This window comes from Strongylocentrotus purpuratus, unplaced genomic scaffold (genome assembly GCF_000002235.5).
Source record: "Strongylocentrotus purpuratus isolate Spur 01 unplaced genomic scaffold, Spur_5.0 spur5_scaffold_4, whole genome shotgun sequence".
Classification (NCBI taxonomy): Eukaryota; Metazoa; Echinodermata; class Echinoidea; order Camarodonta; family Strongylocentrotidae; genus Strongylocentrotus; species Strongylocentrotus purpuratus.
In genome coordinates, this window is record NW_022145610.1 from 13,488,350 (window position 1) to 13,560,438 (window position 72,089).

At 36.7% G+C, this 72,089-nt stretch overlaps 1 protein-coding gene and 1 long non-coding RNA gene across 3 annotated transcripts; both read right to left on the bottom strand.

The window, feature by feature from the left end:
• Positions 1–410: 410 nt before the first annotated feature.
• On the bottom strand, positions 411–16,361 carry LOC105443667. 2 transcript variants are annotated; one of them, XR_004066303.1, is made up of 4 exons: positions 16,339–16,361; positions 9,730–9,858; positions 3,121–3,249; positions 411–533 (listed from the first exon to the last, which is right to left on the bottom strand). It is a non-coding gene; the product is annotated as an uncharacterized LOC105443667 (long non-coding RNA). The 2 variants fall into 2 exon arrangements; XR_004066304.1 differs by lacking the exons at positions 411–533; positions 3,121–3,249 and adding an exon at positions 8,535–8,598.
• Positions 16,362–18,315: 1,954 nt separating this feature from the next.
• LOC115929044 (latent-transforming growth factor beta-binding protein 2-like) lies at positions 18,316–24,052 on the bottom strand (the record flags this gene model as incomplete). Its single annotated transcript, XM_030997154.1, has 6 exons — positions 23,978–24,052; positions 23,336–23,464; positions 22,062–22,190; positions 20,792–20,920; positions 19,522–19,650; positions 18,316–18,380 (listed from the first exon to the last, which is right to left on the bottom strand). Coding segments are annotated over exons 2-6 (537 nt in total), but the record flags the coding sequence as incomplete, so codon positions are not given.
• Between the last annotated feature and the right edge of the window lie 48,037 nt (positions 24,053–72,089).

Below are 72,089 nucleotides of genomic sequence, written 5' to 3' on the forward strand. Positions count from 1 at the left end.
TGTATCTCCATGCACTTTAGAATCTAGACTAGGTCTAGATCTAGAGAGTAAAAAAGTAAAAATTAATGTCAAATTAAATAGTGAACAAATGCTACGAAAAATCAACAAGAAATTGCCAAATTTGTAAACAAAAATAGTGATTAGTCTATACATTTTACTCTCCATTGCTAATTTAAGAAGTTAAATGTCCATTTCAGATTTAAAAGTTTTCATTAATGGCAGAGTGTTCTTTAACAAAAGTAGATTTAAAATTCCTACTTATTTTTGGACTAAGATCATGTAGACCTACAACTTGTAATTCAGAGCATTCTGGATCAAAAGCCTGTTAAAGATGCCTCTAAAAAGTAAGATGTGACACTATTACTGAGTAGATTACTAGATCTAATTTGACTTTATATCCTTACCATTGCAAGCAGTGCCATCATCGTTTAATTCATATCCAGAGTTACACGCGCTACAGGTGTAATAGCCAACTGTGTTCGAACACATTCCATTTGCACAGAGCGTTGTATCCACCACGCATTCATCAATATCTAGGAAAAGTTTTTAAAAAATCACCCATAGCATGCAGTCAAGATTTTTCTAAAGTTCGAATTGAATCAACTTTTCATCTTAAATTTGCACCAATTATTTGTATCTCCATGCACTCTGAATCTAGACTAGATCTAGATCTAGAGAGTAAAAAAGTAAAAATGAATTTCCAATGAAATCGTGAACAAATGCTACGAAAAATCAACAAGAAATTGCCAAATTTGTAAACAAAAAAAAGTGATTAGTCTATACAGTTTACTCTCCATTGCTAATTTAGAAAGTTAAATGTCCATTTCAGATTTAATAGTTTTCATTAATGTGTACTTTAACAGAGGTGAATTTAAATTTCCTACTGACTTTTGGACTAAGATCATGTAGACCTACAACTTGTAATTCAGAGCATTCTGGATCAAAAGACTGTTAAAGTTGATACTCTAAGACAATCCCAAATACTGAGATAATTACATAAATAGAAAGCTTTTAACCCCCATAATAACACCAAAAGGTGTCCACCCAACAAAACAAGTTTAGAATAATGAATTTATTCGAGTAAACTCTACCAAAATATCTAAGTCTGAAACCCGGAAGTGCACGTAGAGTCGGGCCTCTATCCGTGACGTCACGAACGGGACTCATGGGCTCAGTGAGAGTGAATGGCAGTGATATCCCTACGTAAATGCTATCCTGTCAGAGCTTAGATTTGTTGTTGTTAAGGAGTATATTTGATGGATTTTCTGTTTTCATTTGAATGAAGAATAACGAAGCAACATTTTCCAGTCGCTGATTTCTTTTTCTATTCTTATATTCATCTATTTGGTAGAGATTTAAGACGAGTTTACTACTTAGGAATTAAAGTTAAATCGTGCACGTATGAATAGGCGGATGCATTATATTGTCATCAGATAAGGTACAGGAGCAGTTTTGTAAAACGAATAGGTCTAGAACTATGATAGTACTTATCATAGATGTGTGTGACTGCCTCAAAAAAGGATACAGTACCAGTTAAACATTTTATGTTGTAAAATATCAAACTTGAACGAGATCATGCAAGCGCGCTTCCTCTATAATATTTGGCGAGTGATGCGGCTCTTGCATGAACGTTCGTGAAGCGAGCAGAATCGGGAGGTAAGACCAAGCCGCTGCTCTAGGCGCTGCTTGCTTGTGATGGAACGTACGTGCGCTAGTTATATGTTTATCGGCAATTGCAAGAGAATAGCGACGTTGCCAGCTAAGAAAAACAACTAACAAAGACTTGCTCCTGACTACCGGTGTCAGAATTGGTAGATGAAGGATCTTCAAGGCCAAGGAAGGTGAAAGACATGGGAAAAAGGAAGAAGAAACCATCGGGAGATCACTGTAGTGTATGGTAATGAACTGTGCATGGGTAGACAGCTACTGTTCACTCCGTGCCTGGACCGATTTCAATTACATCAAAACAAAAATTACATTGTGAAAATATCGACTAATAGCGCATCGTTGGCATGTATATGTCATATTTTTTTTAAAGGGGAATTGATATTAATACTATGAAGTACTAGGGGAAGGTAAAGAATTGTACATAGAATTATGATTTATTAGGCTTTTCAGCCTTTGAAACAAAAATATGCAGAAAATCGTATCACTCTGCACATGTTTGCTATGGAACATCCGGGTACGTGAATATACTCTTTCCCAGACGTGAAGTCATAAATAGTAGACCAGCGCCGTGACTGATTTTCTATGCAAAGAGAGGCGGATATTTTCGACAATTCAATTGAGGATTTCGGGTAGACAGAATTTTTTTGTGATATACTAAGTAATTGAAAAACTTAAAAATAACATATAGTTGCCGTAGGTAACAAATTAAGGGACATTTCTTTGCTTAGAGTATCAACTTTAAAGATGCCTCTAAAAAGTAAAATGTGACACTATTACTGAGTAGACTACTAGATCTAATTTGACTTCACATCCTTACCATTGCAAATAGTGCCATCATCGTTTAATTCATATCCAAAGTTACACGCGCTACAGATGTAATAGCCATCTCTGTTCGAACACATTCCATTTGCACAGAGCGTTGTATCCACTACGCATTCGTCAATATCTAGGAAAAGTTTAAAAAAAAATCACCCATAGCATGCAGTCTTGATTTTTCTAAAGTTCTAATTGAATCAACTTTTCATCTTAAATTGGCACCAATTATTTGTATCTCCTTGCACTCTGAATCTAGACTAGATCTAGATCTAGAGAGTAAAAAAAGAAAAAAAATGAATGTCAAATGGAATCGCGAACAAATGCTACGAAAAATCAACAAGAAATTGCCAAATTTGTAAACAAAAATAGTGATTAGTCTATACAGTTTACTCTCCATTGCTAATTTAGAAAGTTAAATGTCCATTTCAGATTTAATAATTTTCATTGATGGCAGAGTGTACTTTAACAGAGGTGGATTTAAATTTCCTACTGACTTTTGGACTAAGATCATGTAGACCTACAACTTGTAATTCAGAGCATTCTGGATCAAAAGCCTGTTAAAGATGCCTCTAAAAAGTAAGATGTGACACTATTACTGAGTAGATTACTAGATCTAATTTGACTTTATATCCTTACCATTGCAAGCAGTGCCATCATCGTTTAATTCATATCCAGAGTTACACGCGCTACAGGTGTAATAGCCAACTGTGTTCGAACACATTCCATTTGCACAGAGCGTTGTATCCACCACGCATTCATCAATATCTAGGAAAAGTTTTTAAAAAATCACCCATAGCATGCAGTCAAGATTTTTCTAAAGTTCGAATTGAATCAACTTTTCATCTTAAATTTGCACCAATTATTTGTATCTCCATGCACTCTGAATCTAGACTAGATCTAGATCTAGAGAGTAAAAAAGTAAAAATGAATTTCCAATGAAATCGTGAACAAATGCTACGAAAAATCAACAAGAAATTGCCAAATTTGTAAACAAAAAAAAGTGATTAGTCTATACAGTTTACTCTCCATTGCTAATTTAGAAAGTTAAATGTCCATTTCAGATTTAATAGTTTTCATTAATGTGTACTTTAACAGAGGTGAATTTAAATTTCCTACTGACTTTTGGACTAAGATCATGTAGACCTACAACTTGTAATTCAGAGCATTCTGGATCAAAAGACTGTTAAAGTTGATACTCTAAGACAATCCCAAATACTGAGATAATTACATAAATAGAAAGCTTTTAACCCCCATAATAACACCAAAAGGTGTCCACCCAACAAAACAAGTTTAGAATAATGAATTTATTCGAGTAAACTCTACCAAAATATCTAAGTCTGAAACCCGGAAGTGCACGTAGAGTCGGGCCTCTATCCGTGACGTCACGAACGGGACTCATGGGCTCAGTGAGAGTGAATGGCAGTGATATCCCTACGTAAATGCTATCCTGTCAGAGCTTAGATTTGTTGTTGTTAAGGAGTATATTTGATGGATTTTCTGTTTTCATTTGAATGAAGAATAACGAAGCAACATTTTCCAGTCGCTGATTTCTTTTTCTATTCTTATATTCATCTATTTGGTAGAGATTTAAGACGAGTTTACTACTTAGGAATTAAAGTTAAATCGTGCACGTATGAATAGGCGGATGCATTATATTGTCATCAGATAAGGTACAGGAGCAGTTTTGTAAAACGAATAGGTCTAGAACTATGATAGTACTTATCATAGATGTGTGTGACTGCCTCAAAAAAGGATACAGTACCAGTTAAACATTTTATGTTGTAAAATATCAAACTTGAACGAGATCATGCAAGCGCGCTTCCTCTATAATATTTGGCGAGTGATGCGGCTCTTGCATGAACGTTCGTGAAGCGAGCAGAATCGGGAGGTAAGACCAAGCCGCTGCTCTAGGCGCTGCTTGCTTGTGATGGAACGTACGTGCGCTAGTTATATGTTTATCGGCAATTGCAAGAGAATAGCGACGTTGCCAGCTAAGAAAAACAACTAACAAAGACTTGCTCCTGACTACCGGTGTCAGAATTGGTAGATGAAGGATCTTCAAGGCCAAGGAAGGTGAAAGACATGGGAAAAAGGAAGAAGAAACCATCGGGAGATCACTGTAGTGTATGGTAATGAACTGTGCATGGGTAGACAGCTACTGTTCACTCCGTGCCTGGACCGATTTCAATTACATCAAAACAAAAATTACATTGTGAAAATATCGACTAATAGCGCATCGTTGGCATGTATATGTCATATTTTTTTTAAAGGGGAATTGATATTAATACTATGAAGTACTAGGGGAAGGTAAAGAATTGTACATAGAATTATGATTTATTAGGCTTTTCAGCCTTTGAAACAAAAATATGCAGAAAATCGTATCACTCTGCACATGTTTGCTATGGAACATCCGGGTACGTGAATATACTCTTTCCCAGACGTGAAGTCATAAATAGTAGACCAGCGCCGTGACTGATTTTCTATGCAAAGAGAGGCGGATATTTTCGACAATTCAATTGAGGATTTCGGGTAGACAGAATTTTTTTGTGATATACTAAGTAATTGAAAAACTTAAAAATAACATATAGTTGCCGTAGGTAACAAATTAAGGGACATTTCTTTGCTTAGAGTATCAACTTTACAGATGCCTCTAAAAAGTAAAATGTGACACTATTACTGAGTAGACTACTAGATCTAATTTGACTTCACATCCTTACCATTGCAAATAGTGCCATCATCGTTTAATTCATATCCAAAGTTACACGCGCTACAGATGTAATAGCCATCTCTGTTCGAACACATTCCATTTGCACAGAGCGTTGTATCCACCACGCATTCGTCAATATCTAGGAAAAGTTTAAAAAAAAATCACCCATAGCATGCAGTCTTGATTTTTCTAAAGTTCTAATTGAATCAACTTTTCATCTTAAATTGGCACCAATTATTTGTATCTCCTTGCACTCTGAATCTAGACTAGATCTAGATCTAGAGAGTAAAAAAAGAAAAAAATGAATGTCAAATGGAATCGTGAACAAATGCTACGAAAAATCAACAAGAAATTGCCAAATTTGTAAACAAAAATAGTGATTAGTCTATACAGTTTACTCTCCATTGCTAATTTAGAAAGTTAAATGTCCATTTCAGATTTAATAATTTTCATTGATGGCAGAGTGTACTTTAACAGAGGTGGATTTAAATTTCCTACTGACTTTTGGACTAAGATCATGTAGACCTACAACTTGTAATTCAGAGCATTCTGGATCAAAAGACTGTTAAAGATACCACTAAAAAGTAAAATGTGAAACTAGTACTGAGTAGACTACTAGATCTAATTTGACTTCACATCCTTACCATTGCAAGCAGTGCCATCATCGTTAAATTCAAATCCAGAGTTACACGCGCTACAGGTGTAATAGCCATCTGTGTTCGAACACACTCCATTTGCACAGAGCGTTGTATCCACCACACATTCGTCAATATCTAGGAAAAGTAAAAAAAATGTTACCCATATCTTGCAGTCAAGAGTTTTCTAAAGTTCTAATTGAATCAATTTTTCATCTTAAATTGGCACCAATTATTTGTATATCCATGCACTCTAGAATCTCGACTAGATCTAGAACTAGAGAGTAAAAAAAGAAAAAATGAATGTCCAATGAAATCGTGAACAAATGCTACGAAAAATCAACAAGAAATTGCCAAATTTGTAAACAAAAATAGTGATTAGTCTAGATCTATACAGTTTACTCTCCATTGCTAATTTAGAAAGTTAAATAATCAAATTTAAGATTTAATAATTTTCATTGGTGGAATAATTATTTTTACCCCAGTTTAGGGAAGGATTTTAAAAAATTATTTATTTCTAATAGATCTAGATAATGGCATACATTCTCAGATTTTATTGAATACTAATTTGCGAGTATTTGTTTTGCGTGACTGCTTCATCATATGTGTGTTACTATGCTAATCAGCTAAGGGACCTACGTCCTTAAGTCATGATTGACAGTAATGAGGATTAATGCCTCACAAAAGGGCATTGATATATAGCTGATCTACACGATTTTTATCCTGGGGCCTCACAGTAACGAGGCCATTGCTTAGCCCCTGAATCATGACTGTACGCAGTGTTTGCTAGGGTACGCGGCCCCTTCCACAATTCCCCCAAAACGAAGAAAATGCAATAAATTGTCAAAAATTCATTGCATTTTCCCCCGGCCCCCAACAGGAAAAATTCCTCTGTAGGGCCATGCATTATGGTTCAAGGCATGGCCACACAGAGAAATTTTTCCTGTTGGGGGCGGGGGGATATTGCAATGAATTTTTGACAATTCATTGCATTTTCTTCGTTTTGGGGGATTTGTGGGGGCGGCCGCGTACCCTAGCAAACACTGCGTATAGTCATGATTCAGGGGCTAAGCAATGGCCTCGTTACTGTGAGGCCCCAGGATAAAAATCGTGTCGATCAGCTATATAAGTGCCCTTTTGTGAGGCATTAATCCTCATTACTGTCAATTATGATTTAAGGACGTAGGTTCCCTAGCTGATTAGCATAGTAGCACACATATGATTCAGCAGTCACGCAAAAGAAACTCTCGCAAATCAATATTCAATAAAATCTGAGAATGTATGCCATTATCTAGATCTATTAGAAATAAATAATTTTTTTAAATCCTTCCCTAAACTGGGGTAAAAATAATTATTCCACCATTATGACCAACAGTGTATAATGTGACACTAGTACTGAGTAGACTACTAGATCTAATTTGACTTCACATCCTTACCATAACAAGCAGTGCTATCACCGTTTAATTCATATCCAAAGTCACACGGGCTACAGGTGTAATAGCCTACTGTGTTTGAACAAATTCCATTTGCACAGAGCGTTGTATCCACCACACATTCGTCAATATCTAGGAAAAGTAAAAAAAAATTCACCCATAGCATGCAGTCAAGAGTTTTCGAAAGTTCTAATTGAATCAACTTTTTATCTTAAATTGGCACCAATTATTTGTATCTCCATGCACTCTAGAATCTAGACTAGAACAAGATCTAGAGAGTAAAAAATTAAAAATGAATGTCAAATGAAATCGTGAACAAATGCTACGAAAAATCAACAAGAAATTGCCGAATTTGTAAACAAAAATAGTGATTAGTCCATACAGTTTACTCTCCATTGCTAATTTAAAAAGTTAAATGTCCATTTCAGATTTAATAGTTTTCATTGTTGGCAGAGTGTACTGTAACAGAGGTGGATTTAAATTTATTTCTAATATTTGAACTATGATCATGTAGACCTACAACTTGTAATTCAGACCATTCGGGATTAAAAAGCTGTTAAAGATGCCACTAAAAAGTAAAATGTGACACTAGTACTGACTAGACTACTAGATCTAATTTGACTTCACATCCTTACCATTGCAAGCAGTGCCATCATCGTTTAATTCATATCCAAAGTCACACGGGCTACAGGTGTAATAGCCTACTGTGTTTGAACACATTCCATTTGCACAGAGCGTTGTATCCACCAGGCATTCGTCAATATCTAGAAAAAGGTTTTAAAAAATTTCCCATAGCAAGCAGTCAAGAGTTTTCGAAAGTTCTAATTGAATCAATTTTTCATCTTAAATTGGGACCAATTATTTGTATCTCCATGCACTCTAGAATCTCGACTAGATCTAGATCTACAGAGTAAAAAAAGAAAAAATGAATGTCAAATGAAAATGTGAACAAATGCTACGAAATATTAACAAGAAATTGCCAAATTTGTAAACAAAAAAAGTGATTAGTCTAAATGTGTACTTATTAATGTGTACTTTAACAGAGGTGAATTTAAATTTCCTACTGACTTTTGAACTAAGATCATGTAGACCTACAACTCGTAATTCAGAGCATTCTGGATCAAAAGACTGTGAAAGATGCCTCTAAAAAGTAAAATGTGACACTTTTACTGAGAAGACTACTAGATCTAATTTGACTTCACATCCTTACCATTGCAAATAGTGCTATCATCGTTTAATTCATATCCAAAGTTACACGCGCTACAGATGTAATAGCCATCTCTGTTCGAACACATTCCATTTGCACAGAGCGTTGTATCCACCACGCATTCGTCAATATCTAGGAAAAGTTTTAAAAAAAATCACCCATAGCATACAGTCTTGATTTTTCTAAAGTTCTAATTGAATCAACTTTTCATCTTAAATTGGCACCAAATTTTTGTATTTCCATGCACTCTGAATCTAGACTAGATCTAGATCTACAGAGTAAAAAAGTAAAAATGAATGTCCAATGGAATCTTGAACAAATGTTACGAAAAATCAACAAGAAATTGCCAAATTTGTAAACAAAAATAGTGATTAGTCTATACAGTTTACTCTCCATTGCTAATTTAAAAAGTTAAATGTCCATTTCAGACTTAATAGTTTTCATTGATGTGTACTTTAACAAAGGTGGATTTAAATTTCCTACTGACTTTTGGACTAAGATCATGTAGACCTACAACTCGTAATTCAGAGCATTCTGGATCAAAAGACTGTTAAAGATACCACTAAAAAGTAAAATGTGAAACTAGTACTGAGTAGACTACTAGATCTAATTTGACTTCACATCCTTACCATTGCAAGCAGTGCCATCGTCGTTAAATTCAAATCCAGAGTAACACGCGCTACAGGTGTAATAGCCATATGTGTTTGAACACACTCCATTTGCACAGAGCGTTGTATCCACCACACATTCGTCAATATCTAGGAAAAGTTAAAAAAAAATTACCCATATCTTGCAGTCAAGAGTTTTCTAAAGTTCTAATTGAATCAATTTTTCATCTTAAATTGGCACTAATTATTTGTATATCCATGCACTCTAGAATCTCGACTAGATCTAGATCTAGAGAGTAAAAAAAGAAAAAAATGAATGTCAAATGAAATCGTGAACAAATGCTACGAAAAATCAACAAGAAATTGCCAAATTTGTAAACAAAAATAGTGATTAGTCTATACATTTTACTCTCCATTGCTAATTTAAGAAGTTAAATGTCCATTTCAGATTTAAAAGTTTTCATTAATGGCAGAGTGTTCTTTAACAAAAGTAGATTTAAAATTCCTACTTATTTTTGGACTAAGATCATGTAGACCTACAACTTGTAATTCAGAGCATTCTGGATCAAAAGCCTGTTAAAGATGCCTCTAAAAAGTAAGATGTGACACTATTACTGAGTAGATTACTAGATCTAATTTGACTTTATATCCTTACCATTGCAAGCAGTGCCATCATCGTTTAATTCATATCCAGAGTTACACGCGCTACAGGTGTAATAGCCAACTGTGTTCGAACACATTCCATTTGCACAGAGCGTTGTATCCACCACGCATTCATCAATATCTAGGAAAAGTTTTTAAAAAATCACCCATAGCATGCAGTCAAGATTTTTCTAAAGTTCGAATTGAATCAACTTTTCATCTTAAATTTGCACCAATTATTTGTATCTCCATGCACTCTGAATCTAGACTAGATCTAGATCTAGAGAGTAAAAAAGTAAAAATGAATTTCCAATGAAATCGTGAACAAATGCTACGAAAAATCAACAAGAAATTGCCAAATTTGTAAACAAAAAAAAGTGATTAGTCTATACAGTTTACTCTCCATTGCTAATTTAGAAAGTTAAATGTCCATTTCAGATTTAATAGTTTTCATTAATGTGTACTTTAACAGAGGTGAATTTAAATTTCCTACTGACTTTTGGACTAAGATCATGTAGACCTACAACTTGTAATTCAGAGCATTCTGGATCAAAAGACTGTTAAAGTTGATACTCTAAGACAATCCCAAATACTGAGATAATTACATAAATAGAAAGCTTTTAACCCCCATAATAACACCAAAAGGTGTCCACCCAACAAAACAAGTTTAGAATAATGAATTTATTCGAGTAAACTCTACCAAAATATCTAAGTCTGAAACCCGGAAGTGCACGTAGAGTCGGGCCTCTATCCGTGACGTCACGAACGGGACTCATGGGCTCAGTGAGAGTGAATGGCAGTGATATCCCTACGTAAATGCTATCCTGTCAGAGCTTAGATTTGTTGTTGTTAAGGAGTATATTTGATGGATTTTCTGTTTTCATTTGAATGAAGAATAACGAAGCAACATTTTCCAGTCGCTGATTTCTTTTTCTATTCTTATATTCATCTATTTGGTAGAGATTTAAGACGAGTTTACTACTTAGGAATTAAAGTTAAATCGTGCACGTATGAATAGGCGGATGCATTATATTGTCATCAGATAAGGTACAGGAGCAGTTTTGTAAAACGAATAGGTCTAGAACTATGATAGTACTTATCATAGATGTGTGTGACTGCCTCAAAAAAGGATACAGTACCAGTTAAACATTTTATGTTGTAAAATATCAAACTTGAACGAGATCATGCAAGCGCGCTTCCTCTATAATATTTGGCGAGTGATGCGGCTCTTGCATGAACGTTCGTGAAGCGAGCAGAATCGGGAGGTAAGACCAAGCCGCTGCTCTAGGCGCTGCTTGCTTGTGATGGAACGTACGTGCGCTAGTTATATGTTTATCGGCAATTGCAAGAGAATAGCGACGTTGCCAGCTAAGAAAAACAACTAACAAAGACTTGCTCCTGACTACCGGTGTCAGAATTGGTAGATGAAGGATCTTCAAGGCCAAGGAAGGTGAAAGACATGGGAAAAAGGAAGAAGAAACCATCGGGAGATCACTGTAGTGTATGGTAATGAACTGTGCATGGGTAGACAGCTACTGTTCACTCCGTGCCTGGACCGATTTCAATTACATCAAAACAAAAATTACATTGTGAAAATATCGACTAATAGCGCATCGTTGGCATGTATATGTCATATTTTTTTTAAAGGGGAATTGATATTAATACTATGAAGTACTAGGGGAAGGTAAAGAATTGTACATAGAATTATGATTTATTAGGCTTTTCAGCCTTTGAAACAAAAATATGCAGAAAATCGTATCACTCTGCACATGTTTGCTATGGAACATCCGGGTACGTGAATATACTCTTTCCCAGACGTGAAGTCATAAATAGTAGACCAGCGCCGTGACTGATTTTCTATGCAAAGAGAGGCGGATATTTTCGACAATTCAATTGAGGATTTCGGGTAGACAGAATTTTTTTGTGATATACTAAGTAATTGAAAAACTTAAAAATAACATATAGTTGCCGTAGGTAACAAATTAAGGGACATTTCTTTGCTTAGAGTATCAACTTTACAGATGCCTCTAAAAAGTAAAATGTGACACTATTACTGAGTAGACTACTAGATCTAATTTGACTTCACATCCTTACCATTGCAAATAGTGCCATCATCGTTTAATTCATATCCAAAGTTACACGCGCTACAGATGTAATAGCCATCTCTGTTCGAACACATTCCATTTGCACAGAGCGTTGTATCCACCACGCATTCGTCAATATCTAGGAAAAGTTTAAAAAAAAATCACCCATAGCATGCAGTCTTGATTTTTCTAAAGTTCTAATTGAATCAACTTTTCATCTTAAATTGGCACCAATTATTTGTATCTCCTTGCACTCTGAATCTAGACTAGATCTAGATCTAGAGAGTAAAAAAAGAAAAAAATGAATGTCAAATGGAATCGTGAACAAATGCTACGAAAAATCAACAAGAAATTGCCAAATTTGTAAACAAAAATAGTGATTAGTCTATACAGTTTACTCTCCATTGCTAATTTAGAAAGTTAAATGTCCATTTCAGATTTAATAATTTTCATTGATGGCAGAGTGTACTTTAACAGAGGTGGATTTAAATTTCCTACTGACTTTTGGACTAAGATCATGTAGACCTACAACTTGTAATTCAGAGCATTCTGGATCAAAAGACTGTTAAAGATACCACTAAAAAGTAAAATGTGAAACTAGTACTGAGTAGACTACTAGATCTAATTTGACTTCACATCCTTACCATTGCAAGCAGTGCCATCATCGTTAAATTCAAATCCAGAGTTACACGCGCTACAGGTGTAATAGCCATCTGTGTTCGAACACACTCCATTTGCACAGAGCGTTGTATCCACCACACATTCGTCAATATCTAGGAAAAGTAAAAAAAATGTTACCCATATCTTGCAGTCAAGAGTTTTCTAAAGTTCTAATTGAATCAATTTTTCATCTTAAATTGGCACCAATTATTTGTATATCCATGCACTCTAGAATCTCGACTAGATCTAGAACTAGAGAGTAAAAAAAGAAAAAATGAATGTCCAATGAAATCGTGAACAAATGCTACGAAAAATCAACAAGAAATTGCCAAATTTGTAAACAAAAATAGTGATTAGTCTAGATCTATACAGTTTACTCTCCATTGCTAATTTAGAAAGTTAAATAATCAAATTTAAGATTTAATAATTTTCATTGGTGGAATAATTATTTTTACCCCAGTTTAGGGAAGGATTTTAAAAAATTATTTATTTCTAATAGATCTAGATAATGGCATACATTCTCAGATTTTATTGAATACTAATTTGCGAGTATTTGTTTTGCGTGACTGCTTCATCATATGTGTGTTACTATGCTAATCAGCTAAGGGACCTACGTCCTTAAGTCATGATTGACAGTAATGAGGATTAATGCCTCACAAAAGGGCATTGATATATAGCTGATCTACACGATTTTTATCCTGGGGCCTCACAGTAACGAGGCCATTGCTTAGCCCCTGAATCATGACTGTACGCAGTGTTTGCTAGGGTACGCGGCCCCTTCCACAATTCCCCCAAAACGAAGAAAATGCAATAAATTGTCAAAAATTCATTGCATTTTCCCCCGGCCCCCAACAGGAAAAATTCCTCTGTAGGGCCATGCATTATGGTTCAAGGCATGGCCACACAGAGAAATTTTTCCTGTTGGGGGCGGGGGGGATATTGCAATGAATTTTTGACAATTCATTGCATTTTCTTCGTTTTGGGGGATTTGTGGGGGCGGCCGCGTACCCTAGCAAACACTGCGTATAGTCATGATTCAGGGGCTAAGCAATGGCCTCGTTACTGTGAGGCCCCAGGATAAAAATCGTGTCGATCAGCTATATAAGTGCCCTTTTGTGAGGCATTAATCCTCATTACTGTCAATTATGATTTAAGGACGTAGGTTCCCTAGCTGATTAGCATAGTAGCACACATATGATTCAGCAGTCACGCAAAAGAAACTCTCGCAAATCAATATTCAATAAAATCTGAGAATGTATGCCATTATCTAGATCTATTAGAAATAAATAATTTTTTTAAATCCTTCCCTAAACTGGGGTAAAAATAATTATTCCACCATTATGACCAACAGTGTATAATGTGACACTAGTACTGAGTAGACTACTAGATCTAATTTGACTTCACATCCTTACCATAACAAGCAGTGCTATCACCGTTTAATTCATATCCAAAGTCACACGGGCTACAGGTGTAATAGCCTACTGTGTTTGAACAAATTCCATTTGCACAGAGCGTTGTATCCACCACACATTCGTCAATATCTAGGAAAAGTAAAAAAAAATTCACCCATAGCATGCAGTCAAGAGTTTTCGAAAGTTCTAATTGAATCAACTTTTTATCTTAAATTGGCACCAATTATTTGTATCTCCATGCACTCTAGAATCTAGACTAGAACAAGATCTAGAGAGTAAAAAATTAAAAATGAATGTCAAATGAAATCGTGAACAAATGCTACGAAAAATCAACAAGAAATTACCGAATTTGTAAACAAAAATAGTGATTAGTCCATACAGTTTACTCTCCATTGCTAATTTAAAAAGTTAAATGTCCATTTCAGATTTAATAGTTTTCATTGTTGGCAGAGTGTACTGTAACAGAGGTGGATTTAAATTTATTTCTAATATTTGAACTATGATCATGTAGACCTACAACTTGTAATTCAGACCATTCGGGATTAAAAAGCTGTTAAAGATGCCACTAAAAAGTAAAATGTGACACTAGTACTGACTAGACTACTAGATCTAATTTGACTTCACATCCTTACCATTGCAAGCAGTGCCATCATCGTTTAATTCATATCCAAAGTCACACGGGCTACAGGTGTAATAGCCTACTGTGTTTGAACACATTCCATTTGCACAGAGCGTTGTATCCACCAGGCATTCGTCAATATCTAGAAAAAGGTTTTAAAAAATTTCCCATAGCAAGCAGTCAAGAGTTTTCGAAAGTTCTAATTGAATCAATTTTTCATCTTAAATTGGGACCAATTATTTGTATCTCCATGCACTCTAGAATCTCGACTAGATCTAGATCTACAGAGTAAAAAAAGAAAAAATGAATGTCAAATGAAAATGTGAACAAATGCTACGAAATATTAACAAGAAATTGCCAAATTTGTAAACAAAAAAAGTGATTAGTCTAAATGTGTACTTATTAATGTGTACTTTAACAGAGGTGAATTTAAATTTCCTACTGACTTTTGAACTAAGATCATGTAGACCTACAACTCGTAATTCAGAGCATTCTGGATCAAAAGACTGTGAAAGATGCCTCTAAAAAGTAAAATGTGACACTTTTACTGAGAAGACTACTAGATCTAATTTGACTTCACATCCTTACCATTGCAAATAGTGCTATCATCGTTTAATTCATATCCAAAGTTACACGCGCTACAGATGTAATAGCCATCTCTGTTCGAACACATTCCATTTGCACAGAGCGTTGTATCCACCACGCATTCGTCAATATCTAGGAAAAGTTTTTAAAAAAATCACCCATAGCATACAGTCTTGATTTTTCTAAAGTTCTAATTGAATCAACTTTTCATCTTAAATTGGCACCAAATTTTTGTATCTCCATGCACTCTGAATCTAGACTAGATCTAGATCTACAGAGTAAAAAAGTAAAAATGAATGTCCAATGGAATCTTGAACAAATGTTACGAAAAATCAACAAGAAATTGCCAAATTTGTAAACAAAAATAGTGATTAGTCTATACAGTTTACTCTCCATTGCTAATTTAAAAAGTTAAATGTCCATTTCAGACTTAATAGTTTTCATTGATGTGTACTTTAACAAAGGTGGATTTAAATTTCCTACTGACTTTTGGACTAAGATCATGTAGACCTACAACTCGTAATTCAGAGCATTCTGGATCAAAAGACTGTTAAAGATACCACTAAAAAGTAAAATGTGAAACTAGTACTGAGTAGACTACTAGATCTAATTTGACTTCACATCCTTACCATTGCAAGCAGTGCCATCGTCGTTAAATTCAAATCCAGAGTAACACGCGCTACAGGTGTAATAGCCATATGTGTTTGAACACACTCCATTTGCACAGAGCGTTGTATCCACCACACATTCGTCAATATCTAGGAAAAGTTAAAAAAAAAATACCCATATCTTGCAGTCAAGAGTTTTCTAAAGTTCTAATTGAATCAATTTTTCATCTTAAATTGGCACTAATTATTTGTATATCCATGCACTCTAGAATCTCGACTAGATCTAGATCTAGAGAGTAAAAAAAGAAAAAATGAATGTCCAATGAAATCGTGAACAAATGCTACGAAAAATCAACAAGAAATTGCCAAATTTGTAAAAAAAAAAAGTGATTATTCTAAACAGTTTACTCTCCATTGCTAATTTTAAAAGTAAAATGTCCATTTCAGATTTAATAGTTTTCATTAATGGCAGAGTGTACTTTAACAGAGGTGGATTTAAATTTCCTACTAATATTTGGACTAAGATCATGTAGACCTACAACTTGTAATTCAGAGCATTCGGGATTAAAAAGCTGTTAAAGATGCCACTAAAAAGTAAAATGTGACACTAGTACTGAGTAGACTACTAGGTCTAATTTGACTTCACATCCTTACCATTGCAAGCAGTGCCATCATCGTTTAATTCATATCCAAAGTCACACGGGCTACAGGTGTAATAGCCTTCTGTGTTTGAACACATTCCATTTGCACAGAGCGTTGTATCCACCACGCATTCGTCAATATCTAGGAAAAGTTTTTAGAAAATTCACCCATAGCATGCAGTCAAGAGTTTTCGAAAGTTCTAATTGAATCAATTTTTCATCTTAAATTGGCACTAATTATTTGTATATCCATGCACTCTAGAATCTCGACTAGATCTACATCTAGAGAGTAAAAAAAGAAAAAATGAATGTCAAATGAAATCGTGAACAAATGCTACGAAAAATCAACAAGAAATTGCCAAATTTGTAAACAAAAATAGTGATTAGTCCATACAGTTTACTCTCCATTGCTAATTTAGAAAGTTAAATAATCAAATTTAAACTTTAATAATTTTCATTGATGGCAGAGTGTACTTTCACAGAGGTGGATTTAAATTTACTACAGACTTTTGGACTAAGATTATATAGGCTTAGACCTACAACTTGTAATTCAGAGCATTCGGGATCAAAAGGCTGTTAAAGAAGCCACTAAAAAGTATAATGTGACACTAGTACTGAGTAGACTACTAGATCTAATTTGACTTCACATCCTTACCATTGCAATCAGTGCCATCATCGCTTAATTCATATCCAGAGTAACACGCGCTACAGGTGTAATAGCCGTATGTGTTTGAACACACTCCATTTGCACAGAGCGTTGTATCCACCACACATTCGTCAATATCTAGGAAAAGTAATAAAAAAAATACCCATATCTTGCAGTCAAGAGTTTTCTAAAGTTCTAATTGAATCAATTCTTCATCTTAAATTGGGACCAATTATTTGTATCTCCATGCACTCTAGAATCTCGACTAGATCTAGATCTAGAGAGTAAAAAAAGAAAAAAATGAATGTCAAATGAAATCGTGAACAAATGCTACGAAAAATCAACAAGAAATTGCCAAATTTGTAAACAAAAAAAGTGATTATTCTAAACAGTTTACTCTTCATTGCTAATTTTAAAAGTAAAATGTCCATTTCAGATTTAATAGTTTTCATTAATGGCAGAGTGTACTTTAACAGAGGTGGATTTAAATTTCCTACTAATATTTGGACTAAGATCATGTAGACCTACAACTTGTAATTCAGAGCATTCGGGATTAAAAAGCTGTTAAAGATGCCACTAAAAAGTAAAATGTGACACTAGTACTGAGTAGACTACTAGATCTAATTTGACTTCACATCCTTACCATTGCAAGCAGTGCCATCATCGTTTAATTCATATCCAAAGTCACACGGGCTACAGGTGTAATAGCCTTCTGTGTTTGAACACATTCCATTTGCACAGAGCGTTGTATCCACCACGCATTCGTCAATATCTAGGAAAAGTTTTTAGAAAATTCACCCATAGCATGCAGTCAAGAGTTTTCTAAAGTTCTAATTGAATCAATTTTTCATCTTAAATTGGCACTAATTATTTGTATATCCATGCACTCTAGAATCTCGACTAGATCTAGATCTAGAGAGTAAAAAAAGAAAAAAATGAATGTCAAATGAAATCGTGAACAAATGCTACGAAAAATCAACAAGAAATTGCCAAATTTGTAAACAAAAATAGTGATTAGTCCATACAGTTTACTCTCCATTGCTAATTTAGAAAGTTAAATAATCAAATTTAAAATTTAATAATTTTCATTGATGGCAGAGTGTACTTTAACAAAGGTGGATTTAAATTTCCTACTAATATTTGGACTAAGATCATGTAGACCTACAACTTGTAATTCAGAGCATTCGGGATTAAAAAGCTGTTAAAGATGCCACTAAAAAGTAAAATGTGACACTAGTACTGAGTAGACTACTAGATCTAATTTGACTTCACATCCTTACCATTGCAAGCAGTGCCATCATCGTTTAATTCATATCCAAAGTCACACGGGCTACAGGTGTAATAGCCTTCTGTGTTTGAACACATTCCATTTGCACAGAGCGTTGTATCCACCACGCATTCGTCAATATCTAGGAAAAGTTTTTAGAAAATTCACCCATAGCATGCAGTCAAGAGTTTTCGAAAGTTCTAATTGAATCAATTTTTCATCTTAAATTGGCACTAATTATTTGTATATCCATGCACTCTAGAATCTCGACTAGATCTACATCTAGAGAGTAAAAAAAGAAAAAATGAATGTCAAATGAAATCGTAAACAAATGCTACGAAAAATCAACAAGAAATTGCCAAATTTGTAAACAAAAATAGTGATTAGTTCATACAGTTTACTCTCCATTGCTAATTTAGAAAGTTAAATAATCAAATTTAAAATTTAATAATTTTCATTGATGGCAGAGTGTACTTTAACAGAGGTGGATTTAAATTTCCTACTAATATTTGGACTAAGATCATGTACACCTACAACTTGTAATTCAGAGCATTCGGGATTAAAAAGCTGTTAAAGATGCCACTAAAAAGTAAAATGTGACACTTGTACTGAGTAGACTACTAGATCTAATTTGACTTCACATCCTTACCATAACAAGCAGTGCTATCACCGTTTAATTCATATCCAAAGTCACACGCACTACAGGTGTAATAGCCATATATGTTCGAACACATTCCATTTGCACAGAGCGTTGTATCCACCACACATTCGTCAATATCTAGGAGAAGTAAAAAAAAATTTACCCATATCTTGCAGTCAAGAGTTTTCTAAAGTTCTAATTGAATCAATTTTTCATCTTAAATTGGCACCAATTATTTGTATAACCATGCACTCTAGAATCTCGACTAGATCTAGATCTAGAGAGTAAAAAAAGAAAAAAATGAATGTCAAATGAAATCGTGAACAAATGCTACGAAAAATCAACAAGAAATTGCCAAATTTGTAAACAAAAATAGTGATAAGTCCATACAGTTTACTCTCCATTGCTAATTTTAAAAGTAAAATGTCCATTTCAGATTTAATAGTTTTCATTAATGGCAGAGTGTACTTTAACAGAGGTGGATTTAAATTTCCTACTAATATTTGGACTAAAATTATGTAGACCTACAACATGTAATTCAGAGCATTCGGGATTAAAAAGCTGTTAAAGATGCCACTAAAAAGTAAAATGTGACACTAGTACTGAGTAGACTACTAGATCTAATTTGACTTCACATCCTTACCATTGCAAGCAGTGCCATCATCGTTTAATTCATATCCAAAGTCACACGGGCTACAGGTGTAATAGCCTACTGTGTTTGAACACATTCCATTTGCACAGAGCGTTGTATCCACCACGCATTCGTCAATATCTAGGAAAAGTTTTTAGAAAATTCACCCATAGCATGCAGTCAAGAGTTTTCGAAAGTTCTAATTGAATCAATTTTTCATCTTAAATTGGCACTAATTATTTGTATATCCATGCACTCTAGAATCTCGACTAGATCTAGATCTACAGAGTAAAAAAAGAAAAAATGAATGTCAAATGAAATCGTGAACAAATGCTACGAAAAATCAACAAGAAATTGCCAAATTTGTAAACAAAAATAGTGATTAGTCCATACAGTTTACTCTCCATTGCTAATTTAGAAAGTTAAATAATCAAATTTAAAATTTAATGATTTTCATTGGTGGCAGAGTGTACTTTAACAGAGGTGGATTTAAATTTCCTACTAATATTTGGACTAAGATCATGTAGACCTACAACTTGTAATTCAGAGCATTCGGGATTAAAAAGCTGTTAAAGATGCCACTAAAAAGTAAAATGTGACACTTGTACTGAGTAGACTACTAGATCTAATTTGACTTCACATCCTTACCATAACAAGCAGTGCTATCACCGTTTAATTCATATCCAAAGTCACACGCACTACAGGTGTAATAGCCATATATGTTCGAACACATTCCATTTGCACAGAGCGTTGTATCCACCACACATTCGTCAATATCTAGGAGAAGTAAAAAAAAATTTACCCATATCTTGCAGTCAAGAGTTTTCTAAAGTTCTAATTGAATCAATTTTTCATCTTAAATTGGCACCAATTATTTGTATAACCATGCACTCTAGAATCTCGACTAGATCTAGATCTAGAGAGTAAAAAAAGAAAAAAATGAATGTCAAATGAAATCGTGAACAAATGCTACGAAAAATCAACAAGAAATTGCCAAATTTGTAAACAAAAATAGTGATAAGTCCATACAGTTTACTCTCCATTGCTAATTTTAAAAGTAAAATGTCCATTTCAGATTTAATAGTTTTCATTAATGGCAGAGTGTACTTTAACAGAGGTGGATTTAAATTTCCTACTAATATTTGGACTAAAATTATGTAGACCTACAACATGTAATTCAGAGCATTCGGGATTAAAAAGCTGTTAAAGATGCCACTAAAAAGTAAAATGTGACACTAGTACTGAGTAGACTACTAGATCTAATTTGACTTCACATCCTTACCATTGCAAGCAGTGCCATCATCGTTTAATTCATATCCAAAGTCACACGGGCTACAGGTGTAATAGCCTACTGTGTTTGAACACATTCCATTTGCACAGAGCGTTGTATCCACCACGCATTCGTCAATATCTAGGAAAAGTTTTTAGAAAATTCACCCATAGCATGCAGTCAAGAGTTTTCGAAAGTTCTAATTGAATCAATTTTTCATCTTAAATTGGCACTAATTATTTGTATATCCATGCACTCTAGAATCTCGACTAGATCTAGATCTACAGAGTAAAAAAAGAAAAAATGAATGTCAAATGAAATCGTGAACAAATGCTACGAAAAATCAACAAGAAATTGCCAAATTTGTAAACAAAAATAGTGATTAGTCCATACAGTTTACTCTCCATTGCTAATTTAGAAAGTTAAATAATCAAATTTAAAATTTAATAATTTTCATTGGTGGCAGAGTGTACTTTAACAGAGGTGGATTTAAATTTCCTACTAATATTTGGACTAAGATCATGTAGACCTACAACTTGTAATTCAGAGCATTCGGGATTAAAAAGCTGTTAAAGATGCCACTAAAAAGTAAAATGTGACACTTGTACTGAGTAGACTACTAGATCTAATTTGACTTCACATCCTTACCATAACAAGCAGTGCTATCACCGTTTAATTCATATCCAAAGTCACACGCACTACAGGTGTAATAGCCATATATGTTCGAACACATTCCATTTGCACAGAGCGTTGTATCCACCACACATTCGTCAATATCTAGGAGAAGTAAAAAAAAATTTACCCATATCTTGCAGTCAAGAGTTTTCTAAAGTTCTAATTGAATCAATTTTTCATCTTAAATTGGCACCAATTATTTGTATATCCATGCACTCTAGAATCTCGACTAGATCTAGATCTAGAGAGTAAAAAAAGAAAAAAATGAATGTCAAATGAAATCGTGAACAAATGCTACGAAAAATCAACAAGAAATTGCCAAATTTGTAAACAAAAATAGTGATAAGTCCATACAGTTTACTCTCCATTGCTAATTTTAAAAGTAAAATGTCCATTTCAGATTTAATAGTTTTCATTAATGGCAGAGTGTACTTTAACAGAGGTGGATTTAAATTTCCTACTAATATTTGGACTAAAATTATGTAGACCTACAACATGTAATTCAGAGCATTCGGGATTAAAAAGCTGTTAAAGATGCCACTAAAAAGTAAAATGTGACACTAATACTGAGTAGACTACTAGATCTAATTTGACTTCACATCCTTACCATTGCAAGCAGTGCCATCATCGTTTAATTCATATCCAAAGTCACACGGGCTACAGGTGTAATAGCCTACTGTGTTTGAACACATTCCATTTGCACAGAGCGTTGTATCCACCACGCATTCGTCAATATCTAGGAAAAGTTTTTAGAAAATTCACCCATAGCATGCAGTCAAGAGTTTTCGAAAGTTCTAATTGAATCAATTTTTCATCTTAAATTGGCACTAATTATTTGTATATCCATGCACTCTAGAATCTCGACTAGATCTAGATCTACAGAGTAAAAAAAGAAAAAATGAATGTCAAATGAAATCGTGAACAAATGCTACGAAAAATCAACAAGAAATTGCCAAATTTGTAAACAAAAATAGTGATTAGTCCATACAGTTTACTCTCCATTGCTAATTTAGAAAGTTAAATAATCAAATTTAAAATTTAATAATTTTCATTGATGGCAGAGTGTACTTTAACAGAGGTGGATTTAAATTTCCTACAGACTTTTGGACTAAGATTATATAGGCCTAGACCTACAACTTGTAATTCAGAGCATTCGGGATCAAAAGGCTGTTAAAGAAGCCACTAAAAAGTATAATGTGACACAAGTACTGAGTAGACTACTAGATCTAATTTGACTTCACATCCTTACCATTGCAAGCAGTGCCATCATCGCTTAATTCATATCCAGAGTCACACGGGCTACAGGTGAAATAGCCATCTGTGTTCGAACAAATTCCATTTGCACATAGCGTTGTATCCACAGAACATTCGTCAATATCTAGAAAAAGTAAAAATATTTACCCATATCTTGCAGTCAAGAGTTTTCTAAAGTTCTAATTGAATCAATTTTTCATCTTAAATTGGCACCAATTACTTGTATATCCATGCACTCTAGAATTTCGACTAGATCTAGATCTAGAGAGTAAAAAAAGAACAAAATGAATGTCAAATGAAATCGTACACAAATGCTACGAAAAATCAACAAGAAATTGCCAAATTTGTAAACAAAAATAGTGATTAGTCCATACAGTTCACTCTCCATTGCTAATTTTAAAAGTAAAATGTCCATTTCAGATTTAATAGTTTTCATTAATGGCAGAGTGTACTTTAACAGAGGTGGATTTAAATTTCCTACTAATATTTGGACTAAAATTATGTAGACCTACAACATGTAATTCAGAGCATTCGGGATTAAAAAGCTGTTAAAGATGCCACTAAAAAGTAAAATGTGACACTAGTACTGAGTAGACTACTAGATCTAATTTGACTTCACATCCTTACCATTGCAAGCAGTGCCATCATCGTTTAATTCATATCCAAAGTCACACGGGCTACAGGTGTAATAGCCTACTGTGTTTGAACACATTCCATTTGCACAGAGCGTTGTATCCACCACGCATTCGTCAATATCTAGGAAAAGTTTTTAGAAAATTCACCCATAGCATGCAGTCAAGAGTTTTCGAAAGTTCTAATTGAATCAATTTTTCATCTTAAATTGGCACTAATTATTTGTATATCCATGCACTCTAGAATCTCGACTAGATCTAGATCTAGAGAGTAAAAAAAGAAAAAATGAATGTCAAATGAAATCGTGAACAAATGCTACGAAAAATCAACAAGAAATTGCCAAATTTGTAAACAAAAATAGTGATTAGTCCATACAGTTTACTCTCCATTGCTAATTTAGAAAGTTAAATAATCAAATTTAAAATTTAATAATTTTCATTGATGGCAGAGTGTACTTTAACAGAGGTGGATTTAAATTTCCTACAGACTTTTGGACTAAGATTATATAGGCCTAGACCTACAACTTGTAATTCAGAGCATTCGGGATCAAAAGGCTGTTAAAGAAGCCACTAAAAAGTATAATGTGACACTAGTACTGAGTAGACTACTAGATCTAATTTGACTTCACATCCTTACCATTGCAAGCAGTGCCATCATCGCTTAATTCATATCCAGAGTCACACGGGCTACAGGTGAAATAGCCATCTGTGTTCGAACAAATTCCATTTGCACATAGCGTTGTATCCACAGAACATTCGTCAATATCTAGAAAAAGTAAAAATATTTACCCATATCTTGCAGTCAAGAGTTTTCTAAAGTTCTAATTGAATCAATTTTTCATCTTAAATTGGCACCAATTACTTGTATATCCATGCACTCTAGAATCTCGACAAGATCTAGATCTAGAGAGTAAAAAAAGAACAAAATGAATGTCAAATGAAATCGTACACAAATGCTACGAAAAATCAAGAAGAAATTGCCAAATTTGTAAACAAAAATAGTGATTAGTCCATACAGTTTACTCTCCATTGCTAATTTTAAAAGTAAAATGTCCATTTCAGATTTAATAGTTTTCATTAATGGCAGAGTGTACTTTAACAGAGGTGGATTTAAATTTCCTACAGACTTTTGGACTAAGATTATGTAGGCCTAGACCTACAACTTGTAATTCAGAGCATTCGGGATCAAAAGGCTGTTAAAGAAGCCACTAAAAAGTATAATGTGACACTAGTACTGAGTAGACTACTAGATCTAATTTGACTTCACATCCTTACCATAACAAGCAGTGCTATCACCGTTTAATTCATATCCAAAGTCACACGCACTACAGGTGTAATAGCCATATATGTTCGAACACATTCCATTTGCACAGAGCGTTGTATCCACCACACATTCGTCAATATCTAGGAGAGTAAAAAAAAAAAAAAAATTACCCATATCTTGCAGTCAAGAGTTTTCTAAAGTTCTAATTGAATCAATTTTTCATCTTAAATTGGCACCAATTATTTGTATATCCATGCACTCTAGAATCTAGACTAGATCTAGATCTAGAGAGTAAAAAAAGAAAAAAATGAATGTCAAATGAAATCGTAAACAAATGCTACGAAAAATCAACAAGAAATTGCCAAATTTGTAAACAAAAATAGTGATTAGTCCATACAGTTTACTCTCCATTGCTAATTTTAAAAGTAAAATGTCCATTTCAGATTTAATAGTTTTCATTAATGGCAGAGTGTACTTTAACAGAGGTGGATTTAAATTTCCTACTAATATTTGGACTAAGATTATGTAGACCTACAACATGTAATGCAGAGTATTCGGGATTAAAAAGCTGTTAAAGATGCCACTAAAAAGTAAAATGTGACACTAGTACTGAGTAGACTACTAGATCTAATTTGACTTCACATCCTTACCATTGCAAGCAGTGCCATCATCGTTTAATTCATATCCAGAGTCACACGGGCTACAGGTGAAATAGCCATCTGTGTTCGAACAAATACCATTTGCACATAGCGTTGTATCCACAGAACATTCGTCAATATCTAGAAAAAGAAAAAATATTTTCGGCCATAGCAGCCGAAAGTTTTTTAAAGGTTGAGATGAAACAGGTTTTTCTTTCAAATTGGCAACAATTATTTTATCTTCACTCTTTCTTAGGTCTAGAGTAAAAAAGTTAAAATGGATGTTAAATTAAAGTGTGATTGAAAACTTCGAAACATCAACAAGAAAATGCTTAATTGTACACGAAAATAATGATTATAAATGTAACTCTCTTCTTCTTCTTATTCTTTCGGTTAAGTCTACCTCCTTCACAGTCAAATATTCTTGCAGACTGATGGGTTTGTGTGTGCTTACGAGAACCAGGTGCATGGTGCAATTAACATGGTGCAAGTAGAAATTTCCCGGACTTAGTTGCGGCCTCCCGTCAGGCATTGACGGAAGGCATTCATGGATTTGGCACATACTGTTCCTGATGGCAGGTTGTTCCAACTCCTCACAGTCCTCGGACACAAGGACTGCTTATGTTCTTGAACGGGGGACTTGGTAGCTATGTGCATGAGAAGTCCTGGCGGGTCTTGTGACAGGGATGATGTAGGGTGCTGTGTCAAGTACTACCAGGTTGTTGTTGAGCTTGTGCAGCATCACCAGCCTGTAATTTTCTCTGCGTTGTTCAAGTGTGGTCCAGTCAAGTTGTTGGAGCATGGAGGTCACGCTAGGGGTGTTGTGGTACCGATTTAAAATGAATCTAGCGGCCCGTCTTTGTACCATTTCTATTTGATGGATGTGGTTTACAGAGGAGGGACCCCACACTGTGGCACTTTACTCAATGAGTGGTCTTACTAGAGCTTTGTAGGCAGTACTCTTCAGGTCTGGTGAGTTGATCCGGATATTTCGTCGGAGGAAGGCGAGGGAGTTGTTTGTCTTCTGGCAAATACTTGTGATGTATTTGTCCCATTTCAAGTCGGATGTGATTTTGATGCCAAGGTACTTGGTTCATGAGACTTCTTCCAGTGGTGTGTTGTTCAGGGTATACTAGTATCGTATCTGGCTCTTTTTCCTGGACACTGTAATGGCCTTGCGCTTGTCCGTATTGAGCTCCATCATCCATTCACAGGACCATTCAGGAAGTCTATTAAGGTCCTCCTGTAGTTCAAGAGAGTCTTGTCTGCCCTTGATTGCTAGGTAGATGATGGCGTCGTCTGCAAAGAGACGTACGGGAGAAAAGAGATTGTCTGGCAGGTCACTGATGTAGTACAGGAATAGAGAAGGCCCGAGGACAGAGCCTTCAGGTACTCCTGAGTCGACGTCAAAGGCAGGTGATGCATATGGCCTTCTAGAACGACTTGTTGGGTTCGATGGTGAAAAAAGTTGGTGAATCACCTGTTGATTTTGCCTCTTACTGCATAGTAGTCCAGCTTGTACATCAATCTCTGGTGACCGACCTTGTCGAAAAGGCTTTTCTGAAGTCCATGACAAGGACATCCCAGTAATTGTTACTCGCGGGATCTCTTTGGTCGGAGCCCATGTTGGAGGGGTGGAGAATGTCCTTTTCATCGCCACGCCTCATGATGCTACTTGCAAGGATATGCTCCATCATCTTGCAGCATATACATGTGAGGGAGACTGGGCGATCGTTGCTGCATGTGATCGGTTCTGTCGCCTTTCTTGTAAACATGTATCACGTTTGCTTTGTGCCAGTCATCTGGTATCTCGCCGGTGTCATATGATAGTCTGTAGATGCTGCATAAGATGGGAGCGATTGCTCTGGGTAGCTGCTTCAGGATGCGTGGGGTGATCCTATCAGGCCCTGGCGCTTTATATGGTTTGAGTTTCTCAAGCATATTCTCGATACCCTTTACGGTAATAATTATGTCAGCCATCGATTCGTGTTCAGAAGTATCTGGCAACAGATGAGGAGTGATTGGAATTTCCTGTGTAAAAAACCTTCTTGAACTGTCTATTCAGTGCATCAGCTTTCTCAGCAGGTTCACTGATTAGCAGGCCGTCAGATTTGGGTTCCGCAATTCCAGCACTGTCAGTTCTGTTATGCTTGATGAATTGCTAGAATCTCTTCATGCAGTTGTACTTCTCTAGACCTTCGTCATCATCTTTAACAGAATTATACATGGACTCGACAAAGTTCCAGTAAGCTTTCCTGAGTTCAGATTGGAGTGTTCTTTGGAGATCACGGAGCTTCTCTTCCATAGCATATGGAACGAGGCCCTCTCTCTTTCGGAGGTGTTTGCACTCGTTGCTCAGTCTGTCACGTTTCTTGATGAGTCGTCTGATGCTATTTGTCACCCATGGTAAGTTGGCTTTATGTAGAGTCAGCTTTTGGGGAATGAAGTCATTGATGCCCTTCTCGATGCCAGTCTTGGAGATGAGCCATAGTTCAATCACAGAGGCATATGGTACTTTAGCTTCTATCTCATCTCTGACTGCTTCCATGCTCTCGGAAAACTTCTCCCACTGAGCCTTGCTATAGAGTGATATACTTTCCTCCGCATCTGATGCCGCCTGGTTTGTCTCACATCTAGCTTGACGAGAGGGCAATCATGGTCAGACACTCCTGGGACAACGGTAACCTCATTGACTACAGTTGGATTGCTGACAAGGAATAAAGTCAAATGTGTTCTGGTATCTGATGGGTTCAGTAACTACTTTGGTGAGACCTTGGTCATCGAGGAGAGATCCAAGCCTGCGGTGGAGATTGGGATATCTGCAATTGCCAAATGTCGGTTTCTCCAATTTCATCCCGGTAAGTTGAAATCACCGCCTATTACCACAGAGTGGGTTGGGCCCAGTATTGACAAGGACCTTTCGAGCTCTGTGAGGCTCTCGTCATCTCCCTCGTGGAGCCTGTAGAAGGCAGCAACATGAAGAGTCTTTGCTCATGGCATGTTGATCTTGCACCGAATGAGCTGACAGTCAGTTTCTAGTTTAATTTCTCCGGGTGCCAAAAGACCCATCTTGATCGCAAGGAATACACCGCCATGTGGATCGTTGGGTCTATTCCTTCTTTCAATGTTGTAGAGGTCAGTGGGGGAACACTTTACTACTGCGTATGTCTTCAGTGAGCCAGGATTATGTACCTGTTACTACATCTGAAATGTGTTGATGAATCAGAAATTCAAATGACTGTTTCTTGGCGCGAATACTCTGGCAGTTTACGTTGAGTATTGTTACTTTTGCCTTTGGCTTTGTTGGGTTGTTGGGTTTCCTTTTCGATGTTCTGGGGGAGGAGGAGAACTTTGGTGATCCAATAAATAGTGAGTCATCACTTTCGCCTTTATCCGTGCTGTCAGGACTTGTAGTGCAGGTGTCAGTGTGGTTCAAATGGCTGAACAGATTTTGGCCACACAATTGAGCTGGTACCCAGGGCACTGTAGTCTGTAGAGTTTAAGTTAATACACTCGGCATGGAACCACTGTTCACATTCACTTTCATACTGAATGCCCTTTGGTAATTTAGAGAGTTGAATGTCTATTTCAGATTAAATTGTTATTATCAATGGCACAGTGAACTGTACTGTAACAGAAGTGGTTTTTTATAGTGCCTTTTGGACTTCATAATCATGTTCAAATTCAGAGCAATACGGAAAACAATATTTAACTACTGATGGAGCCACCCCTCTAAAAAAAGACTCATAAATAAATAAACGACGTCACTAAATGTTGACACTAATTTGACATTACATCCTTACCATTGCAAGTAATGCCATCATCGCTTAGACTTGGATCATATCCAGAATTACATGTACAGCTGTAAGAGCCGGCTGAGTTCGTACACATTCCATTCATAGAGTTGCAGGTTGATGGATTCACAGGTCTAGAGCATTCGTCAATATCTAGGAAAGGTAAACATTTTTGTTGCCCATAGCAGTCAAGAGTTTTCTAAAGGTCCAAATGATTCGGCTTTTCCTCTCAAATTGGCAACAATTATTTGTATTTCCACTCTTTAATAGAGTAAAAAAGTAAAAATGGATGTTAAATGAAACTGTAAATGAAAGCTTAGAAAAAAAATCAATAAGAAATTGCCAATTTGTACACTAAAATAGTGATTATAAATTTCACTCCTCATTGCTAATGTAAAAAGTTAAATGTCTATTTCAGTTTATATCGGTATTATTAATGGCACAGTGCGCTGTACTGTGACAGAAGTGGGTTGAATTTTTTTAGTGTCTTTGGGACTTTATAATAATGTACAACTTGTAATTCAGAGCATTAGATGTCACTAAAAGATGACACTAATTTTACATTACTTACTTACCAAGGCAAGAAAGGCCATCAATCTCATCATCGTTTAATTCATATCCAGAGTTACATCCTTGTACACAGGTGGGAGCGTCGCCTGAGGTACACACAGGGATTAATCCCGACCCTGGCAAAAATAAAAGGTTAACAAATATTGTAACGACAAGTTTCCTTTAAAACAAAAAAGAAGACGCCATACCCCCCCCCCCCCCCCCCCCCTCGGGCAAAAAAAAAAGAAGAAGAAGATGGAAACCACAATTACCTTTTTGTATATATTTTTTGTTTGATAAGCAGTTGATAAGCGTGGGAGGGGGGAGGAAGGGGTGTTGAGTAAAAAGATATAGTGTTCACTACCCCCCCCCCCCCCCGCTTATCAAACGCTTATCAAAAAATTGTTTTTAGTGTTCACTATTCACGCATTCGTCAATATCTAGGAAAAGTAAAAATATTTTCGGCCATAACAGCCAAGAGTTTTTTAAAGGTCTAAATGAATCAGGTTTTCCTTTCAAATAAGAAACCATTATTTATATTTTTACTCTTTCATAGAGTAAAAAGGTAAAAATGGATGTTACATGAAAGTGTGATTGAACACTTTAAGAAATCAAACAAGAAAATGCCAAGTTGTACACGAAAATGATAATTATAAATACCACTCTCCATTGGTAATTAGAAAGTCGAATTACTATTTCAGTTCAAATCGTTATTATTAATGACACAGTGTACTGTATTGTAACAGAAGTGCATTAAAAATTTCTAGTGTCTTGTTTGACTTTATAATCATGTACAACTCGTAATTCGGGGAATTCTTGATAAAAAAATTTGCACAAAAACGGGCTGTTAGAATAATAAATAATGTTGGATTTCTTGCCCATACAAATATGCTTTTCTATAATTGTAATATTCTTAAAATATCTGACTTGCACTTGTATAATTTTGGAATATTTATGTATGAACTATCGAAAGATAATTTACCAGATGCTTTTGTCCCTTTTTTCAACGCAAAAATACTATACATTCTTACCCTACTAGACAGACAAACCATTTTAATCTCCCTCGAACTCGCACCGTTTTTGCTAACAAAAAAATTATTTTTACTGGACCCAAATTCTTGAACAGCCTGAATAGCGAACTAGTTAAAAGCCCCTCCATTAATTCATCTAAACGAAATATCAGGTGTTTCCTTTTGAGTAAGTATGTATAAAAGTAATGTTGATGTCGCGCTGGATCGTACAAGTGGTTATACAGACTTTGTTATTTTACAATGACATTGATTTTATCAATTTGCTTTCTCTTCTCCTCCTGCCTCTTCTTCTTCCACTTCTTTTTCTTTTTCTTTTTCTTATTCTTTCTTCCCTTCTTCACCTTCTCCTACTTATCATTATTATATCATTTTCTTTACTCCTTATTTAATTTTTTTTTCTTTTCATATTCACTCTCCTTGTACGTCTCTAGAATCTCATACTATACTACTCCGTTTTCGCCTCCAATAATACCTCTTAAATTCAAACCTACTATATTGTGTTACTCAGTACTGGAGCCTATGCACATACAAGCTATGCTTTTTATTTTAGCTCCCCATATTTAACATTGTTTTTACCTTGCCTGTTATATCTACATATTTCTAAATTTCCTACTTATTTTCCGTACATTATACTTGATTTGAATTTTTTTCTCGTGTTAAATCTACTCTTATTTAACCCTAAAAAGGCCGGGCTATTTGAAGTCTGAGTACGGCCGGGAGGGGGGGGGGCATTATAGCCCCCCCCCCCCCCCCCTTTAAGAGCTCGGCCGTTAAGCGGCCGATCTCCGCGAAAATTTGCACGCATGTCAAGTGAAGTGTATAGAATAATATGATAATTTCAATTTTTGGAAAAATCCACTTGTTTGCATATTTATGGTAATTTGTGCAAATAAGTTCATAAAATCACATTTTTACCCATAAGTCATATATTATTCATATTTAAGCATTTTTTTGTCACTACATATATTCATTAGACCATTTGGAATAAAAATACGACAACAAAATTTGTTGGAGCCAGCTTATTCCTCATGTTATCTCTTGTTTTGATAATTTCTTATGTATTTCGATGTTTTTTAAACTTATGTATTTTATTGTTTTTGTTGTTTTATTTCATTTCTTACTACAATTCAACTATTTTGACTCCAAAAATAACCTCTTAAACTTTAAACAAGACCCAATGACCAATGTTTATTCTAGTTTTAGAAAAAAATGATATTTCTATATGTTTGTACACAAATCACAAAAATGAGCAATTTTCGGACTGACATGCAAAAACAAAAGGTCACGTGACCTTGTAACTGTAGGTTCGATTTTCATTTTTCTTCTTGTTAAAGATGTGCAAGAATCGAAATATGTGCAAGACCGAGCGACGGGGCACCATCTATATGCGTTCCCGAGCAGTCGGGGAAAACGTGGAGGGGGGGGGGGGGTGCACATAATACCCCCGGCCTATGCCTGTATAAAAAAATAAAAAAATAACGTAATGGCCCGAATTCACAAAACAAGGTTTGAGCTCAAACCTCCTTTTGTTTCGCCAAACCTCCTTTTGTTCTTTACAAACCAGGTTTGTAAAAAAACTCGTAAAACGCGTCATATGACGTACAAAAACCAAGGTTTGTCGACAGACCTCCTTTGTGAATTCGGGCCAAACTGTTTTTTAATGTAAAATGTGATATAAATAAACTTCAAACTTGAAACTTCAAAATACTCTTAAAGATGTCACTAAAAGGTAACACTAATTTGACGTTAAATCCTTACCATCGCAAGAAATGCCATCATCGCGTAATACATATCCAGAGTTACATGAACAGCTGTAAGATCCAAATGAGTTCACACACCCTCCATTCATATAATCACAGGCTGGTGGATTCACATATTCAATAGAGCATTCGTCAATATCTAGGAAAGGTAAACATTTACCCATAGCAGTCAAGAGGTTTCTAAAGGTCTAGATGAATCAGCTTTTCCTCTCAAATTGGAAACAATTATTTGTATCTCCACTTTTTCATAGAGTGAAAAAGTGAAAATGGATGTTAAATGAAAGTGTGAATGAAAGCTAAGAAAAATCAACAGGAAATTGCCAATTTGTACACGAAAATAGTGATTATAAATTTCACTCCTCATTGCTAATTAAGAATAAATGTCGATTTCAGATTTAAACGGTATTGTTATAACTGTAACAGAAAAGGATTAAAATTCTCTAGTGTCGTTTGGACTTTATAATCATGTACAACTTGTCATCCAGAGCATTCTGCATCAAAATATTTCTAAAGATGCCACTTAAAGGTGACACTAATTTGACACTACTTACTTACCATCGCAAGTCAAGGTTTCAAGGTTTGAAAAATATCCAGGGATACATCCACAGGTGGTATAACCGCCTATGATCATACACACAAGGGCTAATCCAAGGGTGGTCCGGGACCCCACCCCTGGCAAAAATAAAAGGTTAAACAAATAGTAACGACAATTTTACCTCAAGTAAAAACAAGAAGACGGCCCCCCGGCAAAAAAAAAGAAGAAGATGGAAACCCCAATATTACTTTATTGTTTATTTGCTCAAGAGAGAGGGGGTGTGTCGATGGGTGCTGAGTTAAAAAAAAAAATAGTGTTCATTATCCCTCCCCCCCCCCCCCCCCCTCTCGCTTATCAACCGCGCATTCGTCAATATCTAGGAAAAGTAAACATTTTTTACCCATAGCAGTTAAGAGTTTCAACAGGTTGAGATGAATCAGCTTTTTTCTTTAATTGGTAACATATTTGTTTATCCACTCTGTAGTAAAGTATAACAGTAAATTGCTAATTTAGAAGGTTTATATTAGATTAAATTGTTATTAATAATAACACAGTGCACTGTACTGTAACAGAGGTGGATTACAATTTCTATTGGCTTTTGACAATGTTTGAGCTACTTTGTTTTCAAGCGCATTTTTATGATTTTTCCATGTTAATTTTCTGTTTATGAAAACACCAAGAAACTTAGTGAAATCCACTCTAGGAAGAATATTATTATTTAATTTGATTTGTACAGAGCTAAAGTCAGGAGGTTTTGGAGAGTTGTAAAATATCATTAATTTATTGGCAGCAAACCAATTGCAGACATTTATTAATTCGGTGTTAACAGTTTTACATAGTATATCGAGATTTTTGTGAGAGTATAATAAGTTTGTATCATCAGCGTAAAGAATAAAAGAAATCAGGTTGAATGATCGGTAAATATCATTTACAAACAGTATAAAAAGTAAGGGGCCTAACCCATGGGGACCCCGCAAGTAATATCTTTAAAGTCAGACAGTTTAGAATTATAAATAGTACATTGACGACGATTACTAAGAATGCGAAATGCAAACATAACGTGTTATCAGGTAGTGCTAGCCATAATGTTTGACCTACCTAGCAACAAATAATGTATTAAAATATGCCTTCTGACTAATTAAATGCATTTATTTGTAAAAGGTGAATTAAGTGATCGGTAATGAGGCACTTAACAAAATTTGATTACATTACAAAAAATGATCTATATATATGAATTATAAACAACTGTTCATAACTCAAAAAATTAAATAGGGTTCATAGTTCCGAAATTTAAAAAGGGCTCAATACTTCGAAAGGTTTATTATTATTACAAAAATGTATGTAGAACCCTGTATCTTTTTCGTAATTACGAACCGTCAATATAACGAATCCTTTATCACATTCAAAATAATGACACCATTTCATTTGCGGAATGATGAACCCTATATTTCAATATTGTTATTATTAAGAACCCTTTTAGTTGATGCTTTCGAAAACGTGAAACACACTTCATTTAGGTGTTCTAAAGAGAGGGCATCTGAATTTAAGTTAAAACTTGATCAAATTATTTCCGTACTGATGAATGCATTGAAAATGGTTGAGAAGTCATCGACACAAGGTAATGTGGATAATGTTAATATTGCATTAGCAAGGAAAATTCATATATTAGGCTCTTACACGAGTTTTCATAAACGAAACATAGTCCACAAGCATATTGGACATTTTTGGATTGACCGACGCGTAGTTCTTGTCCAGCCAAGGTCTCTTTAATTATTGTGTGCGTCATTTAAAAACTAGTTTGAATAAGGTCCAATGTGCAGCATCTGAAACACATTATGTGGACTTTGACCAGTCTTTTGGCAATGATGAGCTGAATGCCCCTATCTCGGTTGATGAAGTTATAAAGATTATCAAGAAATTACAGAATAATAAGGCATGTGGTGAAGATTTGGTTAGGAATCAGTTTGTGAAAAATTGTTCAGCAGCTGTAATTGTTTGTATTACTGATTATTTTAATGTATTACTAGTGAGTGGCCTAGTACCAAGAGACTGATGTCTAGTTAGTATAGTCCCTATTTTTAAAATTAGCGGTAAAGATACAGACCCATTTTAACCCATTGGGATAACACTTATAAGCTGTTTGGGAAAATTGTACTCTTCTATCTTTAATTATAGGATAACAATTTATTTCGAGAATGAATGCAAGCTCGGGGAAGAACGGGCTGGCTTTCGTGCTGACCACATTTTTGTATTGAAATCCTTGCTTGACATTTATTTGTCTAAAGCTATGGTCACAAATCAGAGCAGCGACCGACCGATCAGTAGCCTGCTCGGTCGTTGCTGAAATTAGGTGGTTTATAGCTACTTGTGTGTTTAAGAATTTATCAACATGTATTTTATTGAGTTCCTTATGCTAACAAACATATATTTAGACATTTAAATTTTGTATTTGGGTTATCTAGTTGCAGAGCTATAAGAAATTCAGGACGTGGCGGCCCTTTTGGACGCCATCTTGCATTACAGAAAACGCTCAAGGAGGATTTATAAAGACTTTTAGTATGTTAATTTAGACATATTCCTGGACCTATCCTGAAAAAATCAATTAAAACTAATGCTCTTGGCCTAAAAGCAAAACAAAACAAAAAGGTGATGAAATTGCCGAGCCTGAAGGGTACAAGAAAAGGAGGATCATTCATCGTTTACTTTGGTTAAGTGAAAGGATGAGGTACGGAATTAGACTATTTGGCATTCATTTAGTTTTACATCTAAGTTCAGGAATTTGGGCTTTACGTCTTAGTGTTCTAGTATTATTTTCCGGAGGGAAATACTGTTTGAATTGATCAGTGTAGAGTAGGGTCTTTTAGAAAAACGACAAACACAAACTCTTTCTTTTATCAGAGAGAGATTCAATTTTCAATTCATTTAGGACAGTGTCATAAGATGAGTAACGTGCACCGATAATCACTCTCAAAACTCTCTTTTGGACTCTTCCTAACCTAGTGATTTGGTTCAAAATAAAGGCCATGTCTCTGCGCAGTTGCCTTGCGCCGTTTGACCTAGTTTGACCCTTTTGCCTTTACGCTGGCATTCACTTTTCCCCAACGCGACGTGACTCGCCCACTGACCTCTGGTAGAGGTCAGTGACCTCGCCCTGTCAAGTTTGTCTTGTCGAACTTTTTACATGGGCGTACTTTCGATTATACTTGACAGGGCGCTCCCAACGACAGGTTGTTGATTCCTAACTTTTCACACGGGCCGCTAGGCAGTGATAAAAGCGATAAATTCGACAAGAATCTAGAATAATCACACACTCACTTGATAGGTCGACGGAAATGATCTCAACATCCAGTTTAAGCTCTGTGTAACCCTTTGCATTATGTATCCATGGATAATGTCCCCATAATCTATGCCTATATCAACAGTGATGAACAGATAAATGTGTAACCAGTATATGTTTATTCAATGTCACTTACCCCCAACTGCAATGTGGAAAAGGAATGTCATTCCAAGAATGAAGAGAAGTTGGACAACTGAGTGAGTTTTTTGTCGAAACACCTCTATATTTCCTTTCCGTTCTTGCCACTGGGATAACAAAAAAAATGGATCATTTAATACAATGTAATTATTTATAATATAATATTGATAATAATATTAATAATGATAATCCTCATAGTGATAATAATAACGACAACAATAATTGGGTAATAATGATTAGACAGAGGATACAAGGTGATGTTCCTTAATTAATCAACAATTTAAGAAAAATACATTGTAGAGGTATGTTTTTAGGTATTTTATGAAGAGGTCATGTCAGGTCATGTGAATTATTATCTCTTAGATATGCAGGGAGTCTATTACATAGGCGTGGGGCACAGTGTATATCGAAATGAATGATGACATGCCAGAGAACAATATTCAACAACAAAAAATCTGTGTATTGTGTGATACAGATGAAGATCGATGAATAAATCAGGCCAAATTTGAAGTAAAATGGCCATTTTACAAAGCTTCCTTGCTGGAAATTTGTATACGGGGAACTTATTTTATTGTTGTGTTTAGTGGCAAAGTCTAGTTCCACTTTGCTCATAGTTGGAAATAACCATTCTTAAATGTAGTTGAAAACTAATTAGCTAAAGTGCTTAACCAATGTAAGTCTTAACTTAGCTATTTAAAGGGATTGGGTAACTTCGTCTCAGATTCTGAAACAAAATCCTGAATTTAGCTCATGCTGCGATGATAATTATACACCTTAAGATCAGTTAGGAACCCTATGACTTTTACAAGCCGATCGCCTGTCTGATTATCAAGATATTAATGATTGGAAACCGAAATCAAATTTTACTTTTTCCTAACGGTTTTCATAACACTACAGTCTATTGAGGGAAATGAGTATAGTAAAACCAGTCACTCAAAGATATTTACTTTTTTGAGGCACTTCTTGATCATTTTGTGTGATAGGTGTATCGACCGAATCTAGATACATTGTACGGACCGTCATCAGGACGAGTTAGTCTAGTATTGGGAGTTGAAGAACGAAGCTCAATAATGAAGATCAGCCCTTGAAATCTAACCACTTTGTGTTGTGTAATCTGTTGTTGTGGAACAAAGGACCCAGGGACAACGGGTAGAGGAAACCACTCGTAACAAATGGGGGCTCGGCCAGGTATATAAAGTGGAAAGTATGATTTTCAGGTGATTTTTGTTATCATATTAGCGCTGGCATGTTGCATAATTGCGTGCGACGAGTTTCATACACGTTACTTATAAGCGGACTGTTCGGTGTGTACTGTGTGTGGTAACCCGACACATGCTCCGCCGACGATTGCTCCGCCGACATTTACTCCGCAAAACGCGACAATTGCTCCGCGACATTTGCTCCGCGACATTTGCTCCGACGTCAAATGCTCCGCCGACAGTTGCTCCGCCGACAGTTGCTCCGCCGACAGTTGCTCCGCCGACAATTGCTCCGCCGACAGATGCTCCGCCGACAATTGCTCCGCCGACAATTGCTCCGCCGACAATTGCTCCGCCGTCAATTGCTCCGCAAAACGCGACAATTGCTCCGCCGACATTTGCTCCGCCGACATTTGCTCCGCCTGAAGCGACACTTGCTCCGCCGACATTTGCTCCGCCGACAATTGCTCCGCCTGAAGCGACACTTGCTCCGCCGACATTTGCTCCGCCGACAATTGCTCCGCCGACAATTGCTCCGCCTGAAGCGACAATTGCTCCGCCGACAATTGCTCCGCCTGAAGCGACAATTGCTCCGCCGACATTTGCTCCGCCGACAATTGCTCCGCCGACAATTGCTCCGCCTGAAGCGACAATTGCTCCGCCGACATTTGCTCCGCCGACATTTACTCCACCGACATTTGCTCCGCCGACAATTGCTCCGCCGACAATTGCTCCGCCTGAAGCGACAATTGCTCCGCTGACATTTGCTCCGCCCAAAAAGTGTCCCATAAACTACAAATGCTACTAGTACTACGACAAATGCTTCGCCGACAATATTTTCTTTACACCTATTTTTTTCGTTTCTTTTTTTCTTCTTCATTTTCTGAATGCATTTCTTGAAATAATGTAGATGAAAAGAAATGAATGAATGTTGATGAAGTGGGAGGAAAAAGGAGTTACCTAAAAGTCATTTCGAATATACTGAAATAACTTTCCATCTATCACTGTACGTCCCATATAATGTATACTAAACACTCATTACATGTCGTGGGAAGTTTTTAAAAAAAAGTAGAGCAGCAAGCCACATTCCCCAATACGCGCATACCTCCTAGTTAATTTCAAGTAGCTCATCAATATGTAATACCTGAAATTACCTCGATCAATGCATCTTACTAGGTAAAGCATTATACAATGTAATAGGTCATCATGGAAGTTTAGAAAATAAGTAAGGGGGATTTACCAAGTGTTGATCTTTTTAAGAGTTTTATAAAGAAACAAAAAGATATTGAATATTTCTCAGCGAAAAAAAGGAACGAGCTTGTTTCGCATTTTAAGAAATGGCGATTTGACTTATGATACTCATGTTGATTTAACTTTTATTCCTGTGCCCCCTTACTCCCCTTTATGCACTGGAGTTCAAACTATGATGTGTACAGTGTATTTGTTTTTACTATAATGTTTTTTTTTTATAACTTTCTTGTCCTTTCATTATTGTTAGTTGTTCTTATACATATTGGTTTTTTTGTTTGTCTAATTATTACCAATGACTTGTAAATATGTAATTTTTATATGATAGAAAATTTAATAAACACACAAATATAAAAAAAAAAAGTTTAGAAAATAAGGGCACTTATATACGTAAGGAAGAGAACCAATTCAGACGGGAAAATGAGATGGCAGCCTTTCTGCTTATTCACATTTATACAAATCATTTTGTTGCAGTTTGATGTTAGTTCTTCATGATAAGCCAATTGCTCTTCTTCCGGTGGCTTCGTGAGTCCCTTAAATTATTTAGTGAAAACAAAGTACTCGAATGAAACGGAGTGTTTTGCACACTAACATATATATATTAAAGCTACATACACTTAACTAAAGGAAAGAAACCTTTAGAAAATGGACTGGATATTATTGAAAATATTATTCTAAACAAGAATGTACTACATGATTGTATCACTTTACGTTTCAATTTCACGAGAGAAATAGAACTCGAGAGGGGGAGCAGAGAAGAAGTGATGGAAAAAATCAAACATTATGGGGAATAGCAACAAACGGTTGTCTTTTTTGCTCTTTTCTTTCCTCTCATGTTATTAGTCTTCTTTCATTGAGGTAATTTCAGGTCTTACATATTGATGAGCTGTTTGAAATTAACTAGGAGGTATGCGCGTATTGGGGAATGTGGCTTGCTGCTCTACTTTAAAAAAAAAACTTCCCATGACATGTAATGAGTGTTTAGTATACATTATATGGGACGTACAGTGATAGATGTAAAGTTATTTCAGTATATTCGAAATGACTTTTAGGTAACTCCTTTTTCCTCCCACTTCATCAACATTCATTCATTTCATTTCATCTACATTATTTCAAGAAATGCATTCAGAAAATGAAGAAGAAAAAAAGAAACGAAAAAAATAGGTGTAAAGAAAATATTGTCGGCGGAGCATTTGTCGTAGTACTAGTAGCATTTGTAGTTTATGGGACACTTTTTGGGCGGAGCAAATGTCGTCGGAGCAAATGTCACCGGAGCAATTGTCGCTTCAGGCGGAGCAATTGTCGGCGGAGCAATTGTCGACGGAGCAATTGTCGGCGGAGCAATTGTCGGCGGAGCAAATGTCGTCGGAGCAATTGTCGGCGGAGCATATGTCACCGGAGCAATTGTCGCGTTTTGCGGAGCAATTGACGGCGGAGCAATTGTCGGCGGAGCAATTGTCGGCGGAGCAATTGTCGGCGGAGCATCTGTCGGCGGAGCAATTGTCGGCGGAGCAACTGTCGGCGGAGCAACTGTCGGCGGAGCACCTGTCGGCGGAGCATTTGACGTCGGAGCAAATGTCGCGGAGCAAATGTCGCGGAGCAATTGTCGCGTTTTGCGGAGTAAATGTCGGCGGAGCAATCGTCGGCGGAGCATGTGTCATGGAACCCTGTGTGTGTGTGTTGTCGATGTCGGTTCGTTAAGATGATATCGTCGGGCACCGCTGGGGTACGGTGGTAGCCGTTTCAGGTTCGAGCATTCGTGGTGTGTTTGATGAGAAAAACATTGTTGTCTTCTCATGTTTCTGCATGTATTTGCAGGGTTTGACTGAGAGTTATAACAGTCAGGTTGTCTAGATTTCTCGGATATTGTAGAATCTAGGTGTTTTAAGGTTGGCTGGGGATTATAACAGCCAGGCTCTAGTTCTTTCTAGGTAATTTAGGAGGCTAGGTTTTTTGCATGATGGCTAGCGAGTTCTCATTGGGAGAGTTTGTTAGGGATCCGTCTGCGAAGCGATTAAGCTCATTGACTAAAGTTGAATTGTTAGATGTAGTAGCTCATTATGAGGTTGTTGGCATTAAACGTTACATGCTGAAGCCTCGGACATTTTGAACAAGATTGTCGAGTTTCTGGTAGCTGAAGAGGTTTTGTCTTCAGAGGCGGCGGACAGTATAAGTGTGACTCCTCCAGGGTCTAGGTCTCGGTCTCCTGTATTAAATTCTCAGGCTAGGTCTTCAGTTTCGGATGAAGTGCGGATAAAGGAGTTGGAATTAGAGAGCGCGAGAGTAGAGTTGGAGAGGGAGAAACTTGTTGCCGTAAACAGAAAAGAGAGCAGAAATGCTGATAGGCATTTTGACGTAGCAAAGCATGTCAGAATGGTCCCTCCATTCGAAGAGGAAGGGGTGGAAAAGTATTTTCCACACTTTGAGAAATTAGCTCAAAGCATGGGGTGGCCTAGGGAAATGTGGGCTCACCTGATTCAGAGTAAGTTTAGCGGTAAGGCTAGGGATGCCTACTTAGCAATGTCGATGGCTGACGTATCGGATTACGATAAAGTAAAATCGAACGTGCTAAAAGCTTACGAACTTGTACCCGAAGCGTACAGACAGCGATTTCGCAAAGCGCGAAAGGAAGAATCGCAAACTCATATCGAGTTTTCAAAACAAAAAGAGCAATTGTTTGACAGATGGAGCTCGTTTCTCCATGTAGATCATGATTATGATAAATTGCGTGAAATTCTTCTACTTGAGGAATTCAAGCGCAGCGTGCGACTGGATGTTCGTATACATCTCGAGGAGCAGCGCGTCGATTTGCTGGATGAAGCAGCAAGAATCGCGGATGATTACGTGCTCACGCACAAAATCTCTAACAAAATGAGCGTAGAACCTACGAAAAATTTAAACTGGAGCAAAAGCCAAAAAACTAGTTCATCACAAGAAAAGGATGAAATAAAACCGCAGTCCCAGCAAGGACAGGTATTAGAGGAAAGAATGTGCTATGCTTGCAAACAGTATGGGCACATAAAGTCAAAGTGTCCTTCACTTCAGACTAAGAAACAGGAATCTAATGCGCATCCTAATGCATTTGTGCAAACCGTGTCAAACTCACAAAGTAGAATTGTACCAGCGAACATGGAAAAAATTCAGAAAGAGTATGAACCGTTTGTGTCTGTAGGATACATGTATGTATCTGTAGCAGAGAGCGATGTAGCAAGAAAATTGAAAAAGTGTTGCGAGATACTGGTGCTTCTCAGTCCTTGATTTTGGAAAGTGTGTTGCCCTTTTGTGATAGTTCTTCTGTTGGTGCTAGTGATTTGCTCAAAGGCATTGGAGACGGCTTTGTGGAAGCACCCCTTCATGTGGTAGACTTGAAGTCAGACCTTGTTTCTGGTATGGTGAAGATGGCAGTTAGACCATCACTTCCTGTGGAAGAGGTATCCATCATATTAGGTAATGATCTCGCTGGTGACGGAGTCGTATAATGTCCAGTAGTAAGTTCGAGTCCTTGTGAAAGTTCAGAGACAGATGAGTTGGTTGCAGAATTTCCAGTAGTGTTCCCAGCATGTGCTATAACTCGTTCAATGGCTAAGAAAGTTGAGTCAGAGAAGAAGTCTAATGAGATAGATGTTGACTTAGGAGATTCTTTCTTTTGTCGTTTGGTTGAGGATGAGTCTGATTCCAATGTGAATGAGAGTGCGAGAGATGTTCATAGCGTAGGAAATAGTGAAAAATCTGAACCACTATCTTTGAAAAAGAGTAAGTTGCTAAAGGAGCAACAGACAAATCCTCAGTTGATTTCTTTGAATGAGAGAGCTGTTTCTGAGGAAGAGGCATTGACTGTGCCCGTTTGTTATTACAAGAAAGCAGGTGTGCTAATGAGAAAGTGGAGGCCAGCAGATCTCCCTGCAGATGAGGTGTGGAAAGAAGTCCACCAAATTGTAGTCCCTTCTACATACCGGCAGGACATAATTAGCCTTGCTCATGAAGCTCCACTTGCAGGTCATTTAGGGGCTCACAAAACACAGGAGAAAATTCTTTCTCATTTCTTTTGGCCAGCAGTGCAAAAAGATGTTGCAAATTTTTGCAGAAGTTGCCACGCATGTCAAGTTGTAGGTAAACCAAATCAGAAAATACCGGCAGCACCATTGAAGCCAATACCGGCGTTTGATGAACCATTTTCTAGGATCATAGTAGATTGTGTAGGTCCTCTGCCAAAGACAAAGGCAGGTAATGAATACTTATTGACGATAATGTGCGCTGCGACGAGATATACCGAAGCGATACCACTAAGGCGCATTACAGCGAATAATGTGACAAAGGCGTTAGTGAAATTGTTCACTACTGTAGGGCTACCAAAGACTGTACAATCTGATCAAGGGTCAAATTTCATGTCTAGGGTGTTCAATCAGGTGTTGAAGGAACTGGGCGTAAAACATGTAGTTTCCAGTCCATACCACCCAGAGTCCCAGGGAGCACTGGATAGATTCCACCAGACTTTGAAGAATATGTTGAAAACTTATTGTATGGAGTCAGAGAAACAATGGGATGAGGGAGTTCCCTTGTTATTGTTTGCTGTGCGGGATGCTGTACAAGAGTCGCTTGGTTTCAGTTCTTTTGAGTTGGTATACGGTCACTCAGTACGTGGACCATTGAAGTTGCTAAAAGAGAGACTGTTGTGTGATGATTCACAAACAAATGTGTTGGAGTATGTGAGTACTTATCGTGAGAGAATGCATAAGGCGTGGGAGGTTGCCAGACAGAATTTGTCAGATTCTCAGGAGAAGATGAAGTCATGGTATGACAGGAAATCCAAAGAGAGGAATTTCGAGGTAGGAGATGAAGTCTTGGTCTTACTGCCGATAGTTGGTCATTCTCTGCAGGCTAGATTTTCTGGGCCGTACACTATTGCTAAGAGAGTTGGTGATGTCGACTACGTTGTCAATACTCCAGATAGGCAGAAGAAGAGGCGTGTGTGTCATGTGAATATGCTTAAGCCATATATCCGAAGAGATGACGAGAGTAAAGCACAACCAGTGTTGAGTGCTGTCGAATGTGACTCAAAGTGTGAAGTTGAGAAAGAAATGTGCAAGATTGAGAAAGAGAACCCATGTGTGAAATTGAAAAATTCAGAGGTTCTAGCACACATCGATAACAAACTAACACACTTATCTGTGAAGGAGAGGAGTGATGTGAAAGAGCTGTTGAGTGAATATCCACAGTTATTTGCTGATGTTCCCTCTCGAACTGATGTTGTTAAGCATGATATGTTGATGTGGGAGATATGACCCCAATCAAACAGGCACCATATCTTGCAAACCCAACAAAACTGAAAAATCTTGAAAAGGAAATCGAATGCGAGATTGCTTTCAACCAGGCGAAAGCTCTCTTATCTACCAATGCTGGTGCAGTTCTTACTCAAGCAGACGCTGAAGGTATCGACAGACCCATATCATTCTTCTCAAAGAAACTGTGGAAAAAGAAACATTGACTTCGATACTTGCACTTGAATGTTTCGACGTGTATGTCAGTGGATCTCAACATCCAGTGAGGGTATTAACTGATCATAATCCCCTGACATTCCCGATGGAGTTTGCTGCTCCAAGAATACAACTTGGACATTCTACATGTGCCAGGAAAGGACAATGTTATTACGGACGCTCATATTGCTCCGATTGTCTCATTTTCGCTCGCGTGAACATTGCCAGCACAAACCACTGACCTCTACCTCCTGAACGGATCATCGCACATTCCCATTCACTATACGTTACGTAATAAAAGGCTGTATTGTCTGACCGTTCATGAATATTCATGTTTTTGCTAAACTCGGCAAAATGTTTGCTATTACTAAATGGAAAAATTACGGTGGGGGGGGGGGGGGGTTGGATGAAATGGACAAAATGAAATAGGCAGAAGTGATCTATGATCAGTCATGCGTTCTTCAAAACGCTTGGTAAACTGAGTCCAAATTTAGACTTGTTTCACATGTGTATTATAGGCAATGGCGAGCTTGCAACCTATTTTGAAAAATTACGGTGGGTGAACTTTCAAAAGTCAATGAGACATGAGGGCTCAAATGAAAGAGCTAGTGATAACGTACGTCGGGGTGGATGTGCTTCTCGTTTAAACAAAAAATGAATTTTTAACGATTTTTTTTAAAAAAACGTCTATAGGCTAACATGTTAGGCTGCTGACGCTGACCATGCTCTGACGATAGGGGGCGTCGTGAAATGAGACTAAACGGAGCCATATGTTATCTTAATTATCTTAACTAATTGATATATTCACAAGGAAAAGTGAACAACCCTTGTGTGAACCATATTTCTTGAAAGGTTGAACACTTAGAGTGAAGCATCATTCTTGAACAGTTGAACATTGGTGACTTTACTGAAATTCTATGTGAGAAAGGAAACCAGAACTTTTAACTTTGATGGTTTCTTTAATAATCACAAAGCATTGTGAACATAGACCGATTGGACTCGTTGAAACTGTTTATCGGACTGTTTATCGAAAAATGTGCTTTTCTCATGTTGCTTTCCAGATGTCTGTAAACCAGTGTATATATATATATGTGATATGCTTATCGTATTCGTTGACGAATTTGAACATGCATGATAATATTATTGTGTTAAAACCCTTTTGGTACAAACACAAGGAACTAGAAAGACTAGTGCGTTATCATTTTGTCTGTGCATGTGTATTTATATATTTCAAAAACAGAAACAGTAATTTGAATTATATGTTTTATCCAAGCCAGGATAAATATTCAAAGAAGGAACTTTGGAACAAAAAGTATTTTGGTGTTTTACCATATTTTTGGTTATGGATATAAAGTAATCAAAGTTATTCTTGAAAATATTCAATACTCAACCAACACAGATGATATGGTTTTACACTACAATGCAAAACTTCAGATTAAAAGTAACATGTTTTTACAACTGACGTGAAGGCTATATTATATTATCTTTCAGACAGGTTTAATGTTGCTGAAGTTTGTTTAGTATTATTTTTATGCAAAGAAATATGTTTAGATTCAGACTTGCGAAGAAGCATGAAGACATATTAATATTGATAGGTCATTTAAGGTGAACTTCTCTGCGATTTGAATTGTATTTTGTTTTATGTTAAGTACAAATGACTTCTGATATATGCAAAAGTCAGCGATGAAGATGATAGAGCAGGATGATAAAAGAATGGTTAATGTTTTTACTTATAGCTGTTCATACTCAATTTTATTGTATGAACAGAAACCACTAGACAACGCTGTGATACCATTTGCATGCTGGTACTGTATAGTTTTACAAGCTGACTTGTTTATCAAATTTCTAAATCTACAAAGACCTCATACTTATAAATACTTTCAGGTTTTTGTATTCTTACAGCAGTTGCTGAAACAACATTGAAAAATAAATGTTTTTATAGCACTTCTCTTACTGGTATAAGTGCTAATTTATGGGGGGGGGGTGTGATGGGTGTATCGACCGAATCTAGATACATTGTACGGACCGTCCTCAGGACGAGTTAGTCTAGTATTAGGGACTTTTAGATTTGCGTGGACTGATACGTGGTACTTCCATTCACGGCAGTGCTTTAAAAGGACGTCGATCGTAGCATAGACCTATTGTCTTCGTGCGAATCTAAAAGTCCCTATCGGGAGTTGAAGAACGAAGCTCAATAATGAAGATCAGCCCTTGAAATCTAACCACTTTGGCCCGAATTCACAAAGCAAGGTTTGAGCTCAGACCAAGGTTTGACCTCAAACCTCCTTTTGTTTCGCCAAACCCCCCTTTGTTATTTACAAACCAGGTTTGTAAATAACAAAAGGAGGTTTGGCGAAACAAAAGGAGGTTTGAGGTCAAACCTTGATCTGAGCTCAAACCTTGCTTTGTGAATTCGGGCCTTTGTGTTCTGTAATCTGTTGTTGTGGAACAAAGGACCCAGGGACAACGGGTAGAGGAAACCACTCGTAACATTTTGAAGAGCAATTTTTTTAGCGCTTCAATATTACACTATATATTACAGACACTTATAACACGTAGGGCCGTGCATCTCAGGGATAACATTGTTAAACGATGCCTTTTAAAAAAAAAATATTTCTAATCTTTTGTAGTGGTCTTCCATGGGGCCCTGAATAAACATGAACATATTCACATCGTTCATAACGTTTATACAGAACAGTTAAACAATAATGCTCGTTTGCAAAATAAACATATATCATTAACCTAGTTCAACAGTAATGTTAAAAGGGAAATATTGATTAGGTCGCAATTATGTGAATAAGTCATGTTAATATTACAGAACATGCACGTAGTGTATGTTCGGCTGAGCCATTCACAAATTACAACTTTGTTTAAACAATCTCTTAAATGAATTGACAGAGGAAGTCGTTCTCATCGAGTTATCTAGCTTATTCCATTCAAATATGGAAGAAACAATTGGACTACACTTATAACAATCAGTCGAAATCTAGGCACACGTATACATCCACTGTCTATTTGCCGTGTATGATGCTCATGTACATCATTAGGATTGATTAAGCCTACCTGAAGGTAGGAAGGTGCTAAGTTATGAGCTTTTACCTTATGAGCTTTTACCTTTGTTCCACCTCTACCTCGTTCTCCCTAAAACTTCCCAGTTTTTACATTTTCTCAGATGCAGGGGAAATTTATTTCTCATCAGTGTCAAATGCTTTTCCTCCCATCTAACCTCATCCGTGGTTAAAGATGAACTCTGTTCTCTTCCCATGAAAATCAAATACTTTACAAGTATTGACATGGATCCATCTGATCTCCTAGAAATGTATCGAGAAGAGGCGACTGGTAGAATATTTGACCATTAATCAAGAAAACTTTTTTTCACAATATTTGAATTATTTGAATGAAGATGTAGATGTTCATTTTTTTATTGAGTGAAATAAATTGAATTGAATTGAATCAAAATCTATATTTGCCTTCAAACTGGTGCAAACCGAGAAGAGAAGAGAGTTACAAAATTGTCCATGATGGGTACATTAGACAAACTTTCTTTGGTAGCATTGGTAGTTATAGCTCAGACAATGAGCAACTTGATCTACATGTACTCCCTATGAGACATAGAGCAATGGTATTATAAAGGGGGTGTAGCATGACGAGGCTACGTGTCTTTCCCATGACCTGACTCAAGGCCAATCGGGTATTAGCCTCGTGTCATTGGCTCTCGCGTTGTTAGAGTCCGTACATCCTGGCGAGCGAAGCGAGCCAGAGAAACCGAGCGCGAGCGAGGGCCTCTTGACAAGTGATCTGAATTATATATTCATGAGACCCGATTTCCTACTGAATTATGCATGTCTAGACCGTGCGATTGTGTGAGTGTGTGTGTGTATTGGGATTGCCCAACTAGGCTAGTCTGCAAGCGCAGACACTAATTTGACACTTTATCAAGAAATCATTGTGCCTTGAGAGAAGCCTAGCTCAGCTACCTACTGGTACCTACTGGTTGTGACAATATAGGTCACGAGCAGCTATAGTACATGGCCTATGGTAGACTTATAGTGCAGACTCTCTTTTACGATTGACCAAGGTTTGTGCTTGCAGACTGCAACTAGGCGGCCAGTCTCGCTCTCACTGAAGAAATTCGCGCAGAGCGGTAGATAGTACGTAGCTCTCTAGTGTGATCAGTGGCGTACGAAGATTTTTTTCAAGGGGGGGGGGGGGGGTTAACATTTTGAAACCGGGCCTGATTTTTTTTTTTTTTTTTTTTTTTTTTTTTTTTTTGGGGGGGGGGGGTGGGTCAAAAAAAAAATCGCAACGACTCAGCCAACCGCTGAATAAGCGGGAGGTGGGGGGGGGGTAAGAGGGCACCTTTTTTTTTTTGGTCTCGAAATTTGAAAAATTGACATTTTTCTTCGCTGGGGGGGGGGGGGGAAAGGTCACCTTTTTTAGCTCAGCCATGGGCATAGTTTAAAATATATATATATATATATATATATATATATATATCAAGGGGGGGGTTAGGGGGGTTTTCTGAAAAAAAATACACATTAAATATCAATGTTTTCAATGCATCACCTTTTTTTTTTTTTTTTAATTGATTCCGAACAATACAAAATAATTTTAGAAATAAAATACAGTTGTTTTTCCTTGACATGAATTCAAAACTTTTTCATAACATAGATGAGTTGATGAAAACAAAAATTAAATTAGTTGTAACATAAAACAAATAACCCCATCCAACCAAACACACTACTACCCCCCCCCCTCCCCACCATGCGACACACACACCACCCGACCACACTTCCGCCACACACTGTTCCAAGCCTCCTCAGAATACCCCAAATTGGAGCGACAGACAAACAGAAACAATCTATTTTAAACATTTTTTAAATTCATTTACACGAGGCTACAATAGCAAAAATAGCCCAGTGTTAAAAGTTCATGAAAACTTCACTTGTTCCTACTACTGTAAATGTAAGGCCAATTTACCTGCCTCCCTGCCATATTCTTTTCTTCTTCCCTAAATTCCAACAGTTCCTTTTTAAACTCCCCAAAAGACCATATTAAGGACTTTCCCCTGCATCTATTTATCCAATATTTCATTGCAAAATAATTGTATTAACAATCTTTATTCGTGGGGAGTTACCGGATAACCCTAAATGAATATCTATTCAGTCGATAGACCTTAATTCCCTTAGCTCAAACTTAGCTATTACATTTTCCAAAATCTTTGAACATGTACACACTACCAGAACAAGTGTAAATATGTTTCTTTTTGCTTACAATCTTTTGCTTACAAAATGATCACAAGTTATCTACAACATAGCCGAATCTCTAGTATATATTGCTCCATGAAGCAGTTTATACTGAATTTATCTTAGTCTGTTAACAAGAGTAACTTTCCTAGGCCTACTAAATTTCTCCCTAGATATCTCATTTGAAAAATCTGAAAATTCCCGCCCGTCATGAATCTTCACGACAAATATTTTGTAACTTCTCTATACAATATTAATGAACCTTCCTCGATAATACATCTCTGAGGAGCTTCACAGTACTGTTAAACTGCATTAAAATATCATACACTTTTACATCCACTAAACTCCAGTTATCATTTTTTCCTCTTCTCAAAATAGCTTCCCCAATATTCCATACATCAACAATGTTGTTTCCTTCTAACCCCAAATGTTGAAAATTAGATATTTTGCCAGCATGCCATTTTCAGCAAAAATGTCTTGAATTTAAATTATATTGCGTGTAAACAACTCCTCATCAAAAATAATTTTTGTTTTCAATAAGAAATCTTTATTGTTAAAAATAATTGGATCATTCTTTTCTTGAAAATTCCTAAAACCTTCTAAGTCTTCCCATGCTTTGATCATTTCTAAATAGAACTACCATCTTGTAGCAGAAATCAAAGTATAGCTTCCATCTCATAGATTTTTCTCCATACAATAGTCTTTTCACCAACATTACCCGTTGGGTTTTTACAAACAAGTCAAAATTAGTCATTTGTAACCCTCCTTCATTATAACCTTGATACAATATTAATCTCTTAATTCGATCTTTCCCATGCCATATAAATTCAAAACATATTTTCTGTATTTCCGATATGACCCACTTTTGAACCACTAGTGAAGCAAAAACGTAATTTAATTTACATAATGCATATGTTTTCAATAAATGAATTTTTGCAAACACCGTAAGGTCCCTCTGTTTCCACCATCCAAGAAGTCGTTTAATCTTGCTTAAAATCTCCTTATAATTCAATTCCTCTCTTATTCTGACGTCTAACGCAGAACACACTCCCAAAATCTTGATTTCTATAACCACATTCCCGAAGAGAAGTTTTTTCACAGACATAAACAAACAAACCCTCTCACCCTCGCACACTTAAAGAATACACCCTCTTCTTTTGTGTTATACTTCTATGATATGAAACGGGCCTATCCACATCTCCCCCAACACACACACATGCACGACTCTTTTAGGCGCGTACGCAGGGGGGGGGGGTTGAACCCCCCCCCCCTTTGGTTTTTTTTTTTTAATTATAAAAAAAAAAAAGGTGACCTTACCCCCCCCCCCCCCCCTCCCCCAACGAAGAAAAATTTCAAATTTTCAAATGTCGAGACTAAAAAAAGACCGCCCCCCCCCCCCCCCCGCTTATTCAGCGGCTGGCTGAGTCGTTGCGACATTTTTGGCCCGATTTCAAAATGTTAACCCCCCCCCCTTGAACAAATCCTGCGTACGCCACTGGACTCTTTCATATGTGGCAGTGTGGCACATAATACTGACAATCACGGCCTAGATGTCGATACAGATAATCTTACAAAATACACCTTTTCTGTGCATCGCATTAGAAACTCGTTTCTTTTTATGAGACAGAATTTTATGTATCAATAAAGTTCAATCCCCGTTGACGTTTAATAGTTCCTCATATATTTACTGTATTTGACCTAGTTCATGGGAATTAACTGCGAGAAACATACAAACCTCTAATGCTTTTCAAGCTCTTGTGGTGAAGAGGAAGAGGGTAACTTAAAAACAGAGCTCATTCACATCTGGTTCCTTTTATTTTTCATCTATTATTGTCAAGATCAATCACCGTTGACGCTAAATAGTTCCCCTTGTATTCACTGCATTTTTTTTTTTTTGTTCGTGTGAACTAACTGTGAAAACAATGAAAACCTTTATTGCCATTCAAGCATATTTGGAAGAGGAAGAGGGTAACTTAAAAACAGCGCTTATTTTCACCTTTATGGTCCCTTTTAAGGACCATATGGAAACGTTGTATCATCCGCTCAATCTGCTTTGCGTGCATAGAACAAAATAAGCATTTTTGCATAAAAAAGTAAAGTTTTTAAAAAGTGCGTTTCTTTCCAGTATTGGGTTGCCCGGGAGTCACTTGGGTAACCTTTTAAAAAGTGTGATATAAAACAAAATATGGCATTTGCTCTGTACTTTTGTCGGCCCTTCTCAATTAGAAAATATTCTAACTTGGACATGGATTAGATCATTCTATTTTCTATACATGTAGTCCATTATTGATGGCATTCCTTCGAATGAAAATGTGTGTTGTCCCACACGACGCACTCCCATTGTCAATATAATATAATATTCAATATTGTTCGCTTCCATCGTACGCCTGGGCTATACACCACCCACCCGCTTTGGGCAGACGACAATACACCAGTTTACGGTTGTGTGCGCCATTTTAAACAAAGCTAATGACCTAGAGGTCATGTATTTATGCGTAAATTGAGATTGCGCCCATGCAAATTATGATGATATCACTGCCTACGCGCTGCATTGTGCGCGCACATCTTCATTTGCATGGGCACAATCTTAATTTACGCATAAATACCACTGACCTCAGGTCATTGGCTTTGTTTCAGGGCCAATGACCCGAGGTCAACTGTCTGCGCATGCGCACCGATATAACCTTAAAGCGGACCGCTTTGCGGATTGGCGTTGCCTAGTAACCAAAATGATTTGACACGCACCACTGCTATTGGTACAATGTCCCGCTTTACCACACGGGGTTTGCCCTTCAAAATTAGAAAATCGCTCCTTCCCCCCTTGAGCACCGGGGGAGGGGGCCCGTCTCGACGGTAAAATGTACATGCAGCTTACCTGGGTTTTTTTCCCAGAGGAGGGGGCCAGGTCACCCGGGCCCCCTCCCCTGTATCCGCCACTGGGCCCACCGAAGGTATTGTTTTAAAGTTGTCCCGTTTTCTCGTTTAAGCGATATCTCAAGAATCACTAGAGATATGAGTCTTAAACTTGTTGATAATTTGGTAGACGATCTGATTTGATTGTTGGTAAGTATAGGCCAATGGTCAAAGGTCATAGAGGTCGATTTCCGAAAATACATGTTTTATCCTTGTTTTCGCGATATCTCAACATGGTGAGGGTATTACAATAGGAATATGATCCAATTACAATGGGGGGGGGGGGCGTAGGTCAAGATCGTAAGATCGTAGTCGTCGGTTGACATTTGATTAAAGGCTTTTTGTTTTCATCTTGATATGTCACGAATAATTCCATCCATTTCGTCTACTGAATTCAGGAGGGAGTCATAAATGAGAGGCTGTCGCATATGTCTTGGTTATGTTCCAAAATTCATGTAATAGCAGAGAACTATATTTTAGAGGTTAACCATATTCGTATACAAGGCGGGGGACTAAGGGATGCAGCACCCCACCCCTTCCCTAGGGTTTTTTTTTTAATCTAGTATATTTTGATGAAGAAATAACATTTTAAAGGCAATAAGGTGTCTTTTTTCGTCGCTTGCAAACTTTAGAAAAAGGAAAGTTTCGGGAAGTGAGATGCCTAAAGTGGGAATGTCGCCTGGTTTGCGAGATGTTGGCAAAAGTTGTAAACAAATATTTTCATGCATTCGCCAGAATTGTCAATTGTTCCTTAAAAATACTGTAAATACAGTGTTCGCCATGATCACCAAACATTCACCCCATTTCTGATAAAACTGTGAACATATTAAATTGTACAACATCCTTAGGCGAACATGACTTTTCCCCCAAAATGGTCTGCAAATATGCACCACTGTCGTTAGCTATTCTTTATTCAACAGGGTTGCAAACGGTCTTTTTAATCATCAACTATTATTGAATATTTCGCTCCCCTCCCCCCAAACCCACCTCCAGAACGTAACGAACAGTTCAAGAGTAATTATAGAATAGTTAGCGAACAATGGTTGTGGAAAACTAGCAAAATAGTTACAGATTAGTTGAGGAATAATTGTGTTCTCCTTTTCTTAATTCTGGAAATCCATCTTCAAAATGTAGCATGGTACTGCCCTTTCAATATTTTGAAAGTGCTGAGCACTAAACCGATAATTTTTTTTAAATATTTTTATAATAAATCACAGATGATTGGAATTCACCTTTATTTCCTTCTCACTTACAAAAATGACAAACAATAATCAAATAGAACAGTAAACAGGAATCAGTATAGATTAATTCAAAAGCATAAGGAGTCGAAAATCCAGACTGTGTTGGGAACGCCCATTACACGTAAGGACAAGTTACTGTATAGAAACCGAGAGTTAAGGCACTGGATAGGTTCATTTGAATAACATGTTATTGCGTCCATTGCTTCGAACCTTCTGAATTAAGAGGTGTTCGCAATTACACCTTAAAAACTTAATATATTGGTGTACAAGAATGTTATTAATAGTAAGCAACATACATCTCATTTACAAACCGCCTGACAAAACTGTCCCGAGGAGTATTAAAAAGGAGTATATAATAGGCCCTACATGAAAATATTCAATATACAAAGGTTTCTTCTTCAAGTAGGTAACTGACATTGAATAACAGTATAATTCTTCTGCAAGAAGGTACTAACGTCACATACAAATACAAGACGTAAAATAGATTAGCGGCCAGTTAAACACATCTTGTCTTACGAGAAAATTTTAGCAAAAAGGTGACTTCTGCAGGCTGGATGATAGAGTGTTCCAAAACAAAAGACTCAATATAGGCTCCAATAAAGGGGCGTGATCTCACGAGGATATTATTCCTGGACTATTCACAGACTGCTCAAAAGTATTCCACAGTTTGTTGTCAAATTTTCTCCAAGCAGCGTAGTGGTCACTATATATTTGACACATAAGGCGAAATGTCTATGACTGTTCCTTGAATTCGTCGACATATCGTCAAATGGATTTTTTTTTTTTTTTTTTTTACTTTGCTTCATTTTTTCGTCGGATGTTCACCAAAATTTCGCTATTACACATGCCACTATATATTTATTAATCATTCAGATTTGGACTCTGAATGAATTGCAAATACTTTTCGTATGGTAAAGGGTCGGCAACAATAATTCGTCAGTATTTGTGACGAATTACGATTCGCCGCGAATCCTGATATCGCCAAACTTACGCTGCTCAGTGACATAAAGTCTGAAGTATCCTAATACCTACAGTGGGTTAATTTCTTGAATATCATCATAATCGGGTAGCAAAATGCCCGAATGTATGAATCTCATCATTCTTGTAGCCTGTCTAGTGTATATGGATGACGAAATAGCATTTTATCATTACCATAGTTTAAACATTTTATATTTTAACTCGCTCTCTTCGTTCGATCGAGAAAAAAAATAGACACAGGATGGTTAATATAGCAAGATGAGTCAGCCCCTTGCGAATAAAAAAGAATGTATTCCCTTGGGTTGACCCTAAAATGTGGATATGCATGCAATTATCATTGTAGTGATCGAGTTAAAAAAGGTGGCTGAAAAAGTTCCCACCCTCCCTCCTCTGTTGTGATATCTTACCTTTAGTCTGTGAAGGTACTGCAGGGTGGTATAATCCCCCTGGCCAAACTAGTGCAGACGGGTTTTAAATGATAGAAACTAAGCTTCCACGCAGCTATCCATCATGAATTCAAGCGCAGTTCTGCAAACACGACCGAACTGTTCTCGAATCAGGCAGCGAGGTGAGTGATGTCTAGGTGGCAACTTTTTGCTTAGATATATGATTTGCACGCATGGTGCACAAGATCAAAACATCTTAGTACATGAACTCCGAACAGAGGGAACTTATCGAATAAGGTCAAAGAGGAAATATTCGAGAAAAAAACAAAATTAATGAAAATTCAAAAATTATTATTTGATATGGTTTATTATTTTAAAAAAAACAATGCTGAAATAAATTGAATTAACAATTATTCAAGAGTAAACAATAAAAGTCTGTTAAAATGCAATACATTAATATTCGATTCAATGAAATATAATTATATACAAATAGAACAAATGTTGAATAACAACTTTAATAGTAGCCTCTCCCCATGGTCGATCATGCGGTAGGCGTGTGTTGACTTCCCACGATCACAGGACTATTCCGTGCGTTTCGAGGATCAACCATGGGATCGACAGAGCAGCAAATCAGCTGTGATCAAAGGCTACATCATAAGGGAAAGGAAAAGGAAAAACCACAAGGAAATGAAAAGGGACAAATTAAATATAGAGGGGAAAAGAAGAAGAGTTAGAAGAAGAAATGAAAATTAATGTAAATGATACATGACTAAAGTAGATGTTATTTCTACCTGTGGCGAAGAATATTCTTTTTTTAAATAATTAGGCCAGATATAAATGCAATTTCTGATGATTACCAGTAATGAAAGTACAATTGCAATCGATCAGTTTACTACATTCATCTAGCATAATTGTTTTTGCCGAACTGCATGTCGTCAATAGATAACAGGAGCAATATCAGGGAAAAAAACTACATAGAAATAATGCCATAACGCTTGGAAAAAAACGCGGTGATAGGTTCCTAGGACAATTACACCCCTGTACAATTAGCAGCGGGACAAATACGCCCCCCCCCCCCAATGTCATTTATCCCCGGAAAATAACCAATAGGAAAATACCTCAAGGACAATCACCCCCTAAGACAATTACCCCTTAGAACAATTACTCACTATAGGACAATTATCACCTAGGAAAATATACCCTGGATAATCACCACTAGGGCAATTACCCCCTTAGGACAACTACCCTCTAGGACACTTACCCCCAAATACATTATCAATTACAATTACACTCTGAGGATAATGAACACCTATGACAGTTACCCCCTGGACAAACACAACTCGGACAATCATCCCCCAAGTAGGTCATTATCCAGGGTGTATTTGTCCCAGGCGGGGGTTTTCGAGGTGAAATTTTTCTCGTTTCTTGTTTTCGTTTGGGAGGGTGCAAAGTTCATATTGGTAATTTGCCGGGGGCAATTTACCTATACAATGAGCAGCACTGCCCATAGATAATTATGTGCGTGTTAGACATACACGTTGTTGTCGTAAAAGTTTTCTTAAGCCTTTCGAGCTATATCTTACAGTGCACATTTTTTCCTGACGCCCTGGCTTCCCACATAGCTAAAATATGAACCACATTGAGATTTATCTCGCGAGCACTTTTCTATGTTACTCTGTACATAAGAAATTTGGTGAGAGGGTGGGGTGGGGGAGGGGGGAGGGGGTGGCGTAACGGTCATATTAGTAATTTTCCAGGAGGGTGATTCTCCTTTACAATGAACAGCACTGCACAGGGAAATGTGTATGTTGGACATACACGTGATTGGCAAAGGAGATTGGGAAAGTCTTTTTCTTTTAATTATTTCAAATATCAGAACATTTAATTTTAGCGGGCATTCGTTTCCCGACGCCATGATGGCTTCCCACACAGCCAAAAATGAAAAAGCTCAGCAATTTCTTTTTTGTACCTTTACCAAAAATCATTTTTCACTCACAAGCCAGCACAACAATTGATATGCATGACGCTATGCATTGCTTTTACAGAAGAGGAACTATACAAATACAAATAAAAGAATGGAAACAATAAAGGGGAAAGCCACATTTTCCCTCTGCACTCGGTTGAGAAACTTTGTATGGGGGGAAAAGATAAATCAAGCGACCCCCAAGTTAAGTAAGCCGTCATTCGAATATCTTTGTTTAGTTCAGTTCAATACAGTTTATTTCACATTTCATGTGCCAATTTTGTTTACAAGAAAAATAATTCTGATAACGCTCGAGAGGTATATTGAATAAACATAACTACATAAGATATATTACATCACATTATATTAGTTTCCTTGTAGTTACTTGTAAATCAACATTATTAAAGGGAATGTCTACCCTAATATCAAGATGGTTTAAATGTAATACAAGCAGAAAAGTAAAGACACAAATTAGTGGGAGTTTGATCAATATCCGATTTAGAATAGGAATGTTATGAATTTTTGAAATTGTCATCAGTTTCATTTTGTTAGTTATTGATGACGGACTCATAAATTTGCTTCACAAGGGCGTTCTATCAAAAAATATTTTCCATAATTATATATACGGTGAATGTATGATTGCAAAAATGATTAAATAATAAAGATTTTTAAGTTTTTAAGTACAGGGTAAATGGGAGGGGACCTCGGGAGATACGTCACAGAGTTGCCAATTCGTGTTTGATTAATTGCACCTCTAAAATTCATGATTTTAAATTATTTTTTGGCTTTATCGTTCACTGACCTGTTTGGTTCATTGTTCTGCTTCAACTGAGAACCAACTTGATATCAGGATGGACCTCCCTTTTAAGGACTAAGCCTCGGTCACAAATGCCATTACGAAATGCTACAAACGCCGTACGAACAATTTTCAGACAATGGGAAAAAGGGAGATTTGTACGAAATTATCGTTCGTACGAACCTTTGTGATCGTGGCATAATAAGTTAAATTGAAAATGAGGATATGCATGATCGAAGAGAAAAACTTACAATTGTTGGATATATGCTCCAGAGGGTAATGTAATTGTAAATCACAAAGCCGTGGGTACGAACTGATGCACAAGGAAACACTTTTTTTGTTTGCGAATATAGTAAAGCGTCAACCACATATTAATGATTAGTCATTATTCAACGAAGAATACATCAATAGCGTATTTTGTAGGAGACTGTGGTATATTAGTGAAGGCTCTTGACTCTCGATCATACGGGAGGTTCTGGGTTCGATTCTCGCTCGTTGCTCACATCATTGGACAAGGTGGCTATTGCGTTCGAATTTAGTATTGTTTTTTTCCATATAAGGCCATCACTCATCTTACCACCTATGAGGAATTACTATATGCGCAAACAAAAAAAGTGAATACCCTCATGTCACTCGGTATTAAAGGTCAAGCCCTGGAATGGTTTAAATCATACCTGTCATGCCATTCTCAAGCTGTCTTGATACAAATTTGGTAATGGCCTTTTGTTTAGTTCGCCTCACATCCTACTCGCAAAATTACAAAGATTACAGAATGCTGCTCCTCTTGTCGTGACCCTGTCCAACAAGTACAGTCACATCACACCAGTCCTCAAATCACTCCATTGGTTGCCCGTAGAAAAACGTGTTGTTTTCAAGATTATTTTGCTATTATTTCACTGTATACATGGCTCTGCTCCGCAGTATAACATCGGCTTGATTAAGCATTACTTTCCTTCTAGACAGCTACGTTCTCAAAACTATGGCTTACTTGTTACTCCTAGGGTTAAAACAAAGTGGGGGAGCGAACCTTCGCTCATGCTGGGCCTTCGTTATGGAATACTCTCCCTCAATGGGTTAAGAATAGCAGTTCTGCTGAAGTGTTAAAAAACAATCTTAAGAAATATCTGTTTAATTTAGCTTATAATTGATTACCATTACCTTTCATGTCTGTACCTTTCCTATCGCACTTTGTATAAATGTATCATGTATGTATTTCATCTTTTGCACAAGCTGCGCCTTGAGCATTTGACTGTCAAGTGGATTTGGCGCCTTATAAATCATATGTATTATTATTATTAATTGAAATAAATATTTTTAACAAAGCGCAATAGTTACTAATACAGATATGAATGAAATTGACATAGCTAGGTTTGTTTATTAGTAGGAAAAACATACTTTGACAATGTTCGTATGTCAATCTTGTATTACTATAGGAGTGCTTTTTTAATCTTCAGTAAGTTAGAGTGATGTATCTGTTGGGGTGACATTCATGGAAATTGGACACAAGATGCAGGGGATATCTCTATCGTTTATCTAACATATTGCAAATGTATACATGCGTGTATGCTTGCATGTATGTCAGGGTGTTTGTAAGGCCGGGTGCGTGTATGTATTAGAGTCCTGCGTCGGTTTATGGAAATTTGAGAAAGCAATTAATATTGAAAGCAACATGGAAAAATTAAATCATATAAAAATTTCAGGATATATTAATGCCATTGTTAAGTAATGAAAACTTACTTCAAAATCAGTGTTAAATCAACTTGAAAAGGTGCACTATAGTTACTCAGTGCGCACAGTTTAGAAAAGAAGAAAGAAAGTTTGCGGGGAAAGGGAATGACAAGCAGGCCGAAAGACAAGACAAGGAAATACAGAGTAAAAATATGCAAACCAAAGGGGGAAAGGAGAGTGGAAGAAAGATATTGAAAATGAAGAAAGAAAGAAATGTTGAAGACGAGAAAAGTTTAAACAAATAACATTTATATATATATATATATATATTGTATTATACATATATTTTTAAAAACAAAACCAAAAATATCGGAATAATCTTTTCATTTATATCATCTCATGTTGGCATTCTGTTCATATTTGTGGTTTAACTTTAAGGAGTGCTAAGCGAAAATGTTCTATTCACTGCTATTCTTCGATCATACAAGTATATAACCTCTTTAAATCTGACTTGTAGCGGTTGCATTCTTAACCAGTTTTTACTTTCTTGTGTGGTTGGTTAGTAGATTTCTGTCTATATGGCCCACAGATGTGTTGTATTCTACGATCGGATGTGAAGTGTGTCCTGCGCAAACCCTCAGAGCCTCTCTTCACCCTGCAGGATGACTATTCTCCACAATGGCGCCATCAAGTTCTTCATCTGGTTCCTTGTCCTTGCCTCTTTACTGGGCAACGCCTTTGTCCTGGTGACCCGACTGCGTACCAAGCACACCAGGGGGTGTTTCACAAAGATCCTAAGTCGAACTGAACTCTAAGTTGGACTTTAAAATTATGGAAAGCCGTTAGCATCTTTGAAAATATTTTATAAAAGTTATTTACAAAGGCATAAAATGTTAATATAAACCATTCATATTTTCTGTTATCAAGGAGATTTCATGTTCCTGATGTGGAATTTATGAAAAGTCTAAAATACTTCAATTTTTGCTTTGGAATATATTACATTTTAAGGCTACAAATGGCTTTCCATAATAATTACGTCCGACTCAGTCAGAGTTAAGTTCGACTAAGGATCTCTGTGAAACACCCCCAGCACCATCACTCGAATACAGTCCATCCTCATCTCTAACCTAGCCATCGCTGACCTATTCATGGGCGTTTATCTGCTGATCCTTGCCATTGCTGATGTCTACATAGGGGACATACTCCTACTTCTGGGAGGGTCGTGCGCTTGATTGGCGGACGAGTTCGACGTGTCGTTTCGCAGGGTTTCTCTTCTTCTTGAGCAGCGAGAGTTCAGTTTTTCGCATCGTCCTCATCAGCGTTGTCCGCTTTAAATAAACTGTATTTTGTTCCCTTTATTCAAATAAAGTTTCACTGTCGTTTCTACTCGGTTCTGTACGGGGATAATCCCGGATGCATGGTTGTCCTAATCCTCAGAGTCGTTTCTGTGTTGCTGACCGTTCTAAACCCTGACGCCTACGATCTCAGTGATGTCTGCGTAGGTCTGCCTCTTATCCGAAAGAAGGTCATGCAACCTCCAGGTGGAAGTATATACGGACATACATCCTCGGCGTCAACTCCAATTGCTTCACAATCATCCTGGTAGCTTACATCGTCTTCTTCGCCAGGGTGCGCTTCAGATCAGCAGCGCTGCCGTAGGACATAAGAGATACTCTTCCCCTGCCCCCCCCCCCCCACACCCCGGGGTCGGAATCACCGCATGCGTGTTACCAAAATGTCCGATAAAGGGGTACTTTTCACGCACCAAAGTCCGGCTCGTACATACACAAAATTAACTTTACACACCGGACTTAGGGGTTGTTTTCAAAAATGAGGGAACACGCGTATATGCGTACCCTAAATAACACTGAGTGGGGGGGGGGGGGTACTCTTCTAACGAAATCAAGATGGCACTGAACTATCCCTCATATATTGTCACTACGGATTTTTTTGTGTTGGATGCCTATCATCATCCCATGCTGCATCATACTGGGGATATCGTTGTCCAAGCCGATAACGTTTATATATCACCCGATGTCTACGCCTGGCTCGTTGCCCTTGTTCTCCCAGTCAACTCGGCCATCAACCCGTGCATCTTTACGATCGTAGATAAATCTGTCGGTTAATTAGACAAGTCGATTTTCAAGTAATTTTCTTAACTAAATTAAGATAGGAACAATTAAGACCTCATAATTTAGATGTGACGCGGCAAAATCGCGGCTTTAAAAAACTGATAACGTAGAGTATATATAATACGAAAGCTTCAAAAGGCAGAATAGATGACGAAATAATTTAGAACAAGAAGACAAAACGAGTTCAAGACGAGTTGTTGGAACAAAAAAACAAAACAAGACAAAACAATCAACGATCCCAAATAAAATCAACTATAAGTCTTTCAATCCAGTTTAGTTTTCTGAAATGATTTCTCATATTTCTGATGGAAAAGTATTAGTTTTTTTTTCTTTCCTTCATCATTTTCCCCTAGTTACCTTACAGGTGGATCTTCAAGCCAAAAGTAATTTTTCTATGAAATTAAAGCAAGTCTCGGATTTCACATCATGATAAGAAACGTTACGGAATTTTGATGTGTTTTCCTCGGTTGTTGTCCCAGAGCCATTGATTTTTAGGAGAGTTTGGCGAACTCTTCAATATTATGTCATTGAGTATACCAGTGACATCACCATATAAACAATATTATTTAAGGGTCATTTGTAGAGAAATGCACTGTTTGCATAGTGATTTTGGAATATGGGCTCATTAAAGAAATTACATAAAAGCTATAGTTATGCAAAAGACGCGAGCAACTTCTTAATTTGACTGTTTGCATATTTATTTTATTCTTAGTTTGAAAATACATTTCCTGTAACTTTTAATTGTGCATTTGAAGACAAAAATGAAATGAAAATATGACACTGGTCAAAGGGTTTTATTGTCTTAGATCTCATTTATTATTTTTCCAGTTTAAATGAATCAATGAAATGATCAAGACAGCTATGAACAAGTGCGTAGCTAGGATTTTATTTTAGGGGGCGGTAGTGAACACGCCAAAACGCCGGTCAAAAAAGAGAGAGAGAGAGAGAGAGAGAGAGAAAGAGAGAGAACGGAGAAAACGTGAAAGGACGTAGGAAAAGGATCAGAAGAGTCGAAAACGGTACAACGAATCGTCTTCTTTCTCTAGTAATTTAATGAAACGTCGGAGCGCGGAGGGGAAGGGGGGGACTGAATTCAGACAAGGATTAAGAGTCGAGAACGGTACAATTACGAATCGTGTTCTCTCTCGTGAAGAAGTTGTAATCACTCCTTATTCAGGCTAGCCTGAAAAGGGGCCGACAACTTTTTCACGAGAACATAGCCAACTGTTAGTTTTACTTGCATATTCATGGCAACTACCGTAAAAGTTAACGCCTGTGTTGCAGGTAGTTAAATAGTTAAACCGTATTTAAATATTAAAACCTCCGAGCTTCCGGGGGCTCTGTCCCCTGGACCACATCAATGGTCTTAAAGAGGGCCACTGGATGTTCACCTAACCGTAATTAAATACCTAAAACCCCCGGAAGCTTCCGGGGGCTCAGCCCCTTGATCCTCTGTCGAGAATCAGGCCCTGGACCCCACGCCAATTTACGCTCTACCTGATCGTTAATACTCCACTTTGAAAAACGTTCCGCGGGGCCTGCGTGTAACGTGTAAGAGTGGCGGTGATGCAGATTTTTCTTCTGCCCCCCCCCCCCCCCCTCCAAAATGTTTTTGCTCATTACATCACTGTGAGGCCCCTAGAATGTTTCCCCCATCAATCCCAAAACTGCTTCCGGCGCGCCTGATCATTACCATCAAAGTCTCCGACGAGATATATAATTTAAGGATATGTCCTGCATGGTCTTTCCTTAGTGAGTGTTAATCTAAAGTTCATCATTATGTAGACATACTGAATGAGATGAACCTCGACCATTTAAATTTCATCTGATCTTTCAACATCTGTGCAGTATTCGGGTTTGACAACTAGTAGTCATGAACTGTGTCCTGTATTTTGCTTTTAAAAAAAATAATCATTTTGACCTTATTTCTAGTGGCTATTCCGTGTGCAGCTGTTGGCTCTAATAGTCGGAAGATAATCATCAAGGTGTGTGCTTGTGTCTGTTGAGGGCTTTTGATTTACGTCAATGAATTTATAAACTGCATCTGTGCAGCTCCCGTTCCTGCCATGGCAGTTTATTCAGGTCTCGAAGCTGTGAAAGATGGAGGAAAGTAACCACCAAGATATCCGTGTGTGCCCGTTGCGGGCTTTCGACCAATAGGCGTCATGTCCATGTGTTTATGAACCGCGTCTTTTTTTTTTGCTGTGTCTTGCTCCTGACATTCTTATCTCATTGCCAGAACTTACTTCATCTGCAGTTGTTGTTCTTATTTCCATGTTAACTCTCGGTTCCGACGTTGAAGCAGTTTGTATAAGATTACCTTCAGTGCCTTCACTATTAGAATTGGGAGATCTTTCATAAGTAGTATTCATGTCCTTGTATTCATGAGTTACAATTTTTTCGCTGTCACCCATGATGTGCACCTGCTCACCTGTTGTATTTTGACTTACTTTCAAGGCAACCTGCAATTTACTGTCCCGAGATGATACAACGGCTGGAAAGCGTTCTGGTAATTTAGGTGGGGAACTAAGATCCTGAAAGATGGAGCCTAACTTATTTAGGTCTACAGTACTTAGCATGCATCAAATCCATGTATAAAGTTGTGTCAAGGTTCTGTTTAGCTCTTCTCTTTCGGGTTCGACGTAGACAATATACGAACGCTGCGATTAGAATAATGCTCGAAACGGGAATACTTATTCCGAGCAATAGGAACAGATTGCGGGGAACTTCATTCAATTGTAGATTTCCAGGTTCATCCGAACTGGAGTGTCCAATTGTGTGTGAATACAGAGTTGCATTCTTTGATAGTAGCCCTCCTACGGTGGTGCTTGACGAAGAACCATCTATAGTATCGAATTTAATAGTACTCGTAGATTCTGAAAGGTTATAAAGAATTGAGAAATTAAAGAAAAAACGCTCATCGTTTTCTTGTGTGTCACAAATATCAACAAAAGATTTACTCTGTATTGTATTTAAACCATAAGCCTTATTTAAAAAAAAAAAAAAAACGTTTGAGATGTGTTTTAGTTCTTGTATTTATTGTATGTTTTCGATTCCTTCTACACTTATTTTTCTATTCCTTTTTTAAATTGGAGTATGACTACTGACACCCGTGGTTAATTCTGATTAGAGCACAACTTGGTGCGATATTATTTTCGACGATGCCTTTTGTTTTTAACGGAAGGGAGGGAGTGGCATTCGGGGGCAACGGAGATGTTTGTGATCGTCTAATAAGCACTCAAAGATTTTCATTGTTGGAAATCTTTACAACTAGGTTAAAATGAGAAGGAGACGTACTTCCTGAATAGCAAATGGCTCCTGCCGCCCGTGTATGCAGACTGCATGAGTAACGTCCGATCCTTGTATGAGCACAGTCTGCTAGGTTGTCTTCTGTTCCATCACAGCAAACGCCAATAAGACGATTACGACCAGAGCCTAAACCAAACCTAGCAGATATCGGTGCTTCGACGGCTCCATCAAACCCAAGCATTCTGCAAACCACCCTGGCGTCTCTCAGGTCCCAGTTCCGACCACATACAGTCCTCCAGGATCCATCGTATAGTACCTCTACCCTGCCTTCAGAGTCCTTAGAACCACCGACAAGGCGAACTTGAAATGGTTTTGGATGGGCTTCAAGAGAATAAGAACGTAATAAATTATTCTTAGAAATGATATCACAAGTTCCAACAAACGTTATTGATCACATGTACACTGTACGTGTCTTATCTGAACTACCTTATGATTAACTTCATGTTCAAGGTGGGTTATAGACGATTATTAGGAATTTCTCATTTTGGGATTGAATTTAAAATGTAAATAATTAGGGAAACGAAATGAACATGGGCAAATTATTCTGCTTTGTTTGCAATTATTTACCCTGCAAACCGTCAATAATTAAGACGAACAAATAACTGTTCCGATTTCGTGAACATCCAATAAGCACTTGAAGATATCTACTGTCGGGCAGCTGTACTACTAGGTTTTTATGGGCTTTTTATGGGCTTTTTATAAATATGCCCTTCAAATAGCTTGACCGAAATTAACATTCTAAATTGTTAGAAGTCATTCATAAATCAATGGACGATAATAGACTTTGTCTCATATTATGTTGTATCTAAACTATTGTTTAGCCCTGAGGTTAACTTTACTATGAAGTGGAAACATACTCCCTGAATAACATACGGCGCCTGCATCTTTATCATGGCCAAATCGACTATAGTCTCCAACTCCAAAATGAGCACAGTCTGCTAAGTTGTCCTCTGTCCCATCACAGCTAACGAAGATCAGAAGAATAGGACCAGAGCCTTGGCCAAACCTAGATCCTGGTGCTTCGAACGCTCCGCCAAACCCCAGCATTCTACACACCACTCTCGCGTCTCTAAGATCCCAGTTTATACCACGTACAGTGCCCCAAGATCCGTCATGCATAATTTCTACTCTTCCTTCAGCTTCATTCGCTCCACCGATCAGACGAACTTCAAATGGACTCGGATGGGCTACAAGAGAATAAGAATTTAATTTTTTGTTCTTAGAAATGTTATAACAAGTTCCAGCAAACGTTCAATGAGATTGCACAAGGGCAATTACAAAATAAATTGCTATTGATCGCTTTTACTTGTCTTATTTGAACTACCTTATGATTAACTTTATGTTCAGGGTGTGCTGTAGATGATAGGTAGACAATTCTCATTGCCTGTTCGACTTTAAAATATGAAGAACTAAAGAAACACAATGCAAAATTATTCTGTTTTAGTTGTAATTGCTTACCCTGCAAACCGTCAATAAGACGAAAAAGGAAAATAACTGTTCCAAAAGTCGTGCTCTTTCACTAAGCACTCAAAGAAATTTATTGTCGGGCAGCTGTTCTACTAGGTTTTTACGGGCTTTCTACAAAATAGCTTGACCGAAATCGTAAGAAGTATTTCAAGACGCGTAAAAATAAAAAAATGAACGATATTATATATTTTTTCTTATTATGTTGTATTTAATTTACTGTTGAACCTTTGGAGTAACATTCCTACATAGTGGAAACATACCCCCTGAATAACATACAGCACCTGCATCTTCAGCATGGCTACATTTATTATGTACTTCATCTTTTAGATGAGCACAGTCTGTTAGGTTGTCTTCTGTTCCATGACAGCTAACACCGATTAGAAGAATACGACCAGAGCCTTGACCAAACCTAGCAGATTTCGGTGAGTCCAAGGCTCCATCAAACCCCAGCATTCTGCAAACCACCCTGGCGTGTCTCAGATCCCAGCTCATATCACATATAGTTCTCCAGGATCCATCGTACAGTACTTCTACCCTGCCTTCAGCACTATTTGAGCCATTGACGAGACGTACATCTAGGTAAAAGAATGTCGAAAACTTTGACTACCGATTGTTTCTATTATATTTCTAGAGATACAGTGTATCGCAGCCAGATTAGGTCACGTACTTTAGAAAGAGCGTATGAATAAACAATATTATAAAACAATTATATAGGCAAAGACGTATTAGCGATAATTACCCGACAAGAAAATAGACGAAATCGAATAAATCATGATTATTTTTGTTTAAAGATAAGATAGATGACTCAAGTTCCGGAAACTAAGCATTGTAATAGATAGTATTGTATTTATAGACCTGTCAAATAACTAGCGAGGGGGTTTTCTAGGCTTTTGTATCATCTTCACACATTAAGTGTTTAAACAATGGGTCAAAATCGTATTACTAGCAATTGCATAGGCTACAATTGAAAGTGAAAGGTACCAAGTACCCATTTAAAACCGGGGTTCAGAGAATCTATACTTATATGTGTATCGTATGAAGTATTAAACGTGGTATCGACCTTTGCGTTCCCGGGCAAATGTTTGAACCACCCGATCTCTACTAAGCCTGTGATTGTCTGTGGATCCACTAGTTGCTCTTTCTTCTTCACCTGTCCTTGCTAACCACTGCCTTATTTTTTGTTAAAGTCTATGGGATCGTATTCTCATTGATGGAAGAATTCATTGTTTTGCAAATCATACTCAAAATATTGACTGAAAAAATATGTCTATTATTTCCATTGCCGTTCAAAGTATCGGGTCTAAAACTTGACTTATTTATGTTGGTAACTTAAGCTCTAGCCTTACATCGAAGTATTAAATGTATTTCTTCACTTTCAAAGTTCAGTTATTTATTTCTTTTGAAGGTGTGCCCGTCCTCTTTGCCGATATCATTACCATTGACAAAAGTTGACGTTAACATAACCGTCTAATACATTTTTGTTTTGTTTTTCTTTTACTTTTTTTTTAGCAACTAAATAAAGTCCTTATTTAAAAAAATGTCACGTATGACCAGATTTCATATTTGTGAACTACAAAGTCTTGTAGCAAACTTGTTTCATTTAATACAAAAGAATAAGGTACGATAAATATTCCTGTAAAATCTTTCTGAAAGAAGCGTAATTGGTCTTATAATGTATCTTTTCCTTGAAGTAAAGAAGTTCAATCAACGTACACTATATTTGACAACCGCAAATAAGAGTGAAAATGAAAACAAGGCTATTCCTATTTCATTATCATTTTCATTCATCCCATGCTAATGATATTCCCTGAGTAGAATTTGCACATCTTGTTGGTAGCATTGGAGGTTTTCAAACTGTATATTCAAACAATACTTACCAGTGGTTCTCCCTCCTATCACCGTGTATACGCACAAGACCGCTATAAAGTATAAGTAATAGGTGCACACACTTTATAGTAATCACCCCCATCCTGTTCAGAGAGAACATACAACTTGATTGAAGTGGGATTCTCAACGCAGTCTCCTGTATCTAACAAAATAAGAGGTTACAGGACGCATGCGCAAATGGCCGACAACCAGTTCGTTTGATTATTCTATAGAAGAGTAATACCTATTGTTAAACATGACGAAAGCAAACTCACGTATTGTGAGAATTCATTCGCAGTCACTGTGGAAATGTGGACTAGTTTATATTTTATGTAGATCGCGGACTTGTCCGATTATGCAAATTAGTTCATTACACATGTCACACACGATTTCGCGGATGGATATCACTATGAACATGACTGACAATGAGAGCGGACAAAATATACAGTTCCTCAGGTAGACAAAGGAACATCCCTTCACAGCTATTATGTAAAAAGGTGAATATGCATGTGACACCTGTTCTACACATTTTTACATAATAGCAGTAAGGGATGTTCCTTTGTCTACCTGAGGAACTGTATATTTTGTCCGCTCTCATTGTCAGTCATGTTCATAGTGTATGCCCACGTTAATGTTTCAATAACGCTTCCTAATGAATGGATTACGAAAGAATACCCTTTACAATGGTCAACTAAGAATACAGAGTGAGTTCATTGGGATATGAGAGTGTAAACAACTCACATGGTTAATCTACTTTATGCATTGATGCATTACATGGTATCAAAGCAGCCATGCTTATCAATGGAAAAAATTTTTTTTAGATACTTAATTAACAAAGAACACAACAAAAAAGACAAATTTTTCATCGTTCATTTTCTCGCCCAAATAAAACCAATAAAACGCCCAAAATAATAATGACGTAGGCGATTGTAGTATGTCCTCAAAACATTAAAAACAAAAGCTCATAACCACTGCATGGAGTCTATAGTTCTTGCTGTATAAGTTTGTTGCACGTTTTGATTGTTTTCCATGTGACTGTACTGTATGTTGTTTGAATTATATAAACATAAACTAAAAAAGAAGAAAGGATAATGTTGCTTATAACATTAAACCGACGAAAGAAAATAAGCATGAATATATATATATATATATATATATATATATATATATATATATATATAATAAATATTAATGAAATCAATGAAATTTGACAAAATATGTAAGGAATATTGAAATCCCTATTGCCGGCCATCCTTCATGATAAAAGCACAGTGACCGACACAATCAAATCAAATCAAACATCGTTTTCGTATATTGGTCAGTAGACGCTTCTTGAAACAAATTTCACAACATTCTCTCTTTAAATAGCTACCCACTCACGATCAAACATAGTCTAAATGTAAACACGTATTTTAATTGAGAAATTACAGTTATTTGAAAACTGGCCCATCGATAGGATCATGGTTACTGGATTCATACGATGTACACTGCAGATATATGTTACTGTCTTGCCTAATTTCACTCAATTTATGGATATTAAATCATTATAATTGATGATAATATGGCTGCTATCTATCGTCTAGCGTGTGTTGATACTGGGAGTTGTGTTAAACCGGAAGTGGCACTGCTTCAATCGAAGCGCCCAGTTTATATGATTTCGGTTTCGTTTTCTGGGGAGGGGGGAGTGCCGAGATTCAATTGTTAATGTCTGGTTGTGGTCGAAAGTGTGCTTTTTAGGGAAATGATATTACACATTTTACTTTCATGAGCTTTCATTTGACGAGCAATGTCTATTTTAATCAATGTCTACTTTATGATTTAGAAGAGAAACCAGTGAAGTAGTGATTAAATGAACACTAGCCTCTTACATGAGAATGGCATACATTGTACAAGAAAACCACAAACAGTTTAAAGTGTGATTGATTTAATAATAGACTTGTTCAATCGATAAATATCGGGTTGTTATTGACATAGACATATATACACGTACATGTATTGTGCAAACATCTAAAGGTTCATATATCGGTATAAAAAGGAAGTTAGCAAATGCGCTAAACGTGTACACCAAAAAGAAAACCTACTTAAAATAGATGTGGGAGAAAATAAACAGATTATCACAAATTTTGTACGCAATCTAATAATCTAAGCATAATATTAACCTTTTCGTTTTACATTGAAATCATTGAATCTTTTTTTTTTTTTTTTGTTCGGCGCATTCGCACTCCAATATACAGTGCGTCCAAGAAAAAACGAAACCGAGAATTATCGATGTTTTATCAAAACTTAGTCCCATTTATAATTAATAAATGACACATATTTGGAAAGCTGAGATCCTCACGCACGAGTGTTTCAAATGTACTCGTTCTAATTACTTAGCTCATACAAATCCGTTATTTTATAGATTAAACATTTTAAAAGTGAGTGATTTGCACTTATATCAAACAGCAATCTGTATGTTTAAATACACACAAAATTCACTTCCTCTTTTTCATGACGTATTTATTCCTAATTCCCATGTTCACTCATATCCAACGCGTAATTGTACTGATTTTCATTTACACAATCCTAAAACTTTGTTAGCGCTTAAGTCCATAAGATATCACGGTCCAGACATTTGGAATGCACTCCCTAGACATATTAAACAGTGTACATCTCTCTATTCATTTAAAGCTACACTAAAAAAACACATTATTTCACAATATAATGTATAAAGGTTTAAAAAAAAAAAAAAAAAAAAAAAAAAAAAAAAAATTTAAAGCGTTTTTTCTAAAACTTTAGAAACTACATTAAATTTTGGTCTGCGTTACATAGTAATACTGATGATTCAACATTTTGGCGCTTGAGGACACTTGCACTTGCACACACACGCACCACTTGCACCCTTGTTTTTGTTTAGTTTCTCTCTTATCTCTGTCATTAACGTATAATATTAGTAGCCATATAAATATGAGATTCATATGCTAATTCTATAATTATTTATATTGAATACAACTGTCTATATTCACATTTAATTGTAATATATATCATTTGAGTATCATGGCCCCCTCTTCTTGTTAATTTGCCAATATTTCACATCTCATTTTTATTTTAGCTCGGTTGACCGTCTACTCAAGCTTTTGCTTATAACGGCGACCTTCTGCTTTCTTTCTTTATACACGCAATGGCCCAACGTATAAGTTTACTCTTACTCATGTATTATACATTTGTTTCTATATTTTGTATATTGTTTGCATACCTTATGTTTTATATAATTATCCATATTTGTTGTATAACTGATTTGTTTGATTGCAGAAAATAAAGTCTTTGAAATGAAAAATGAAAAAATGTATTTAAATAGAGGAAACCAAAATGTCATTTGGCGGACGGTATCTGAATTTCAAGAGAAAATCGGATTTCCAGAAAGTTGAGTTTCTTCCCTTTCATATGACACCTCAATCAGGAAACAATGAGCTAGGAATAACAAAGTCATGTTTGTTTAAAGTAGTGCTTGCATTTCCATAATGTTATTAAACGAATTCGTTTTCACTGGTTGCCATCCGTAGCAACAAAAGACTTAACAAAAGACAGAACTCCGTTTCGTTGACAATCAGCCGTAGACGAAATTATCATTATTAATTACATCAAAATAACTATTTTGTGTTAGAAAAGAAGTTTCATATGAATGATCAGTTTCAAGATTCAAAAAGTGGAGTCTGACAATTTTGTAGATCCCTGTATGTATCCAGATTTGATATTCATGAATGCGTAATTTGCGTATTCATAATTTATGTAAATTAACCTATGCAATTTCAAATTTCATAAAAATAATGAAACCTAA